We start from the raw sequence: 70025 nt of genomic DNA on the forward strand, positions 1-70025 counted from the left end.
AGAGAACACATGAAAGAAACCTCCATGGACTGTTCAAAACTGAATTTGATCATTCTGGGAACATAGAAATAACATTCAATGAACATTGAGGGAATGTTTTGTGCACCCTGATACAAACATTGTAAGAATGTCATCTCAAATGGACAGATTTTCTGTTTTGGGAACCCATCTTGTCATATCCCGCAATGTTCCCACAACCTAAAGAAATGTTTTATGAACTTTTAAATAACATAAAAAATGTGCTGTGGGAACATTCTTGCAAACTAATAGAAACATTGTATAATCATCTGCACAGGTTTTGTGTTTTGGGAACACATCTTTTGTGATGTTCTCACAATGTTCCCACCAGACTGTTCCCACATTCTGGGAACCTTTAAAGAACAGACTAAATGTGTTCTGCAAATGTTCTTGCAATGTCAGGTGAATGTTTTATACAAACATTGTATAATCATCAGCACAACGGGACAGTTTTTGTATTATGAGAACATTTACCGCAACCTAATGAATGTTCTGGGAACTTCCACAGAACCAACTTTGGTTTGCTGGGTGCTCATACATGTCGTCATAGCCTAGAAGCCTAGAATCCCAAATGCATTTCTTAGTTGTTATTCACACAAAAGCACTTCTGCAGACACTACCTCTACCTATTGTCATAGAGACAACAGAATAATGACAGCAGAATGACAATGTTCCATGATAATAACATTCTAATATGCATTCTACCTAGGATTGGTACTTCGCCCAACAACATTGTCAATGTCATAGATAATCATAGATAAGCTGGAAACATACGGGTGCTGAGGAGCTAATATTAGAGAGCTGACTGGAGGTTCCCGAGATGTGGTCTTGACCAAGGGTTTGACTTTTGATCTTGGGAGGACAGGTCCCCCATGGTATGTAAAGAGCAGAGAAAGTAGAACACAGTTCAGGGAGAACCTTCGGACAGATCATTACAGATCCATGTGCAAGGGCAGACACAGAGGAGAGAAAGAGATGGAGATGAAAAGAAAGCGGGGTGAAGAAAGGGATATTATCATAGCTATGTTATCTGTCAGGGTCTGCTCTTATCTAAGGGGAAAATTCAGACCAGAGTTACTCACGCATAAATGTACTTTATTACCTTTTTATGCACTTTTCTAAGCGTATTCTGACCTTGAACTTAAGCTTGGGGGAAATGCCAGTGCCAGCAAGGTATGCGTTTGGGGTGCAGATCAAATAAAATTATATGATAAGAGCTATTGATAAGAGCTAGGTAATCTGTTTGGATAAGGGGATTGTAAATATAGGCTAAATAACAATTGTTTTAGATCTACTTTTTATGATCGCTGGAGATGAATTGAAGGAAACTGAAAAACATATAAACATCATAGGTATGCCTATTTATGCCCCTTTCCCACAGTGAAGTATGAAATGCTGTGCCATTATGCAGAATTTTAATTGTATTGCCTTATAACTTGCAGGGATTAAATGAATAGCCTATGTTAAATATTATAAGCAACTGTGGGTAGCGACCATAACAACCACATATATTTAACTCCCAACTGAATGTTCGCAGCCTAACTTTATTTCTTTCCACTGTAAGGATGTCATTATGGTTGTGGCTGCGGGTCAAATAATAGTGGATACTATTTAATGAAGGCCAAATACAAATTGTAGTAAAAATAAATAATAATGGACTTCAAACTGTTTCTTTGAACTTGATGCATGCCGCAAGACTTGGTACTTGCCATCAAACAGTTCCATGATCAATGCGGGCAATTAGGGTATATTTATTATATGATACTGTTGCATACTATTCTACATATTATAATTATTTTGTAGGCTACATTACTTCCAACGTTACCATTGATGATCTGAATGTGGCAGCTTTCACAATGAATCAAACCACCTTTCTTCATTTGTGCGTAAAGGCAACATTTTTCCATTAAGTAGGATTCATGATTATTCCCTAAACATAAATGTGTAAATCTACCCATGGGTTCTGAAATTGAGGCAAATATGTACACGTTTCCATGGCTTCTATATTCTGAACGCATTCGCCATAGTCTTCATTCAAGTCTTGTGCCGATCAAATTCAAATTAAAGGTACACCATATTTAAAGAGAGTGATTTAGAGAAATTAACAGATTAACGATACTAAACAAAAATATAAACGCAACATGTAAAGTCTTGGTCCCACGTTTTATGAGCTTAAATAAAAGATCACAGACATTTTCCATACACACAAAAAACGTATTTCTCTCAATTTGTGTGCACAAATTTGTTTACATCCCTCTTAGTGAGCATTTCTCCTTTGCCAAGATAATCCATCCACCTGACAGGTGTGGCATATCAATAAAATGATTAAACAGCATGATCATTACATAGGTGCACCTTGTGCTGGGGACAATAAAAGGCCACTCTAAAATGTAGTTTTGTCACACAACACAATGCCACAGATGTCTCTCAAGTTTTGAGAGAGTGTGCAATTGGCATGCTGACAGCAGGAATGTCCACCAGAGCTGTTGCCAGAGAATGAAATGTTAATTTCTCTACCATAAGCCGCCTCCAACACCGTTTTAGAGAATTTGGCAGTACGTCCAACCGGCCTCACAACCGCAGACCCTGTGTAACCACGCCAGCCCAGGACCTCCACATTCGGCTTCTTCAGCTGCGGGATCGTCTGAGACCAGCCACCAAGCCAGCTGACGAAATTGAGGATTATTTCTGTCAGTAATAAAGCCCTTTTGTGGGGAAAAACTAATTTTGATTGGCTGGGCCTGGCTCCCAAGTGGGTGGGCCTATGCCCTCCCAGGCCCACCCATGGCTGCACCCCTGCCCAGTCATGTGAAATCCATAGATTAGGGCCAAATTAATTAATTTATATTGACTGATTTCCTTTAAATTAACTGTAACTCAGTAAAATTGAGGCATGTTGCATTTATATTTTTATTCAGTATAACTGAACAAAAACTCCCTGATCAAATTGGTATGTTTTCTGGGGTTGAATTCCATTTATTTAGTGCGCGCAAGAGACCCCCCCCCCCCAACCTCGTTACATGCCTGAAGTCTGAATACCAACTACTGAGAAGTGCGTAGGAAAGGCGTGCGTAAGAAAGGCGTACATTTACTAAGTCTGAATCGGCCCCTATGCGAGGCAGCAGCAATACTTCAGGTCACACACACACTTTAGCAGCAATCTCATGTATCCTCTTGAAATATCAGAGGTTATACTTTCTTTTATTTCTCCTCTGTGTCCGTAACATTGGCAGGTGAGTCAGGAGAACGTGAAGAGTCTGAATGGTAGGGCTTTGGCATGCTGAGGAGGGAGACGGAGACTGTACAACCCAGTAGACAGGCCCAGGACAGACCAGGCAGATTTCCTTTGTACAGCTGAGTCACTCACAGTTCCTCCTCCTCATCTCTGGATGGTGTTTCTGATTGGGAGGATGAAGTTGAGATCCTTTCTCAGCTGGAGCATCTGCCACGACTAGAGAGAGTGAGAGGGGTGGGGTTAGATTTGGGATGCCCCAGGCTCTCAAATAAAAATTGTGGATTTACAATGGGGAAGGAAAACAACCACAGTGAAACGTTCCCTAAGTCTACCTCAGCGAACTGTGCTTTGATGGCATCAAACTTGACCTTCTCATGGACTGCCCTGGCTGTGTTGGTGCCATCAAATGGCTCTGAGAGAGCCACATTGGAGAGACAACATTTCAGTTGGGACAGATACCACATTAAAACATTGACACTGATTTAGCAAGAACCAGATGTATTGCACCAGCATGTATTGCACAATCATGTTTTGTAGCATAAGCCTCTAGCCCCTAGGTGTCAATATAAGAAGATGATCTAAAAGGGGAGACATTACATCATGGTAATAACAGTTTTTATACAGTCACTACACAACTGTGTGGGAGGCAGCTCGGTGTCAGTGTCATGGTTAGAAGTGATTGACTAGTTAGGTCTGGTCTGGCCTACCTTCCACACAGATGAACTTGTCTCTCCACTCTAGACTATTTGACTTGGGCAGAGCCTTAGCCTCTCGCACCGAGATCACCTGTTTATCCCACCTGAAACAGAGGAGAGGGAGTGTGTTGTGAGCATGAGTAGACATCTGTGTGTGTATGTGTGTTCTGTGTGGCATGGTACTGTAGGCATAAACTTCAGAGCTCAGTCAGAGTTTCTTGGAGCGTCCAGCAACGCTGCCAAAAGGTTGAAGGTCAGTTTCCACCTGTTGCAGTCCCTCAGACAGCAACATGACACCAGAGAGAGAGGGGGAGTGGGAGGAGAGAAGAGAGTACATACCAGCTGTGACAGCAGTAAATGACGATAGTTTCTGATCGAAACTCCATATTTGGTGAGTAACAAACGTAATTTGACATTATTAAGCTTGAAAAGCTGGTGAACGGCAGGTTGAATGGCTGCTTCCTGGGCTTAAAAGAGATTCACCATAACAACGTCTACTGTAAGGCCAGATTCTGGTTCAGATGAGCACCAACTGTCATTATATGCAGATGTTGTGTTATTGTATGCGAGTGATCCAATAAATTATATTCTGGCCTTGTTCAAATGTTTAACACTAAAACAGCCATAGGCCAACGGCCACTGACATTTGATTCTGTAAGTATTTTTTTTACTTTTTTGGGGTGGCCCCCCAAAAAAACAGTGCCCTGCTCCTTCCCTTACTTTTCCTAAATGTTTGTATTTTACATTGTGATTTCAAAATTCGGTCAAATATGCAAACAAAAAAGTATTTAGAGCCTTTTTACCAGTTTTTTTCCACACCTATTCCCAACTTAACCCGCCAAGTTAATGTGCTGTAGGACGTTGGTACCCAGCCAGGCGCTAATGCGTCTCTCTCCTCACTGAATGAATGACAAATGGATGAATGGGCGATAATTGTGCATCTTACTTCACAATTGAACTTAAAAATTAGGCCTAACTGAATGATAAGAAGGATGAAGAGGTTGATTTAATTCAGAAAGACAATAGTGTAATGATGAAGTTGTGTTATGCCTATTTATCAGCAGCAAATAATTTGACCGCACCTTGCAGGTTGATTGACGTTTTACTTTGTAAAAAATAAGCCGTTACGGGACTGTTTAATTTACTGTAACTCTACTACTAATCAAATGTATTGTAAGGAAAACTAAAACATGCTACGTGTTGCAGTAGGCCTTTAGAATAATGCTAAACATATCATTGACTCTATCTAGGTTGATGAGCGGGAAACAAACGATGCCAGTCAGCCTGCACAGCCGGTCCATAGAAATAACACCATAAACTATACCGAAACTAATTTCACACATAAGAGTTAGACTATAGACAAGATTAAATAATTTGATGAGTGACAATTCTTAGACCTATCAGTTATCAAATTGTATATAGAAAAGATGGGTGCACCTTGTAATTGACAGATGCAGGGAAAGGAGCATTACTTTATCAAATCCTCCTTCAGAGTCACATGCAGGTAATTTTTTTTTAGATTTCTATATAGTATCAGAAAGTGCATATTCTGCAGATTCTATGACATTTACCTTTGTCAAATAGTGCGCTCTGTTTCCAAATTTCACTTTTTCCAAGAATATCCGTGTCATTGCAGTCAGCACATGACCACTGGCTACTAAGCAAAAACGAGTAACATAATAAACTTAAAATTAAAATATGCTATTCTGTCGTCAATAGATGAATGGGCGATAGAAACCAGATGGAAACTGATAATGGTGCATGTGACTACAATGAACTGAATGATGAGGATGATGAAGAGGATGAAGAGGGGGATTGAATTGATCTGAATTGAATCTAGAACAATAGTGTAATGATGATGAAGAATTGTGGGCGGTCTAATTATTTTATTACGAAAGGCTGGAAATTGTATATAATTTCACCTCGGAGAGTCAAATCAGACACTGAATACAACACACAATGTGTGTAGCGCATATTGGAAAGACGAACAAAACGAATGGACGCACTGACAGCATTGCAAATGCTGCAGAATTTAGATGAGTTGGAGTCTGTTGCTGTTACTCCCATCCCTATTGCAGAATGCAGCCTTTTGACAGCATGTACTAAAGTCGATTTAATCCACACTTGCATTAGTCCCCTCGTTTGGTGATTGGGATTTAGGCTGTGACAACGAAAAGGCAGCAGACCGACCTACAGATTTGTAACTATGAAAATCCTTTTGTCAGATTGTGAACCCAAAAGTGTAAATTAGAAAAATAATTTGGTTAGGGTGTAGGGTCGTCTTGTCTTCAGACGATATTATTTTGCATTTACTTTATTTACCTGATCAGTGGAACAATTCTTATTCTTAACAATGAGATAAAATATAGTGTAGTTATATTGCTTGTCAGCAAAAACACTACTTTTATTCCCCACACTTATTTTATTATCCCGATTCTTCCCAATATTGCCGGTGTAATCACATATTTGAAATCTGATATGCCTACTTGTGTCTTAAAATGAATTATATGAGACTATGCATTTTTTGCAGCCATTCATAGACAGTTTTGAATATTGATATTCATTAGATTTTTCTTGAAGGTTTGGTGATTTTGAGAAATGAATTGTTATAACAAGAACATTTTCAAGCACCCAGCACTTGTGAAACATAGATCAGGGGTGTCCAACCCTCCTGGAGAGCAAGCAGGATTTTCTTCCATCCCTCTTTTAAAGAGACAGTTCACCCAAATTAGAAAATGTTTGTGTTCTTACCTTGAAAGCAAGGAGACTGCGATCTGATACAACTGTCCACATGAGACCAGGGTTCAATCCCTGCTTCCAACCTTCCCACGATTTTTCCCATTTGCCTGTCTCCCCATTTCGTTACTGTCTGAATAAAGTACCAAACCACCTAAAAAAATATGTACAAATAATATTAGCATACTTTAAATTTCATCCCCCAAAAATCTCAAAGTAACAAAGTTCAAAGCATCCTGAATACACCTGACCTGTGTATTTTTTGGAGAGAAGAAATCCACCCTGCTCATAGGCCTAAGCCATGTCAAAATTCGTAAAATCACAGGAAATCAGCTTTAAAAACAGTAACATTTTCCTGGAGGAGGACACCCAGATCCCCCTGCTAGAGGATGTGCCAATGAAATTCACATAGCAAATCTCCCTCTAAGCTTTCTTCAAAAGTTGGCAGCCCTGTATTTGGCAACTTCTCTTCTCCAATTAACTAGCTAATTGTTTGGATTTAAATACCAGCCTAGCTAGATCTTCCTAGATCATCATCTCATGTATTTTCAATGCATCTCATCTACCATCTACTGGACCAAAGGCAGGACCACAATATTCATAAATGGCAGCAATATTTATAAGGATTCCTCAGAAGTTTTGCACAGATTAAAACAACCCTGTGTAAGGAGTTTAAGAACAGCCTCTTTCAATACGGAATCCTACAAAAAAAAATGCAGAAGGCGAGGACGATGAGGTGGTAACCTCCAACCTGCCAGTTACTGACTCTGTGGCTCAACACAAAACTGCCTTGGCTTCCATACTGGATGAAGTTTCTCCTTTGAAAACCCGCCTGGTGTCTTTCTCCAAATATTCTCCCTGGTACACTGAGGAGCTACGCTGTCTCAAAGCAACTGGCCGTCATCTAGAATGATGTATGCGATGTATGCGCAACATCAGAAAAAGACTACAAACAGGCCTTAAATGCAGCTCGGACATCTTACTACTCCCAACTGATCAGCAATGGCAACTTCCGGGTGCTGTTCTCTACTGTAATCAAGCTCCTCCAACCTGTAAACAACTGTGAACAACTGCTACAACTGCTACCTCAGCCTCCCCAAAACGGTGCAATCAACACCTTTGCTTCTTTCAAAGCAAAATTGAAAACATCAATAATACCATCCTATCATCTCCAGCCCTTGTAGTTGATCTACCCAGTCCTATGATCCCTGAGTCAAGGTTCTCCACCTTCACCACAGTCACTGCAGCTGATGTAACCAAGCTGGTTAGGAGAATGAGGCCCACCACTTTCTCACTTGACTCTATCCTCACCTCCTTTCAGAAGACCTGCTTACATGCTCTGGAACCTTTCTTCACGGAAATCATCAACATTTCCCTTACAACTGGATATGTCCCTCCTCAGCTCAAACTGACAGCAGTCACACCAGTACTTAAAAAGCCTGGATCTGACCCTGACAACCTCCAGAACTACAGGCCTATCTCCAACCTGCCCTTCCTGAGTAAGCTACTCAAACGTGCTGTGTCTAGCCAATTCAAAACACCATATGGCCACTCACAACCTGCTTAAGCCCTTCCAGTCAGCTTCAGAGCTAGACACAGCACAGACAGTGCCTTGGTAAGGGTCACCAATGAGCTCCTCATGAATGCTGACTCTGGGGCTGCCAGCATCCTCCTACTGCTGGACCTCAGTGCAGCATTTGACACTGTCAACCAGGCCATTCTGCTGGACAGCATGGAGAAGCACCTGGGCCTGTCAGACACTGATCACTCCATGTTTGTAGCCCTCGGCCCTAGTAGGTCAGACACAGTGGTGGTCTACCAGGGGGTCCCTCAAGGCTCGGTCATAGTGCCACTACTGTTTTGTATCTACATGCTGCCACTGGGAAATATCTTGAGAAAACACACACAGCAAAAATAGAGAGGTCACCCTAACTGGCATTCGAACCATCATTAAAGAAAAATTTCACCGCTGCTCTATTTCACTACGTATGTCCATTAATATGTCATTAACATACAGTATCATATGCATTATAAAAGTTTAGAATTTTATCACTACACACAAATACAAGTAGAAACGGGCCAGCTACATTTCCTGGATGTAAGCAAACCACAATATCCAGAATTCATAGCAATTTCAGGACATGGAGAACCTCCTCGTGGAGGTGTATCCAACTGATGTGATAAATATCAAAATGCCTTTGCTTGTATCCAAAACTTTCAGCCAGAGGATTTCGAAACGTAACTGAAGTCATAACTGATGGAGTTGCAATGTCGCCGAATGTTGAAAAGTGATGCTATTCCATCGATTTTCCCCTTCACTTCAAAGCGGAAGGCATCCGATCAGCCAACATCAGCGTAGCAGAAAAGTAGTCAAGCTGAGGTAATGTAGCTAACGTTACCTAGCTAACTACATGTGTTTATCAAAACCAGAATCTAGCTAGCTTTCATAATACGCTGGCTAGACATTCCAAAACATATCAATGTAATTAGCCAGCTGCTATCTGGCGATGTGATTAGTAACTTTGCAAGCTAACGTTAGCTTCGTTAGGTTACGTTAGCTAGCTAACTAACTACCGCAGAGGCTAACATGACTAATGTTATGTGTTCTATTTAGAGTCCAATCCCATCAACATCGGCAGCAGCATCAAAATCAAGCTCAGCACCAGGAACTAGTGTAAGTCACCTTCTAAAATCAACAAAATCTTTCCACGATGAGTAAATAAATATACTGGTACTAGGCATAAACACGGTCTGTGTCTTGTCATAGTTGGTGTGTTTACAAGTAGGCTACAACTTCTACTGTAGTTATCTGTATTATTGAGGCTTAGTTGATTGTTCATGCAAGGCTTGAAGTCTAAATTGGGGGAAAAAATGGTATCATTAAGGAGGGGATGGTCTGGGTGACTGACTGGTGTCTGTTGGGGGTGGGTATTGTGTGACGGTTAGTATGCATGATCTATTGACATGAGGGGGGTGGGTGGATATAGTACCTTGTTTGAATGTGTATTGATGGGGACAAAGTAGTAAAATGTTGGCTTATCACTGACTACTGTGTGTCCTACAGACTAATCCTAATGTTGATGACGATGACCTTGACACGAGCTTTAGTAGTGCAGAGCCTGTAGACCCACTGGATGAAAGCTTTCAGCCTGGAAAAATCTCAAGCTCAACATCATCGGACTTTGAAACAAGCCAGGACAGCCAAAGGTATTTATGAAAGCACAATAACCTTGAGAAAGCAATCACTAATACACTAAACTGTCTACAAGACAAGTGATCCTCAAACTTTTCACACCCTTGCAGTCAGTTCTTTGGCATGGAGAGGGGTTGTCAGCATACTCTTCTACCCTATTCACTATTGTTGGCAGTGTTCGTCTACTCAACAGCACAACTGTAGGTGCTCATACAAAAATACACAAGTCAAGACCCCCTCAAACTTTTCACATCTTTACTAATAGCCCATCTCAAAGCCCCATTATTGACTGAGTAAAAAAACACATACCAGTCTACTGTACCCCTTTTTGTTTACAGATGAACATGGTTTATTGTATGGTTACACATCTTCATGATCAGTCTTCATGTATTTCCAGGAATGTTGAATGTCCATATTCAGTTAGACTGATGTTGTAGTATAATATAGACTACTTAGTATGCTCACAACTGTGGTATACACAGTGTACAAACATTAAGAACACCTGCTCTTTCCCATGACATAGACTGACCAGGTGAAAGCTATAATCCCTTATTGAGGTCACTTGTTAAATCCACTTCAAATCAGTGTAGATGAAAGGGAGGAGTCAGGTTAAAGAAGGATTTTTAAGCCTTGAGACAATTGAGACATGGATTGTGTATGTGTGCCATTCTGAGGCTATGGCAAGACAAAAGATTTAAAGTGCCTTTGAATGGGGTATGGTAGGTCGTTTTTGCTGGGTTTTTCATGCTCAACAATTTGCAATGTGTATCAAGAACGGTCCATCACCCAAAGTACATCCAGCCAACTTGACACAACTGTGGGAAGTGTAGGGCCCCACAGTGGAGGTGTCATAAAACCTAGCGGTCAAACAGGGAAATGGTTCCAATTGTTTTTCAACCATCCATAGGGAATTTTAGAAACACTTCAAATAAAGGCTTTTTCGTGTAGGCTTACCCTAGCGTGATGTTTTGATAACTATGTAAATCTCTCTCGGCAAAGGTGACTTTTATCAATATATACGGCTATTTACTCTCAGATTTGAAAAGGAAAATTAGCATCGAAGTATACATCATGCAAGACTACAAATCCCTGTAAACTCCTGCACGTCATCTCTATCTGACACCTTTGCTAACAGGTATTGTTTAAATTCAAAACTTGCACAAGACAGTTCAAAAAAATTGTCAATTTAAAGAAATGTAGCCAATTTATTCATTACAAATTTGAGCTAACATTAGATAGTTAATCCAGAGATTCTTACCTTTGCCTCGATTCAGCAATCTTGTCCAGATCATCATGGCATTTGTAGTGCTTTATGATAGTCACATTAGCAGCTAATTAGCATTTATTTTTGGGGTGTGGTAAATACAGGCGAATATACTGATAGAAGTCACCTTGTCCTAGAGAGATTTACACGGTTATCAAAACATCACGGAAGGGTAAGCCTACACAAAACACAGCCCTTATTTTAAGTGTTTCTAAAATCCCCTATGGGAAAAATGAATGGTGGAAAAACTATTGGCTAGGTTTTATGGGTCACACTGTGGTATTCTGTTGGAGTCAACATGGGCCAGCATCCCTGTGGAATGCTTTCAACACCCTGTAGAGTCCATTTCTGAGGGCAAAAGGGGGGGGTATTGCTAGCTGTTGTACATATGAATATAACAGTGTTTTATATCAGCTTTTTTTCTTAAACAAGATTCCAGCTGCATCAGAAAGCAATAAAGTGTTGACTTCAACTTCTGGATCAATTCATTGTGATATTCATGAAACGTGTTTGGACAAACTAGCTTCAATCTTACTGCTAAAACAAATGATGCAGGGAGTTGGTGTGTCATTTCAACTTACATTTGTTGGCAAGTAAACTTGCTTCAATAAAACAATAGATTAGTCTGTCTAACCACGAGTAAAGTCACACCATAGTTTAAAAAAAATCACGACAGCTGTGATGGAAAGAGGAAGTTTCAGTACAATTTTATAAATGCCTACAGATAATTTGTTAATTTGAAATGGTGGGATCTTTTTTGTCTGTAAAATGTATTATGAGAGAAATGGCGGTGGAAATGCCTTTATGCGCAAATACTAATATAATAACCATCAAAGCAAACTTGGAGTCTCGTGATGATATGGTGTGTGATCCTTCCACTACGACTTGGGAAACCATGCAGTTTATTAGGCTACAGATGACATAAGTTGTGATGAACTTCACAGGGTGTTGAAAGTGCACACTATGTGCTTGATGCTCCTTTCAAATAAATATCAAGGGTCTTATTCTGGTGACATGATAATCAATGCTTGACTGCCATTTGACAAATATTCTCGCTCTTATTCATAATAATATCATAATGTAGACTAACCTACCTGCACTGTATCTGCGAGCTGTTGGCTATAGTGAATGTTCCAAGACCAGTGTAGGCACATTTGCTATATTTTTGGGACAAAACATAGACAACTAATCTGTAGAGTTGAAAATGCGATGGAAACACATTGAACTTTAGATTTTTATTCAGTACATGAAAACTATAGCGGAAAATTTTATTTTGTGTGCACTACAGCATCATGCACTGATTTTTCTCGGCAACAAGTCAGTTTGGTAGAAATACACCACTGGAGGGAAAAACCTTTATGCAGATTTGTTTAGATTTGCATGAAAATCTGTCGCCAATTGGATGGAAACGTAGCTAATATAGCAAATAAGTAGACATGGCTAGTATTTTTGTGAGTTGTAATAGCATTGTCAGAGTTGTAATTACATTTACGTCATTTAGCAGACGCTCTTATCCAGAGCGACTTACAGTAGTGAATGCATACATTTCATACATTTTTTCTCCATACTGGTCCCCCGTGGGAATCGAACCCACAACCCTGGCGTTGCAAACACGTTGCAAACACCATGCTCTACCAACTGAGCCACACGGGACCAAGACAAAGTTTATTTGCTCAGGAGACCGAGGTGAGTTTACACAGCAGTATCCAGGAACAGTTACTGTATAGCAATGTATGTCATATACAGTGCCTTCAGAAAGTATTCAAACCACTTGACTTTTTCCACATTATGTTGTGTTACAGCCTGAATTTTTTTGTCACTGGCCTACACACAATACCCCATAATGTTAAAGTGGAATAATGTTTTTTGAAATTTTTACAAATTATTTACAAATGAGCTAAAATGTCTTGAGTCAATAAGTATTCAACCCCTTTGTTATGGCAAGCCTAAATACGTTTGGGAGTAAACATTTGCTTAACAAGTCACATAATAAGTTGCATAGACTCACTCTGTGTGCAATAATAGTGTTCAACATGATTTTTGAATAGCTACCTCATCTCTGTACCCCACACATACAATTATCTGTTAGGTCCCTCAGTCGAGCAGCGAATATCAAACAAAAAAAACAGCAAGGTATTCCAATGCCTCGCAAAGAAGGGCACCTAGAGTAAAAATAAAAAAGCAGACATTGAATATCACTTTGAGCATGGTGAAGTTATTATTTACACTTTGGATGGTGTATCAATAGACCCAGTCACTACAAAGATACAGGCGTCCTTCCAAACTCAGTTGCCTGAGAGGAAGGAAACCGCTTCAGGATTTCACCTTGAGGCCCAATAGTGACTTTAACCTTGTCCCATCGTGACCTTGTCCCATCGCGCTCTAGCGACTCCTTGTGGCGGGTCGGACGCCTACAAGCTGACTTCGGTTGCCAGCTGTACGGTGTTTCCTCCGACACATTGGTGCGGCTGGCTTCCGGATTAAGAGAGCAGCGTGTCAAGAAACAGAGCAGCTTGGCAGGGTCGTGTTTCGGTGGACGCATGGCTCTCGACCTTCGTCTCTCATGAGTCCGTAGGGGAGTTGAAGCGATGGGACAAGACTGTAACTTCCAATTGGATATCACAAAATTGGGGCGAAAAAAGGGGTAAAAGTTCAAATATATAAAAATATGTTTTATATCCAATACAACACATTACTGAGTACCGCTCTCCATATTTTTAAGCATAGTAGTGGCTGCATCATGTTATGCTTGTAATCGTTAAGGATTGGGGATAAAAAAAGAAACAGAATGGCGCTAAACACAGGCAAAATCCTAGAGGAAAACCTGGTTTAGCCTGCTTTCTACCAGACAATGGGAGATTAATTCACCTTTCAGCAGGACAATAACCTAAACCACAAGGCAAAATCTACACTGGAGTTGGTTACCAAAAGACAGTGAATGTTCCTGAGTAGTTTTCACTTAAATCTACTTGAACATTTATGGCAAGACCTGAAAACGGTTGTCTAGCAATGATCAACAACCAATTTGACCGAACTTGAAGAAATTTTAAAAGAATAATGGGCAAACGTCGCGTGTGGAAAGCTCTTTGAGACTTATCCGGACAGACTCACAACTGTAATAGCTGCTCAAGGTGCTTCTACAAAGTATTGACTCAAGGGTGTGAATACTTACACTACATATACAAAAGTATGTGGACACCCCTTTAAATTAGTGGATTCGGCGATTTCAGCCACACCGTTGCCGACAGGAGTATAAAATCGAGCACACAGCCATGCAATCTCGATACACAAACATTGGCAGTATAATGGCCTTACTGACGAGCTCTGACTTTCAATGTGGCCCCGTCATAGAATACTACCTTTCCAACAAGTCAGTTCATCAAATGTTGGCCCTACTAGAGCTGCCCCGGTCAACTGTAAGTGCTATTATTGTGCAGTGGAAACATGTAGGAGCAACAATGGCACAGCTGCGAAGTTGTAGGCCACTACAGGCTCACATAACGTGACCGCCGAGTGCTGAACCGCGTAACGAGTAAAAATCGTCTATCCTCGGTTGCAACTGAGTTCCAAACTGCCTATGAAAGCAACGTCAACACAAGAACTGTTCATCGGGTCTCCATGGCGGAGCAGCCGCACACAAGCCTAAGATCACCATGTGCAATGCCAAGCATCGGCTTGAGTGGTGTAAAGCTCGCCGCCATTGGACTTTGGAGCAGCGGAAATGTGTTCTCTGGAGTGATAAATCATGCATCACCAGGAGATAACTGAAAAAAGTCATGGCTGTGTGCTCGACGGATTAATCTGAGTTTGGCGGATGCCAGGAGCTACCTGCCCCAATGCATAGTGCCAACTGTAAAGTTTGGTGGAGGATGAATAATGGTCAGGGGCTGTTTTTCATGGTTCAGGCTAGGCCCCTTAGTTGCAGTGAAAGGAAATCTTAACGCTACAGCATACAATTCTGTGCTTCCAACTTTGTGGCAACAGTTTGGGGAAGGTATTTCCTGTTTCAGCATGACAATGCCCCCGTGCACAAAGATAGGTCCATACAGAAATAATTTGTTAAGATCGGTGTGAAAGAACTTGACTGGCCTGCACACAGCCCTGACCTCAACCTCATCTAACACCTTTGGGATGAATTGGAACGCAGAATGCGAGCCAGGCCTAATCCCCCAACATCGGCAATGATTTTGGAATGAGATGTTCGACGAACAGGTGTCCACTTACTTGTGGTCATGTAGTCTATGTAAATGACATTTCATTTTCAATAAATTTTGAAAAAAAAAACTAGAAACATGTTTACACTTTGTAATTATGGGTTATTGTGTGTAGATGGGTGAATAAAAAAAAAATATTTAACCCATTTTGAATTTAGGCTGGAACACAACAAAATGTGGAATAATAATAAAAATTACTACTAATGCTTATAATAAATACTACAGTTCTACAAAGGGAATACTAGCATATGGTGCAGTTTGGGTGGTGCAGTGTTAGAAGTCATTTTGATACAAGGGGAGATTGTTGTTATGGGACCCTTCACATCTCCTCTTGCAAGTCATCAACTTCTTAGTAGCCAAGCAGTATTGTCTGTGAGAGAAAGACGAAAACGCTATTAGATATTCATGGGCAATTGTTGTGTAATGTCTGTATTCCTACTGTAGCAGCATGGTGTATATGAGACATCCCACAGACACACGTTAGCTAGCTCGCTACAACCCACAGGTATAGTTACTACAAGACTAATATGGGTCATAAAGAGCCAAAGTCATTATTTTACTCTCCGCCATCATCACCAACACATTCCTCCAGTTTTGCTCTAATGAGAGGCACTGAGGCTAACTAGGCTAGTTAGCTAACTCGCTATAATGTTAGACTACAGTACATTTTATGTATAGCAAACACAGCTAACTCGCTAAACGTGGCTAGTTTGGCTTGTAGTGGTACTAGCAAGCCACGTTATGGCCGAATCGATCACCAAATTGTACTGTACAACACTTCCTTGTGTAAAAAGAGGTTATATTGCTAGCTAGCTAACGACAGCAAAATAACTTACTTGTTTTTAATTTGCCCTACTGAGTCCTGGTTCAGCTGGTCTAGGATGCAGTCACTGCTTGCTGGTCTCACAATTATTTTTCTTTCCTTTTCAACTCCTCTTCAGTGTGTTCCGGCTCAAATAAATAGGCTGTTAGCGTGATTGTGCAAACCGGCAAAACACAAAGGCCAAAATAATTGCTACAAAACATGACTCCATTCATTTTTACATCCTAAGAATTATGTAGGAAGACTGGAAAAACACCCCAAATAGTGTCTTGAAGTTAAGTTTCCATTTAATATGGCTTGGGGGCAGTATTTCGACGTCTGGATGAGAAGCGTGCCCAAAGTAAACTGCCTGTTACTCAGGCCCAGAAGCTAGGATATGCATAATTTGTAGATTTGGATAGAAAACACTCTAACGTTTCCAAAAGTGTTAAAATAATGTCTGTGAGTATAACAGAACTGATATGGCAGGCAAAAACCTGAGGAAAATCCATCCAGGAAGTGGGATTTTTTTGATGTGGGTAGTTTTCAATTGAATGCCTATTGAGTATCTAATGGGTTAGGACCCAGATTGCAGTTCCTATGGTTTCCACTAGATGTCAACAGTCTTTAGACATTGTTTCAGGCTTGTTTTCTGAAAAATGAAGAAGAATGAGACCTTTTTGTCAATGGACTGAAGAATCATGCAGTGCTGGTTTGCGCGCGTGACCGAGTGCGCGCCCTTCATTGTTTTTCCTTTCTATTGAATATGCTATTGTCCGGCTGAAATATTATCGATTATTTAGACAACTGACAACCTGAGGATTAATTATAAACATAATTTGACATGTTTCGACGACCTTTAACGGTACTATTACGATGTATTCGTCTGCATGTTTTGACCACCTTCGAGCCAGTGGTTAACTGAACAAAACGCGCCAACAAAACGAGGGACTTTATATCGAACAAAAACAAACATTTATTGTGTAGCTGGGACTCTTGTGACTGCAACCAGATGAAGATATTCAAAGGTAAGTGATTAATTTTATCGCTATTTCTGACTTTCGAGACTCCTCAACTTGGTTGGAAAATGTTTGTATGCTTTTGTAAGCGGGGCGCTGTCCTCAGATAATCGCATGGTACTCCATCTGTAAATATAAATAAAAGCCACAGACAAAGTCAGCAAACTTCCCGCTAGCCATGATTGGCTGAGATAATAAGTGGGCTGGACATGCCGAGAGATGAGTTTGGATTGGTCTGCCATGTAGCACGCTTCTGTCTATTTGAACTGGTCAGTATGTGTAGCTAATCCTGTCTAACGCAACTTTAAAATAAATAAATATATACACTGCTCAAAAAAATAAAGGGAACACTTAAACAACACAATGTAACTCCAAGTCAATCACACTTCTGTGAAATCAAACTGTCCACTTAGGAAGCAACACTGATTGACAATAAATTTCACATGCTGTTGTGCAAATGGAATAGACAACAGGTGGAAATTATAGGCAATTAGCAAGACACCCCCAATAAAGGAGTGGTTCTGCAGGTGGTGACCACAGACCACTTCTCAGTTCCTATGCTTCCTGGCTGATGTTTTGGTCACTTTTGAATGCTGGCGGTGCTTTCACTCTAGTGGTAGCATGAGACGGAGTCTACAACCCACACAAGTGGCTCAGGTAGTGCAGCTCATCCAGGATGGCACATCAATGCGAGCTGTGGCAAGAAGGTTTGCTGTGTCTGTCAGCGTAGTGTCCAGAGCATGGAGGCGCTACCAGGAGACAGGCCAGTACATCAGATGTGGAGGAGGCCGTAGGAGGGCAACAACCCAGCAGCAGGACCGCTACCTCCGCCTTTGTGCAAGGAGGAGCAGGAGAAGCACTGCCAGAGCCCTGCAAAATGATCTCCAGCAGGCCACAAATGTGCATGTGTCTGCTCAAACGGTCAGAAACAGACTCCATGAGGGTGGTATGAGGGCCCGACATCCACAGGTGGGGATTGTGCTTACAGCCCAACACCGTGCAGGACGTTTGGCATTTGCCAGAGAACACCAAGATTGGCAAATTCGCCACTGGCGCCCTGTGCTCTTCACAGATGAAAGCAGGTTCACACTGAGCACATGTGACAGACGGGACAGTCTGGAGACACCGTGGAGAACGTTCTGCTGCCTGCAACATCCTCCAGCATGACCGGTTTGGCAGTGGGTCAGTCATGGTGTGGGGTGGCATTTCTTTGGGGGGCCGCACAGCCCTCCATGTGCTCGCCAGAGGTAGCCTGACTGCCATTAGGTACCGAGATGAGATCCTCAGACCCCTTGTGAGACCATATGCTGGTGCGGTTGGCCCTGGGTTCCTCCTAATGCAAGACAATGCTAGACCTCATGTGGCTGGAGTGTGTCAGCAGTTCCTGCAAGAGGAAGGCATTGACGCTATGGACTGGCCCGCCCGTTCCCCAGACCTGAATCCAATTGAGCACATCTGGGACATCATGTCTCGCTCCATCCACCAACGCCACGTTGCACCACAGACTGTCCAGGAGTTGGCGGATGCTTTAGTCCAGGTCTGGGAGGAGATCCCTCAGGAGACCATCCGCCACCTCATCAGGAGCATGCCCAGGCATTGTAGGGAGGTCATACAGGCACGTGGAGGCCACACACACTACTGATCCTCATTTTGACTTGTTTTAGGGACATTACATCAAAGTTGGATCAGCCTGTAGTGTGGTTTTCCACTTTAATTTTGAGTGTGACTCCAAATCCAGACCTCCATGGGTTGATAAATTGGATTTCCATTGATTATTTTTGTGTGATTTTGTTGTCAGCACATTCAACTATGAAAAGAAAAAAGTATTTAATAAGATTATTTAATTCATTCAGATCTAGGATGTGTTATTTTAGCGTTTCCTTTATTTTTTGGAGCAGTATATATTGCGTAGTAGAACTGCATAAGTGTTGCTCTCCACTTCCTGGAGGACCACGTTTTGAAATCAGTGGAATTAGATTATGATAGCAAAGGAGAAGGAGAAAACACCTGTCTCCAGATCTTCAAACTAAGGGCAACCATGGCATCCGTGACAGAGAGGGAGAAGCATCCATAGTCTAGCTAGCTACATTTTCAGATATTACACGTTTCTATTTTTGTCAGAAAGTCATTTTCATTTCAAGTTCAAGTGTACAGTTAGCTAGATATCTAGCTAATGTTAGCTGGCTGGCTCGCTAGCTAATGTTACGTGTATGATCTGTGTAGTAATATTATTTGTATCTCAGAGCCATTTGCTTTGCTAGTTATAGCCTAATGTTAGCTAGCTAACATTGAACCTGGTTGGTTAGCTAGTGCAGATTCATGCAGCATAGTAACATCATGAGTTGGGATTATGGTTCATTGTTTAGCTACATGTCTTAACAAAAGACTCCACTATGCAAGTAACCATTTCAATAGAATGTTAATGATGTCACTGCAACAACTGTTGATAGACGTAGCTGGTAAATTCACTCTGACTATCTACTCCGATTTCAGAGCTCAACACCTGATGAATATGGCCGGTGGTGTCAGTAAACGTTGGCAAAAAAAGTATAAATTGTTGCCAGCATTTCAGTTGCAGTCACTAACGCTCTGGATAACATAAAAACAACCTAACCAGCTCTTCTAGGGCGAGTAAAATGGTCAGTGAGCTGTTCTCTCATTTCTGTCTGGAAGTAGCTAGCCGCCAACATTAGCCAGTTTGCTTGGGTGCTTGACTTCTGTTGTTAGGACATAACGCTCGGAACAACCCTTAAAGAGATGGGAAGGGCTAAAGCTTAAGGTGTGAACGATGCTGAATGGGTGTAGACAAGGAGGAGCTCTCCAATAGGTGCACCGAAACATTCAAAAGGCAATTTTCTCAAAAGTGAGATTACAAGTTTATCAACTTTAAAAGCAGAATTACTTAACCATTGTTCCTCAACTGTAGTGTATAATATACAATTTTCGAGCTCTGAGTCTCTACTTTTATCCAATGTAAAAAACACCATTTCAACTTTTGCTACATAAGACCGAATCGAGCCGGCATTGACATTGAAATCCTGGTTCACAGCTACCAAGCTATCCACAACTCTGGACCCAAAAATCTGTCTGATCTTATCCTGACCTCCTGCCCCAAACGCATCCTTCGCTCCTGCAGGTCTATCTCCCTTCAGCAGCCCCACAGCGGACTAAAAACTCTGGGTGACAGGGCTTTCAGTTGTGTGGATCCTCATTACAATCACTGTCAGTCTTTAGCTCAGCTTTTCAGAAAAGCTTTCAAGGACCTACATTATACAGTTGAAGTCGTAAGTTTACATACACCTCAGCCAAATACATTTGAACTCTGTTTTTCACAATTCCTGACATTTAATCCTAGTAAAAATTCCCTGTTTTAGGTCAGTTAGGATCACCACTTTATTTTAAGAATGTGAAATGTCAGAATAATAGTAGAGAGAATGATTTATTTCAGCTTTTATTTCTTTCATCACATTCCCAGTGGGTCAGAAGTTTACATACACTCAATTAGTATTTGGTAGCATTGCATTTAAATTGTTTAACTTGGGTCAAACGTTTGGGTAGCCTTCCACAAGCTTCCCACAATAAGTTGGGTGAATTTTGGCCCATTCCTCCTGATGGAGTTGGTGTAACTGAGTCAGGTATGTAGGCCTCCTTGCTCGCACACACTTTTTCAGTTCTGCCCGCAAATTTTCTATAGGATTGAGGTCAGGGCTTTGTGATGGACACTCCAATACCTTGACTTTGTTGTCTTTAAAACGTTTTGCCACAACTTTGGAAGTATGCTTGGGGTCATTGTCCATTTGGAAGACCTATTTGTGACCAAGCTTTAACTTCCTGACTGATGTCTTGAGATGTTGCTTCAATATATCCACATCATTTTCTTTCCTCATGATGCCATCTATTTTGTGAATTGCACCAGTCCATCCTGCAGCAAAGCACCCCCACAACATGATGCTGCCACCCCCGTGCTTCACAGTTGGGATGGTGTTCTTCAGATTGCAAGCCTCGCCCTTTTTCCTCCAAACACAACGATGGTCATTATGGCCAAACAGTTCTATTTTTGTTTCATCAGACCAGAGGACATTTCTCCAAAAAGTACGATCTTTGTCCCCATGTGCAGTTGCAAACATTAGTCTGGCTTTTTTTAATGGCGGTTTTGGAGCAGTGGTTCCTTGCTGAGCGGCCTTTCAGGTTATGTCGATATAGGTCTTGTTTTACTGTGGATATAGATACGTTTGTACCTGTTTCCTCCAGCATCTTCACACGGTTCTTTGCTGTTCTGGGATTGATTTGCACTTTTCGCACCAAGTACGTTAATCTCTAGGAGACACAATGCGTCTCCTTCTTGAGCGGTATGACGGCTGCGTGGTTCCATGGTGTTTATACTTGCGTACTATTGTTTGTACAGATGAACGTGGTACCGTCAGGCATTTTGAAATTGCTCCCAAGAATGAACCAGACTTGTGGAGGTCTCCAATTTGTTTTGAGTTGTTTTTGATTTTCCCATGATGTCAAGCAAAGAGGCACTGAGTTTGAAGGTAGGCCTTGAAATACATGCACAGGTACACCTCCAATTGACTCAAAACATGTCAATTAGCCTATCAGAAGCTTCTAAAGCCATGACCACATTTTCTGGCATTTTCCAAGCTGTTTAAAAAGGCACAGTCAAATTAGTGTATGGAAACTTCTGAGCCACTGGAATTGTGATACAGTGAATTATAAGTGAAATAATCTGTCTGTAAACAATTGTTGGAAAAATTACTTATGTCATGCACTTTAGATGTCCTAACCGACTTGCCAAAAACTATAGTTTATTAACAAGACATTTGAGTGGTTGAAAATCAAGTTTTAATGACTCCAACCTCGGTGTATGTAAACTTCCGACTCCAACTGTATATACAAAAGTATGTGGACACCCCTTCAACTTAGTGGATTTGGCTATTTTAGTCACACCTGACAGGTGTTTAAAACCGAGCACACAGCCATGCAATCTCCATAAACAAAGATTGTCAGTAGAATGGCCTTACTGAAGAGCTCAGTTAGTTTATGACGGTGCCACGCTGAAAGTAACAGAATGGGACCGCCGAGTTTTGAAGCATGTAAAAATTGTCTGTCCTCGGTTGCAACACTCACTACCGAGTTCCAAACTGCCTCTGGAAGTGCCTGACCTCACTAATGCACTTGTGGCTGAAGTGAAGCAAGTCCACGCAGCAATGTTCCGACATCTAGTAGAAAGCCTTCCCAGAAGAGTGGAGGCTATTATTGTATCAAAGGGGGGGGGACCAACTCCATATTAATGCCCATGATTTTGGAATGAGATGTTCGACGAGCAGGTGTCCACACACTTTGGTCATGTAGTGTATGTTTATTCTGTTCTCCTGTCCACCGGATCTGACAACACCTGTAAATGGCTTTGACTGTTGTCTGCTTACAATGTTCTGTGTTTTGGATTGTTTTTATTATCAATTAATACATTTTCTTAAGTGCGATGGATGTGAGAAAAGCGCTTAACAAATTAAATGAATTATTATGACTATTATTAACTAGCTGTCAGTAAGTTATTGTAAAATTCAAAGTAACTTAATAGCCAGTAACTTACTTGCAAATAGCTGCCAGTAACTTACTGTACTTTCACTGAACTTTAATGATTACAAGATAGCTTAACATTAGTTTACAACTACTAAGCATTCTGTGGTGAGCACACCTGGGACATCCTCAACATCTTGGTTGACAACCACTTGACCTTGCTGCCACACCATCAGGTCAGTGGACGTGACAGATCTGCCACAGTAGGTTACTGTGAATTTTACCATAACTACTTGCAGCAAGCGGACAGTAAATTATTGACAAATACAAATTAACTTCCTGGTGACCAACTGCCATTAAGTTACTGGAACTGCAAGAGTTGTACTCTTAACAATGCAGCTCTTGATTGTCACAAGTTCTTACAAAGATTAAACTGGTACAACACTTCCAATAACGGTTGGCACAAATACAACATATTTTAGACCATGCCCCCAAATATGCTAGCGAGCCCCCACCAGCATAATGCCCCCACCTACATTTCAAAGTACAGTCATGATTGTACCAATTAGGTTCCTCTACAGGGGGATTCCTTGTGAGAGGGTTCAAAAAAAATGTACGGTTCTAAATATGTTTTGATTGATTGTAATGGTTTATTTGTTAAAATTGTAATTTTATAATTGTACCTTGCAGTTTTTTTTTATTCTTGGTGTTTTATTTGGAATGTTCATTTTCTTGATTGTGAAGATGTTTGTACTCAGGGAACCATTGTGAATGAGACCCTGGTCTCCCATTAATAAATACAATTAAAATAAATAAATAGCATTCAATACACTGCTCTATGTTGTACAAATTGTGCCAAAACAAATAGGTCAAAGCCAAAGATATTGATATTAACTTATGTTAGTAAGTTAAGATATGTCATCTGCATCATTTACAATGGGTGCAAATGAACACAGTGGGTAGAACAAGCAAGGAGGTGGGCAGAGTCAAATCTGAGCTAGGGAGAACCTATTGGTGTATTTTAGCATGCATTTGCACATTTCTGTTAGGGAACACCTACTCTGAAGTGCATGTGTGCAAGTCACCCTTGCACTCCTAAACAACACCATTTTTTAAAACTTTGGCAAAGGGTCAAGTCTACAAAACTTTGCACTCTGTTCATAAGTAACATATTATAGTTTCGGAAACAGAAAACTGTATTGAGATTGAATGTTTCTTTAATGAGAAAATGTGCAGAATGTCAGTCAAATTTCATCCTGCTCCATCTTCTCCCACTGCCCGCCACTGGATTTCCACTCATCACCATATTAGGTGGTGAGAGGAAGTTCCAACCTTAAATGTGTTTACCCTTTCATCATTCTATTCCACATCAGGTAACTGATGCAAGCAGTAGAATCAGATTTAAACAACAGATAAAAATACAACTTATGGAACAGCGGGGACTGTGAAGAGACACACACAAAAGATAGACACCCATACGCACACAAGCGCTAGCACATGCACACCACACACACGTACATTGTAATATTGTTGTATTATATTAATAATGTTATATGATGTACTGTTTTATATTTTGTTTTACATGCAATGCAAGTGCTTCACTGTGTTTGGACCCCAGGAAGAGTAGCTGCCTTGGCAGCAGCTAATTCTATGGTAAAGCTAGCTTGCTAGCATTTTCCTTTGAAGCTAACAGGTTAGTCAGCTCCTACCTAGCATAAAACTAACGTAGCAAACATTTAAACATTCATTTGTCAAAATATTGCAACCATACATTGTCATATGGATTCAATTGTAATCATACCATTTCAATATCAAAATGCCTGTGAAAAAAAAAAAAAATCTCAGTAATGATGAAGTAGCCTATCATGCTGAGCAATTAGCCAAAATGTAGTTCCCCCCATTTTTAAACAAGTAAATGACCAACGTTGGTTAAATTAATTGAATATCCATTTAGTTCGTTTTTTTCTTCGGTTTTACACAAACTGTGGGACGTTGTAGTTTACAACAGGCAAATATTCAACAAAGTTTAGGACAGAAAACATGGTAATTAACTACAAGGACCACAATCCATTGCGCCTACAGATGCCTGAACTTGCCAAGGCACAGACCACATGCGAGGAAGTGTATTAGCATATAGCTAGCATCTGCTATGGAAATTCGTTAGTACTTATTAGCATCTGCTAGCATTTTTTTTTTTACAGACGGTTATTGGTCTTTTTTGCACCCCTTGTTCTGCAACGTAAGTAATACCTTATACCCCAGTATGGCACAAGGACGGTAAAAAAAAGGTATGAAAATCTGTTTACCACCCAACCCTACCGGCAACTTTACTTACCTGGCGACATTGCTGTAGTACTTGCAGAGTAAATGTTGAGTTTTCGAGGATTATTTGAAGGCTCTTACCTGAAGACAGTACTAGAGGAATATTTTAGCAGTATTACCTAAAGACGTTTGTGTAGTACTTGAGAAAGCCCAGCAGCAGCTCTCCCAGTGAGGCCTGGTTAGAGGAGGAGTAGGGGGGGATATCTCTAGGACCCTCAGGCACACGGTGGATATCCATGGATGGACTAAAACACTCCTGAAACAACGGGGGTGTATTCATTAGTCACACACTGTTGCAGAACGTTCTGCAGCTAAAACAGGTTCTGCAACGTCAAGCAAAAGATGTTGAGTTCTGTTTAGTTCTTAAACAATGTTTTGTGCGTCACATTGCAGAACATTCGGAATTAAACAGTTTCCTTGCAAAATGTTTTACTACGCTGTGTCTTATTTTTAATGTATTCGCCCCAGGGGTTTAACATGACCTCATCAAACAGGGACAGACCATCATCCTACAGGGACAGATGACATTGGTTGTGTTTCCCTGCTCAGACGTTGCATCAAACAATGGTTGTGTGCCACGTCATCGACCTGATTGCCATAACCTATGATGCAGATACATAAATGATCTATCCAGGCATTGTAAGATCTGGCATGTATTAGCAAAGTTTGAGCAGGGGAATACAACACTAATTACACTGGGACAGATGGCATTATCACACAGGAACAGATGACACTATCACACAGGAACAGATGACATCATCACACAGTATGTTGTAAATTACATCATCATACCAGGGTTTCCGTTGGGAAAATCTGGCACCAGACATTTTACTGGGAGCATTTTAATTTAATGGACATTTGAGAAATTTACCAGATCCATATGCATTGGGTGTGTAACCTGATCAGGGCGTCCATCCACGGTGCTCAGAATGACAGAAATCACATGCAACTCGAGGATGCAACGACATGCTTCCTTCTTACTGGATACCGATGCGCACTTTGAAGATGTTAGAAAAACTGGCACACTTACTTTTCCTCAGCTAACAAGACGAGTAACAGACAGAAAAGTCACTAGCATATGTCAATCTAATATCCCCCATAGTAGAAAAGTTTACCTATTCTATTGGTCAGCTTGTTGTTCTGTGCGAGAAAGAAATAGCCTATTTTTTAAAGCAATGAGGCTGATGCAATAGATCAGAACATTTAGCTTAATATGTTGATAAACTATTATTTATTCACATTATAAACACAGCAATGCGCACAAAGCAGTAGGCTACGCGTGAATGTTCGTTCCATAATGCAATTAGCAAGAAAACACCATTGTCTAAAGTGCACCGAAAATGCAAGCGGTTTCAAGTGACAGAGATGAAAATGTCCGCTAGAAAATTTGAAAGAGGGGAGATCTGGAGATCCAACTAGCATGGGTTGCTAATATGACCAGGATTGTGCCTTTGGCTACTGGAAAATGAAAGAAAGTTCACTTGAAAATCAATAGAACATGAGAGAAATATGCTACCGGTTTCAATGGCTTATGGAAGTCTTTATAAAATACACTGAACAAAAATAAAAATGCAACATTCCACAATTTCAAAGATTTTACTGAGTTACAGGTTATATAAGGAAATCAGTTCATTTTAATTAATTAGGCCCTAATCTGTGGATTACACATAACTGGGAATACAGATATGTATCTGTTGGTCACAGATACCTTAATAAAAAGGAAGGGTCGAGGATCAGAAAACCAGTTACGGTAAATTCCGGACTACAAGCCGCAACTTTTTTCCCAGGCTTTGAACCTCGCGGCTTAAACAATGACGTGGCTAATATATGGATTTTTCCCGCTTTCAATTTTTTTTCTCTCCAAAAAAACACATTCTGTGACGTGCTCAGTTTTTTGGCGGCATGAAGCTTTCATTAGACCAATGAAATTGCCGAACGGGTTAAGGTCAAACAACTTTTTTGTTTACTGTTTAGATTAAATCGAGCGCTCTCAAACTTCCCATCATTCTGATTACGGTAGTCATTTTGTCACCCTCATCATGGCAAAGACACGGCAAAATGCATATGATGCAGCTTTCAAGTTGAAGGCGATTGATCTGGCTGTTGGAAAAGGAAATAGAGCTGCTGCACGGGAGCTTGGTCTTACTGAGTCGATAAGACGTTGGAAACAGCAGTGTGAGGAATTGACTCAGTGCAAAAAGACAACTAAAGCTTACTGCAAATTTTTTTTTTTTGTTACAAGCCTTGTTTCGTTAAAGCCTATTTATTTTTGTTACAAGCAATGTTTCGTTAAAGCCTGTGTAAAGTTCATTTGTTTCAATGTACCGCTAGGCACCTGCGGCTTATAGACATGTACGGCTTATTTATGTTCAAAATAATATATATTTTTTATTCAGTGGGTGCGGCTTATATTCAGGTGCGCTTAATAGTCCGGAAATTACGGTAGTATAATTTATGAACACCATTTGCCTCATGCAGCGCAACATCTCCTTCGCATAAAATTGATCAGGCTGTTGATTGTGGTCTGTGGAATGTTGTCCCACTCCTCTTCAATGGCTGTGCGAAAATGCTGAATATTAGTGGGAACTGTAAGACGATGTTGTACACGTCGATCCAGAGCATCCCAAACATGCTCAATGGGTGACATGTCTGGTGAGTATGCAGCTCAAGGAAGAACTGAGATATTTTCAACTTCCAGGAATTGTGTACAGATCATTTCGACATGGGCCGTGCATTATCATGCTGAAACATGAGGTTATGGCGGTGGATAAATGGCACGAAAATGGGACTCAGGATCTCATCAAGGTGTCTCTGCATTCAAATTGCCATGGATAAAATGCAATTGTGTTCGTTGTCCGTAGCTTATGACTGCCCATACCATAACCCCATCATGGGGCACTCTGTTCACAACATTGACATCAGCAAACCGTTCGCCCACACAACGCCATGGTAACCAGGATTCATCCGTAAAGAGCACACTTCTCTAGCGTGCCAGTGGCCATCGAAGGTGAGCATTTGCCCACTGAAGTCAGATGAGCTTCCCTGACACGGTTTCTGACAGTTTGTACAGAAATTCTTCAGTTGTGCAAATGCAGTTTCATCAGCTGGCCGGTTGGCTGGTCTCAGACGATCCCGGAGGTGAAGAAGCCAGATGTAGAGGTCATGGGTTGGCGTGGTTACACGTGGTCTGTGTTTGTGAGGCTGGTTGGACGTACTGCCAAATTCTCACAAACGCTTATGGTAGAGAAATAAACATTCAATTCTCTGGCAACAGCTCTGGTGGACATTCCTGCAGTCAGCATTGCATGCTCCCACAAAATTTGAGACATCTGTGAAAAAACTGCCCATTTTAGAGTGGCCTTTTATTGTTCCCAGCACAAGGTGCAAGTATGTAATGATCCTGCTATTTAATCAGCTTCTTGATATGCCACACCTGTCAGGTGGATGGATCATCTTGGCTAAGGAGAAATGCTCACTAACGGATGCAAACAAATTTCTGCACAACATTTTTGAGAAATCGAAAATGTCTGGGAACTTTACACGTTGGGTTTATATTTTTTGTTCAGTATAATTGCCTCCACATTTGTATTGTCGTATTTTACTTTGATGCAAGGTAAGACATGCCTAAATTATATGAAGTAAAACATTCAGGTTTCAAACAACTAAGTTTTCAAAATTCATATTGCATCCAGATCATTGCAAAGTAGTGTGTGACACGCCGTTCTTACCGTTGCATATAGGCAATGAATGGGATTATAAAAGCACGTTTCACTCCAGCAGCAACAAATTAGTTGTTTGAAAAGCTGTAGCAGCAGCTCTCGCGCTGTCTGACAGATTTTCCGCTCATAGGCTCTGTATCTGTACGCATGTGATAAACTTAACGACTAATGAAAATACACACAGGCCAATTTAATTCCACTAAATTATCCTATAAACTGGTAAGCATGACCGGTCAAATGTATTTCCATCGACTGGTATTTTCATCATGGAATATGCTAAAAAGCATTATTTTAGCAATGGGATTATTTTTCTTCCCCCGGATAATTGGCCGGCGACAGTTATATTTATCAGCTTTTCATGTATTTTTTGGGGCCAAAAGCCGGCTATTACCGGCATACGGAAACCCTGCATCATATAGGGACAAAGACTCCTACACACAGTGGAAAGGAGGTGTCTTGGTGCTGGGAGAAACCAATATTCATAAGAACGTTACAGGTTGAGTAATGTACCCAAATTCCTATTATACATCAACAATTTATAATAAAAAAAATAATAATGTTTTATTGTCACATACACCGGATAGGTACAGTGAAATGTGTTGTTTGACATGGTCAGTCATAGTACCGAGCCCTTGGAGAAAATTATGGTTAAGTGCCTTGCTCAAGGATGTTTTACCTTGACAGCTCAGATATTCGAACCAGCAATCTTTCGGCTACTGGCCCAACCCTCTAACCCCTAGGCTAGTTAGTAGTGAATGCCATCTTATTTTTTTAAAGCCATTTTAGCTCTTGCCGTTAAGCCGACATTGCCTGCCTTCTAGTCACGTGTTGCTATGTAACTCCCCTGGACTTGCCCAGGGCAGGCCTGTCCCCCCCAGTGTAAGAAACCTGCTAACAAATGTTTGTGCTATGAAACTAAATAAACACTACACTCTGAACCCCAAAAACATCTTTGCTAGATTCAAGATAGGTGTAGTTAGACAAATCAAGGAAAGTAATGACATGTCGTTTTATTGGAATTTGTAGCCTAAAACGACTTAATAAACCTGTAACGTAGCCTGTTTTTGTCGTTTAAGAGTAAATGTAAATTTCCTTACTGGATATTCATTCTGCAGAGAGGGAATTACTGGTTCAGGCAAAGCTGTAAAGACAGAGACAGACACACTGGGTTAAACAGTGTAGTGGTTAACCTCGAAAAAGGAATGCCAGAGGTATATTGTAGTTAGTGCAGGACCATGATTACTGTGTGTGTGTGTGTGTGTGTGTGTGTGTGTTTACACTCACTCTGTAAGTAGTGTAGTACCATCAGTACAAGAGTGTAGCTGCTGAGTGTTCCTTTACTGGCGTCATTTATCCTGTGATGTCTGGCCCACCTCTTTACCACCAAGATGATGGGACGCACACGCCGCTCAGCTATATACACACGGAGCGAGAGAGAAGAGGCTAGTATAGAATTGTAACATAGTGGGGCACACATCCAGCACATTGTATGAGTGTGTAACAGGGTTAGAAATACTCTCCTTATTGAAATGTGACTTTCATCCAAATGACCTGTTTTGATATTATTAATTTGTTGTGAGTGGCGGAATGTGGTAGTGCAGGTCTGTGGTTACTCTAGAACAGCATGTACAGTGCATTCGGAAATTATTCAGACCCCTTGACCTTTTCTACATTTTGTTACGTTACAGCCTTATTCTATAAGGGTATTGTGTGTAGATTTTCCTCATCAATCTACACACAATACCCCATAATGACAAAGCAAAAACAGGTTTCTATAATTTTTTTGAACATTTATTAAAAATAAAACACTGAAATGTCACACTTACATAAGTATTCAGACCCTTTACTCAGTAATTTGGCAGCAATTACAGCCTTGAGTCTTCTTGGGTAAGACGCTACAAGCTTGGCACACCTGTATTTGGTGAGATTCTCCCATTCTTCTCTACAAGATCCTCTCAAGCTCTGTCAGGTTGGTTGGGGAGAGTCGCCACACAACTATTTTCAGGTCTCTCCAGAGATGTTCCATATTGTTTAAGTCCGGGCTCTGGCTGGGCCACTCAAGGACATTCAGAGACTTGTCCGGAAGCCACTCCTACGCTGTCTTGGCTGTGTGCTTAGGGTCATTGTCCTGTTGGAAGGTGAATGTTCGCCCCAGTCTGAGATCCTGTGCGCTCTGGAGCAGATTTTCATCAAGGATCTCTCTGTACTTTGCTCCGTTCATCTTTCCCTTGATCCTGACTAGTCTCCCAGTCCCTGCCGCTGAAAAACATCCCGAAGCATGATGCTGCCACCACCATGCTTCACCATAGGGATCATAACAGGTTTCCTCCAGACGTGACGCTTGGCATTAAGGTCAAAGTGTTCAATCTTGGTTTCATCAGACCAGAGAGTCTTTAGTTGCCTTTTGGCTAACTCCAAGCGGGCTGTCATGTGCCTTTTACTGAGGAGTGGCTTCCGTCTGGCCACTCTACCATAAGGCCTGATTGGTGGAGTGCTGCAGAGATGGTTGTCCTTCTGGAAGGTTCTCCCATCTCCACAAAGGAGAGGTCTGTCAGACTGACCATCAGGTTCTTGGTCACCTCCCTGACCAAGGCCTTTCTCCCCCGATTGGTCAGTTTGGCCGGGCAGCCAGATCTAGGAAGAGTCTTGGTGGTTCCAAACATCTTCCATTTAAGAAGGATGGAGGCCACTGTGTTCTTGGGGACCTTCAATAATGCAGAAATGTTTTGGTACCCTTCCCCAGATCTGTGCCTCGACACAATCATGTCTCGGCGCTCTACAGACAATTCCTTCGACCTCATGGCTTGGTTTTTGCTCTGACATGCACTGTCAACTGTAGGACCTTATATAAACAGGTGTGTGCCTTTCCAAATAATGTCCAATTAATTGAAATTACCACAGGTGGACTCCAATCAAGTTGTAGAAACATCAAGGATGATCAATGGAAACAGGATGCACCTGAGCTCAATTTCGAGTCTCTTAGCAAAGGGTCTGAATAGCGAAAAGGAGGATACCTTGTCAGTTGTACAACTGAATGCATTCAACTGAAATGTGTCTTCCGCATTTAACCCAACCCCTCTGAATCAGAGAGGTGCGGAGGGGCAGCGATAATCGACATCCACGTCTTCTGCCCCCTTGCTCAGGGGCAGAACGACAGATTTTTACCTTGTCAGCTTGGGAATTCGATCCAGCAACCCTTCGGTTACTGGCCCAATGCTCTAACCACTAGGCTACCTGCCGCCCCTTACAGTATACTTACAGTACCAGTAAAAGGTTTGGACACACCTACTCATTCCAGGGGTTTTCTTTATTTTTACTATTTTCTACAGTGGAGAATAATAGTGAAGACATCAAAACTATGAAATAACAAATAAGAAATCATGTAGTAACCAAAAAAAGTGTTAACCTCTTGACGGTCGCCTAGGATAGGGGGCGCCACAGCGCATTTTGAAAACAATGTGTGCCCATTTTAAACGGCCTACTACTCAAACTCAGAAGCTAGGATATGCATATAATTAATACTTGTGGATAGAAAACACCCTAAAGTTTCTAAAACTGTTTGAATGGTGTCTGTGAGTATAACAGAACTCATATGGCAGTCAAAACCACGAGACAGATCGAAACAGGAAGTGGAATTCTGAATTGCGAACTCAACTTCATCACGTTGCCTATTAATCACACCGTGAGCTATGGTTCATTGAGCACTTCCTATTGCTTCCATTAGATGTCCCCAGTCTTTACAAAGTGATTTGAGTCTCCTACTGTGAAAACTGACAGATTGACACGCTGTGGAACGTGGTCACACGGAGAGGGCCATCACCATTATGACGCCGGCGCCCCTGGTTACCCTCCCCTTTCGAAACGTTTTGAAACACAATGCAATCGTCCTCCTCGAATCTTATTGGAGCTCTGGTTGAAAAACGCCCTAAAGATTTATGTTATACAACGTTTGACATGTTTGAACGAACCTAAATAAGAAAAAAATGCATTTTGTTGAAAGAGTAGCCCCGCGCACGTCCGAACTTTTGGTGCAGCCTTCAGAACGCGCTAACAAGAACAAGCTATTGGAACATAAAGTATGAACTTTTTCGAACAAAAATACATTTGTTGTGGACCTGGGATTCCTGGAAGTGCCTAAGGATGAAGATAATCAAAGGTAAGGGATTATTGACAATAGTATACAAGACTAGATTTGATATGCGATTGTTCCAAGATGGCGCTGACCTGTATTGCTAGCCTATTGTTCTGAGTATCGCATCCCCTTTTATCGCAAAGTGTGATTACCCAGTAAAGTTATTTTTAAATCTGGCATTACAGGTGCTTTCAAGAGATATTCATCTATAAATCTTAGAATGACAATATTACATTTTAAAAATGTTTTCGAATAGTAATTTAGTAAATTGTAGCGCTGTTTCACCGGATGCATTTGAGGGAAAATAGTTAGTCAACGTTACGCGCCGATGTAAAATGCTGTTTTTATATATAAATATGTATGAACTTTATCAAACAAAAGAATGCATGTATTGTGTAACATGATGTCCTAGGTGTGTCATCTGATGAAGATTGTCAAAGGTTAGTGCTGCATTTAGCTGTTTTTCGGTTATTTGTGATGCATGTGGTTGGTCGGAAAATGGCTATGTGGCTACTTTTACGATATACTCCTCTAACATAATCTAATGTTTTGCTTTTGCTGTAAAGCCTTTTTGAAATCGGACGATATAATTTGAAAAAAATAAAACTAAAAATATTCAATGTTGTTATGCTAATGGCGATAGGATTTTACGCTGGATGTCCGTCCCGTATGCCGCACAGGGGTTAAACAAAATAAATGTTATATTTGAGATTCTCCAAAGTAGCCACCCTTTGCCTTGATGACAGCTTTGCACACTCTTGGCATTCCTCAACAAGTTTAATGACGTAGTCACCTGGAATGCATTTCATTAAACAGGTGTGCCTTGTTAAAAGGTCATTTGTGGAATTTCTTTCTTTGTTAATGCGTTTGAGCCAATCAGTTGTGTTGTGACAAGGCAGGGGTGGTATTCAGAACATAGCCCTATTTGGTAAAAGACCAAGTCCATATTATGGCTCAAATAAACAAAGAGAAACGACAGTCCATCATTACTTTAAGACATGAAGGTCAGTCAATCCGGAAAATTTCAAGAACTTTGAAAGTTTCTTCAAGTGCAGTCGTAAAAACCATCAAGCGCTATGATGAAATTGGCTCTCATGAGGACCATCACAGGGAAAGTAGACCCAGAGTTACCTCTGCTGCAGAGGATAAGTTCATTAGAGTTACCAGTCTCAGAAATTGCAGTGCAAATAAATGCTTCACAGAGTTCAAGTAAGAGACACATCTCAACATCAACTGTTCAGAGGAGACTGTGTGAATCAGGCCTTCATAGTCGATTTGCTGCAAAGAAACCACTACTGAGGACACCAATAAGAAGAGACTTGCTTGGGCCAAGAAACACGAGCAATGGACATTAGACCAGTGGAAATCTGTCCTTTGGTCTGATGAGTCCAAATTTGAGATATTTTGGATCCAACTGCCGTGTCTTTGTGAGACACAGTGTAGGTGAACGGATGATCTCCGCATGTGTGGTTCCCACCGTGAAGCATGGAGAAGCATGTGTGATGGTGCTTTGCTGGTGACACTGTCAGGGATTTATTTAGAATTCAAGGCACACTTAATCAGCATGACTACCACAGTATTCTGAAGCAATACGCCATCTCATCTGGTTTGCCTTAGTGGGACTATCATTTGTTTTTCAACAGGACAATGACCCAAAACACACCTCCAGGCTCTGTAAGGGCTATTTGATCAATAAGGAGAGTTATGGAGTGCTGCATCAGATGACTTGGCCTCCACAATCACCTGACCTCAACCCAATTTGAGATGGTTTGGGATGAGTTGGACCGCAGAGTGAAGGAAAATCAGCCAACAAGTGCTCAGCATATGTGGGAACTCCTTCAAGACTGTTGGAAAAGCATTCCTCATGAAGCTGGTTGAGAGAATGCCAAGATTGCCTTGATGACAGCTTTGCACAAAGGGTGGCTACTTTGAACAATCTCAAATATACTTTGATTTGTTTAACACGTTTTTGGTTACTACATGATTCCACGTGTTATTTTATAGTTCTGATGTCTTCACTATTATTATTCTACAATGAAGAAAATAGTCAAAATAAAGAAAAACCCTTGAATGAGTAGGTGTGTCCAAACTTTTGACTGGTACTGTATGTAAATAAGGTATCTGTTTTTTGTTTTTAATACATTTGTAATGGGATATTGGGTGTAGATTGATGAGGGGGAAAAAGTATTTAACCAAATTTAGAATAAGGCTGCATGTAATGTAACAAAACGTGGAAAAGGGTAAGGGAATGCACTGTAAAAAGAAAGGAGAATAGCCACACTGTTTAGATCCCCAGTTTTAATGTCAACCACAAGCACAAACTAATGATTTAGTTTAACCAGTAGCCAATAGCTGGAAGAGGGTGAAAGGTGAGCGGTGACAGTTAAGCATTGATGGGTGTTATGTGTGTGACCTAACCGTAGGCGTAACTCCTCAGCAAGAAGGTGTTTCTGATCCCTACAGTGTTGTTTACGTTCAGATCAAACTCGACTCCACTGGAGAAAGAGAGAGGAAGAGATAAATACATTTTTATTGAGGTTTGATATACCTAGTCCATTGCCCATGCACTGTTCTACTGTGGAAATTGACCATTAGTAACATGTACATATTTCTGTCTGTAAAGAAATGAATGACACACAGCCGTATTGTGTGAAGGAGAACCTATACGCTTATATCCAGTCAGCCAGAGGAATATTCGCTTCACCTCAAGAGTCTGGTTGTTCACAAGGTTTCTTCTCTTCCTCTCAAGGAGTCTTTCCTTGCCAGTGTTGCCTCTGCCTGCTAAGCCTAAATGTGTTTGTGTAAATAAAAAATAAAAATAAAATGTGATTGATCAAGTTTCCACCCACCTGACTTTGTCTCTGAATTTGAGGATGGGGACCTTGGCTCGGATCAGCTGCGGTCTCTCTATGTACGCTGTGGACCAGAACACACACATATTCCTCAACTCCACAAGACCTTACACACATATTTTCGTTACTATGACTACCTAAAGTGAACACCATTGTGTGTGTTTAGTTCACCTACATCTATATATCAATGATTCTGGCTTCACCAGGGAACTAGAGCCATCTCGAGGCCATTGAGGATAAATACAGCTGCTCCTTTATCATTACTACACAAACTCATGGAACAAGATGGGCCAAGCCCACCGATCTGACAGGTGACAGCCATATGGTGTAAACAATAAAGCGGAACCTTATCTAGTCCTTTCACGTACAGTACCAGTCAAAAGTTAACACGTTTTTGGTTACAACATGATTCCATGTGTTATTTCATAGTTCTGATGTCTTCACTATTATTCTACAATGTAGAACATAATAAAAATAAAGAAAAACCCTTGAATGAGTAGGTGTGTCCAAACTTTTGACTGGTACTGTACTAGTGTTCATAATGGATCGGAGAAAGGGAGAGGAGACAAGGAAAAGAAGCTGATGAAGAGTATTGAGAGACACAGCTGAAATGTGCTTAAACAGCAGCGTTAGTACTCACAAAGTCTGTAGAAGAGCTGCTGAATGAGACTGAGTACATACACAGCATCATTCCTCTGGTCAACCTGACAGAGAAACAGACATGGTCAATGGGCATTTTATTCACAGAAAGATAGACGGGTTAGCTGATAGTCACAAAAACGATGCGCAAGCTTCAATGGGGCAGAAGTCTGTGTGTTGTTGTTATTCTAGATGGCCAAATAGCTAGCAACAATGACAAGAAGCTGCCATGTTGGGAACTGTAGATGGCTCGTTTCACAATGTCTTGTTTTGAGGTGTTTTGACTGATGTCACGTCTATGCTAATATAGCCGTGTGTCTGTAGCTAGGTTTCCATCCAATTGGCGACAGATTTTCAAGTAAATATTCAAAAAATCTGCATAAAAACAATATGTGCATTTTACCACGAGGTGTGTTTCCATCAAAAGCTGTGTGTGAGGACATAGTGCACAATAAAAACACTTTTGTGCTTAAGTTCCCATGTACCAAATAAAAAACAGAAGTCCAATGCGTTTCAATCGAACTTTCAACTCTACCAATCGGTTTGTCCCAAAGACTGTTGTGATAAATAGCAAATGTGCCCAATCTGGTTTTGGCGCATGCTTTTGAGACAAGAGTTCGCTGATAATTTGGACAGGGTAGGTTATATGACAAGATAGGATAAGAGCAAGATCATTATATTTGATAAAGCACCGATCATCATGTCACCAGCATTCAAATAATAGCCTACCCTCGATATTTATTGGAAATTTGCATGATCACCATGCACTTAACCACCATGTGAAGTTCATCATAACTTATTTAATCTGCCTATAAACTCATGCTTTTCCACATTGTGGTGATAGGCCTACAACATAACATATTTACTTCCAAGTTTACCTCAAAATGATAGTTACTATATCAACATTTGCACATAAAGGTGTTTCCACCACAATTGTCGCATATTCAATTTCACGACAAAAAGATTATCCACCCTTGTCTAGCGTATTTTGTTTTCTTGACATTAGGAAATGTTACCCACAAATTTCCTGTTTCCACCAGGCCTGTTGTGACTTTTTTTATGCTTCAGGTAATTCATCTGCATTAAATGGTTGGATGGAGATCTGGTTTGCGTGTGTTACAAGTAATTGACACACTCACTGGTGCTGCTTGGATGACCAAACAGAGGTCAGCATCACTGTTCCTGCTGCCGAAACCACTGAGAGAAGAACCAGCCAGGTACAACCTCACCACTGAGAGAGAGGAGAGAGAGAGAGAGAGAAGAGGAGAGGAGAGAGAGGAGAGAGAGAGAGAGAGAGAGAGAGGTGTAGAGAATTATGACAGTAGGATGATTTAGTGTGTGTCTGTGTGTGTTACATACATGGGAAGAGTCTCTGGATCTCTCTCTGTAGTTGAGCTCTGCACAGCTCCTTCCTCTCCAGGTCAGTCGACTGCTGCTGGCATGCCTCAAAAAGCTCCACCATCTGACCACTCAGCTGAGAGACACAACAACTCACAGCATCTGTACTGTTACACACACGTGCTATCCCACTGGGACTTGTTTTCCCATGATCTCTATTTGTTTGTGTATATCCATGTGAACGTGAATGTAAACGCCCGGGTTGGATAAAAAGAAAACCGCTACACATAACATGTATTATTATCATGATCCTAAGGCTTACCTTGTCCTTGGCATAAGCCTGCAGTGAGCTACGAGGGTTCTCTCCCCACAGGGGGGGCATCCGTGGGGCAGACGGTTGGGGGCTGAGAGGGGAGTGCTGGATTAGGGTAGACTGTGTTTCCCTGGGGCCAGGGCGGGATACAGAGGGAGAGAAGCCGACAGCAGGAGGACTGCCATGATGGGGGACAGGGGAACTGAAGTGCTGCCTCTTTAAATTATACGGGCTGTGGTCTCCACTGTGCCTCCTAGTATACATAGGGAGAAGACACAGGAGCACACACACACCGGAGAGGAAGACACACACACACACACTTTAGGAAACTGCAACATTTCAGGTCTAACGTTTGGAAATGGTGCCTGTGCTAATGAAATAGGACAGGTAGAAGAAAACATAGAAAGAATAAACAAGCCTTACTTCCTCCCGTTGGCCAGTGCAGATGCATGAGGACCAGGTGGGGTGCTGGGACTTGGCTTCCAATCATATAGGGGAATATCTGAAGGACCTGCAGGCAGGGACCGACCATGGAAACTACACACACAGTGAGAATAGGTTAACACACCAGCATGAAATATCTCAGTAGTCGATAAACAGAGCAAAGAGATCAAGTACATACAAGTAGCCATACAGACTAAAGAGAATGCATTTGATTCTGTATTGCTTGCGCACATATGGCACAAATGCAGGATTCATTTTCACAAGGTTAGGAAAAGAGAAGTGATTTGTCAGTTGAGGAAACAGGAAAAGTAGTCTGCACCCAGGTTTGGAAAGTCTTTGATAATACTTTTGGGTCTTTCCATGTCATTTCAGCAAGTCATGACACCCACCATCTCAGATTGTTCCCGAAATCGTTTTTGTAGTTAGAAACAGATAAGATTAGCATTCCTGCAACATTTTTTGAAATATAATTAGATCTCTGAGAAATTAATCTAATTGATTTCACCCAAATTGTGCATTTTAAATTATATGAATCATATAATATTCAATAAATATAGTACATGAAATCTGATTTGGACCCCAAAATATTCGAACAATGTGTGAAACATGAGGATTCCAAAGAAATTGTGAAAAGCCACACACGGACCACCCACACCAATCCCAACCCAACAAGTTTGACAAGTAGTATGGAGCTGCAGCTCAGTGAATTTGTGAACGTTTTTTACCCTGTTCAGAGAAATTAGTCATTGAAGTTGTTAGGTTTATATCCCATCTTACATCCTGATATTACCAGATTCTGACCAGTAGATGGGGCTTTTCCTGGTATTCTGTGATTAATTTAAAAATAATCCCTCACCCCTCAATGGTTCACCCAAAGTACAAAATGACATATTGGTTCCCTTAACCTGTAAACCAGGATTCCCCAACTGGCTGCCCGCAGGATTTTATTTGCCCCCCATTATATTGGTTTGGGCTTCTTGTGGTCAATTTGCAGTCGTAATTACAAATAATATGTAGTTCTGGCCCCCTGACCATATGCTCAACAATAAAAAATTAAAAAATGTCCCGCGGCTGAATCTAGTTGATGATCCCTGCTGTAAGCAGTGTACAACAGCAACCCATGCTTTGGTTTACCTGCAGTGAAGCAAACTGGTGAGGGTCCAAAAAGGTGACAAAATAATTTTTTATTAAATTTGCATATTTTCCGAAAATAACAAGTACATAACACATATTTGAACAATCTCAATAGTCAGGAAACATGTTTATGGTAGGCTGGCATTTCTTAATTGATGACGTGGGTCGAAGATTATGTTTTGGTTATTTAGATCTCCAGTCACCTTTTGTTTCCTGAATAGGTTTACTGTTAATGTAACTAGCGTAAATATATACTGAACAAAAATATAAACACTACATGCAACAATTTAAGATTTTACTGAGTTACAGTTCATATGACAAAATCAGTCAATTGAAATAAATAAATTAGGCCCTAATCTATGGATTTGACATTACTGGGAATGCAGATATGCATCTGTTGGTCACAGGTACCTTAAACAAATGGGCCTCAGGATCTCGTCATTTTTGTGCATTAAAAATCCCATCGATAAAATGCAATTGTGTTTATTGTCCATAGCATATGCCTGCCGATACCATAACCCCACCTCCACCATGTGGAACTCTGTTCACAACGTTGACGTGAGCAAACCGCTTGCCAACACGACGCCATTTACAGTTGAAGTCGGAAGTTTACATACACTTAGGTTGGAGTCATTAAAACTCGTTTTTCAACCACTCCACACATTTCTTATTAACAAACTATAGTTTAGGCAAGTCGGTTAGGACATCTACTTTGTGCATGACACAAGTCATTTTTCCAACAATTGTTCACAGACATATTATTTCACTTATAATTCATTGTATCACAATTCCAGTGGGTCAGAAGTTTACATACACTAAGTTGACTGTGCCTTTAAACAGCTTGGAAAATTCAAAAAAATGATGTCATGGCTTTAGAAGCTTCTGATAGGCTAATTGACATCATTTGACTCAATTGGAGGTGTACCTGTGGATGTAGTTCAAGGCCTACCTTCAAACTCAGTGCCTCTTTGCTTGACATCATGGGAAAATCAAAAGAAATCAGCCAAGACCTCAGAAAAAAATTGTAGACCTCCGCAAGTCTGGTTCAACCTTGGGAGCAATTTCCAAACGCCTGAAGGTACCACGTTCATCTGTACAAACAATAGTACGCAAGTATAAACACCATGGGACCACGCAGACGTCATACCGCTCAGGAAGGAGACGCGTTCTGTCTCCTAGAAATTAATGTACTATGGTGCAAAAAGTGCAAATCAATCCCAGAACAACAGCAAAGGACCTTGTGAAGATGCTGGAGGAAACAGGTACAAAAGTATCTATATCCACAGTAAAACGAGTCCTATATCGACATAACCTGAAAGGCCGCTCAGCAAGGAAGAAGCCACCGCTCCAAAACCGCCATAAAAAAGCCAGAGAACGGTTTGTAACTGCACATGGGGACAAAGATCATACTTTTTGGAGATATGTCCTCTGGTCAGATGAAACAAAAATAAAACTGTTTGGCCAAAATGACAATTGTTATGTGTGAAGGAAAAAGGGTGAGGATTGCAAACCGAAGAACACCATGCCAACTGTGAAGCGCGGGGGTGGCAGCATCATGTTGTGGGGGTGCTTTGCTACAGGAGGGACTGCTGCACTTCACAAAATAGATGGCATCATGAGGAAAGCAAATTATGTGGATATATTGAAGCAACATCTTAAGACATCAGTCAGGTAGTTAAAGCTTGGTCGCAAATGGGTCTTCCAAATGGACAATGACCCAAAGCATACTTCCAAAGTTGTGGCAAAATGGCTTAAGGACAACAACGTCAAGGTATTGGAGTAGCCATCACAAAGTCCTGACCTCAATCCCGTAGAAAATGTGTGGGCAAAACTGAAAAAGCGTGTGTGAGCAAGGAGGCCTACAAACCTGACTCAGTTACACCAGCTCTGTCAGGAGGAATGGGCCAAAATTCACCCAACTTATTGTGGGAAGCTTGTGGAAGGCTACCCGAAACATTTGACCCAAGTTAAACAATTTAAAGGCAATGCTACCAAATAAACTTCTGACCCACTGGGAATGTGATGAAAGAAATAAATGCTGAAATAAATCATTCTCTCTACTATTATTCTGACATTTCACATTCTTAAAATAAAGTGATGATCCTAACTGATCTAAGACAGGGAGTTTTTACTAGGATTATATGTCAGGAATTGTGAAATACTGAGTTTAAATGTATTTGGCTAAGGTGTATGTAAACATCCGACTTCAACTGTATGTCTACCTCACTTTAGCACTTCTCTACTCCACAAATGGTGTTGAAGAACTCAGTACCAGTAGTCTGAAGCCTCTGCTCCTGTGTTGCAGGAAGTGCTCTGTTTAACCATCTAGTTGCACTTTACCAGACTGCACACTTATCGCAACTCAACACTCCTGCTGCACCACCAATCCACAGCTGCACAGAGACAGAACTGCATTGCCACAAACCAAGAACACTACCAGTAGGTCTATGTTACACAGCATTTTGTAATAGTCCTTATTTTTCAGGTTGTGAAAACCAACCAACACAAGTGCTGGAACAAGGTAAGATTAGAGACGTGTCCAGCTGAAAAGCTTTAAGAAGAGTGGCATCAGTCTTTAAAATGTAATATAAAATGTTAGGAAGAAAGGCTGGGATGCAAAAACTCTAGCGATCTATATCTGTGTTAATTGACGTTTTCAGCCTAGTGCTCTTTATCTAGACAGGTTACAGCAGTAATGAGTGGTAAAACATAAAACATGGTCATACATAAAACATCTCACACATACATGGTGGGAGCTACTGTGGATCTCTCCTACTTTCATGATGTGTGTACTAGTTAAATTATTTGTCAAGATGCAAAACCGTGCGTCTTTGGAAGATAAAAGTTTGTTGTGAGGAGGTAGGAGGGGGGCATTATTCATGGTCACAACCAGGGAAAGCCATGAAATCTTGGTCAGAGCCTAACAGGTCCATCGTCAAGTCCATCGTTCATAGCCGCAAAACATCGCAACCCATAGCCAATGGTCTTCACTAATATTCTACAATGTAGAGAATAGTAAAAATAAAGGTGTCTCCAAACTTTTGACTGGTACTGTACAGACACACACATACATTGCACACAGGCTGTAAAGTAAGAGAATAGTTTCTGAATGTACTGTATGCAGGAAAATAAAAGTAAGGCAAGTGATGTATCAGAAATTGTGTAATGGCATTATAGTCAAACTAAAATATTGTCATATAATTATAAATACAGTTTATACACGTTTTATACATATGTTCTGTATAAATAGCCTCTAAAATATACGTAAACAGACCATATATGTCTCAGATTTTGTTTTCTTTTAAAGCTGTTATTGTTATTATATGATACAATATGAGTACTTGTTGCATTTACAACTTATCTAAGTCCTATCATCAACTGATTTGAGCCAGTGTTTGGCTGTGGATTGACTGGATTGTTTGAATGAAATGTTGGAATATTGGCACTTAATTTGAAATGTATGGAATCATTCTCTAAAACGGATTGGCTAGCTAGCTAAGACACAGAGTGCAGATACATTCTTCACATTCACTGTTTTACAAAACAACTTATCACAGCACTGGCAAACCATGGTCGACCAACTCCCTGACCAACATGGCTGACCTTTGGACCATCATAATAGAGGTTTATTGCCTTTCTAGTATGCTAAATCCTAATTCAATGGGCACAGTATTGTCCCATGAGGTTGCGGGGCTAGCCCATCATGCACATCAGTTTTTTTGTTACTCTCTTTACTACAGGTGGCTCGAGAACAATGACCTTGTACACAATTTCGAGGACACTTTTAGACTCTTGAGCAATGCTTTCAGAACTACCGGCTTAAAAGTATACAAAACCTCTGTTCAATTTCTTCAAAAACGTGTTCTCTTTAGTCTATATGGACATACATACATACATAGAAAGACCCACCCAGCAACATTATTCCATGGGATTGCCTTACTTTGTATTAGCGATGTTTCGTGGGGCCTCAGCTAGTTGCTGGTGATGTTGAAGGAAGGCCTGAGGTAGCGGGTAGAGTCCATTACCGTGCCCGTGTTTGGAGTTGTAGGGCGGGCATCCCGCTGGCGCAGCACTGGGGTACATGTTGCTGCTCACGGAGGTCCAACATCAACTGCGCCTCGGTGTATTGGTCTCAGGCTAGATGAAGTACCAAGAAACAACGCCGAGATCTTAGCCAGCAGTCTTAAATATTTTTATCATTTAGCTAGCAAGCTAGTTATGCTAAGTTAGGTAACGTTAGCTAGCTAGTAAGCTAACGTTAGCGGTTTCACTTGTTAGTCTGTTTTTGAGTCTCTGCATCAACATCTGTTAGGCTGGAGAAAAAAAGTATTGCAGTAAAAACATGTTTACTTTGGAGATTCGGAGTTTGCTCGTCAATAGCTCTCGGACAGAAGGTCCTAGGACGATGAGTGATACATAGAATCAGATGATGGTACAGAGCTAGGTAAACCCTTTGTGTTTACCGATAGTCGAACTCTTCCCTTAACAGAGGCAATACGCTGTTTTCTTGGGCTCTGGTGATTTAGGGAACATCGTCAAAGTGCAATACCGATAATTGCGTGTAAGCTACAAAAATGTTTTTGTATTCCTATTCAGAAGGGTTACACCTATATGAAGATTACATACTACATGGCACCTCCAGTCACTGAAGGGCCCCGCATTTGTATTATTTACCTCTAGCGACCAAGGGGGCTATATTTGACCCATTTACAAGGAAGCTTCCTATCCAGGTCAAATGGAGATGTAAAACCACATAATGTGAAGTCACTGACCCCCTCATCCATGCTATATTAATGATATTTCCAGTTCATCACTTCCCTGATTTTACAGCCATATTTCTTGTGATAGGTCTGTATTTCAATACCTTCCTATCAATATAAGCTACAAATCTAGAAACAAGTGTGGTGGGTTCCTTTTCAGCTCTTTCAAAATTATTCCCCTTTGATTTTGTACAAATATTTATGCTTTTATTATTTGTTCACGTACAGATCTAATATTCTTTAGCTCTATCCAGATGGTTTTGAAATCTAACACTGAAAAGTATTTTCAATATTGTGTATATATATATATATATATATAGATATATATATATACTGCTCAAAAAAATAAAGGGAACAATAAAATAATACATCCTAGATCTGAATGAATGAAATAATCTTATTAAATACTTTTATCTTTACATAGTTGAATGTGCTGACAACAAAATCACACAAAAATAATCAATGGAAATCCAATTTATCAACCCATGGAGGTCTGGATTTGGAGTCACACTCAAAATTAAAGTGGAAAACCACACTACAGGCTGATCCAACTTTGATGTAATGTCCTTAAAACAAGTCAAACTTCCGCCACACTGATCCTTAACATGGGGCCTCTCGGGTGCATGCTCAGTCCCCTCCTGTACTCCCTGTTCACTCATGACTGCACGGCCAGGCACGATATCCCCGTCTGTACTAGCAAAACAGTCTTGTAGCCTCGCGTCTGCTTCATCCGACCACTTCTGTATTGAGTGCATCACTGGAACTTCCAGTGGAACAGCTGAGTCAGAGTTGAAATCTATTTGAAGTCAAAATCGAGGTTAGTAACTGTCGATCTGATGTCCAGAAGTCATATGTGATAATAGTATGAACTTTCTGTACAAAGAAAGTAACGATAAACACGATAAAAGTCATAGAAAAGTTGGGTTGGAACTCAAGATATGACCCTTCTCAGTCAACATAGGCGAGAGGTGTGCTTTGTTAATACAACCTATGGATTACAGAATAAAGTTAGGAATGTTCATGCGAGACAGGAGTCAGGATTTTGCATTTCATTGGGATTGGGACTATATTGGAAAATATATATGTTATATGTTAAGACTTCAGTTGACAGAGATGCCTATGTAGTGAATTGTGCATAGGCCTATCAAATTTGTGACTGTATTTTATAGGCTATACTGTAGGGGTTTCCTGTAGGGTTTATTAACTGCATTCGGGTCGCGTGTGCAGTCTGGCAGTGTCACTTATGTGTGTGCTTTTTATGTCAGTTTCAGTTATGTGTGTGTGGAATTTATGGCGACTATTTGTGAAGTAAATACGCTAGGTTAAATGCTTCCATGCATCAACCAGCTTGGATAATGTGCTATTACATTTTTGGCTAGTCTGATGCTGCACATGTTGTGTATTTTGTGGAATTGCATTAGTGCAGACATTAGGTATTTTTTTCTTTATTTCCCTAGTTTTGTCATTTTATTTTTGGGGGAAATGTGAAGAGTGTTCCCTGGACAGTCCAGGGATCCCAGTTACCCAGGTTGATCCCTAATGTATACGGTTAGAAATGTGGTATTACACACCAAAGGGTTCTGTAAGTGGTGTATGGCCCAATCCTAAATCCTATGGACTTGTGGAGATCTGAGTGGATTTAACTGGTGTAAGCAATATGGCAATAGCTTCAACGTTCCATCTTATAGTATTTGGACTTTTCACCATACTGCTTATACCAATCTCCACAACCTTTGATCTCCACAAGTGCATAGGGCATAGGTTCAAAGGGTTGATTGGGTATTGTGCCTATGACATTGCCCTTTGGAGGATGCTGTCTTTTGGAAGGGGTCTTAAACGGGTGCCTTGACTCTCTGATCATTTAGTAGCTTAACATGGTGGGCCTACTTCTCATAAGATAATAGTTTCTTACCCTGATGTCCTGGCTAAATTCCAATTTGAACCCTCTACCATAATGTTCATGTAATCATTCCTCTCACAAGTAATTATAGCTCATTAATCCACTCTCTGCCCTATGCAACTAACACTTATGTGTTGGCAGCTAAAAATAGCCATTAAAAAATATTTATTATACACTGCTCAAAAAAATTAAGGGAACACTAAAATAACACATCCTAAATCTGAATGAATGAAATAATGTTATTAAATACTTTTTTCTTTACATAGTTGAATGTGCTGACAACAAAATCACACTAAAATAATCAATGGAAATCCAATTTATCAACCCATGGAGGTCTGGATTTGGAGTCACACTCAAATTAAAGTGGAAAACCACACTACAGGCTGATCCAACTTTGATGTAATGTCCTTAAAACAAGTCAAAATGAGGCTCAGTAGTGTGTGTGGCCTCCATGTGCCTGTATGACCTCCCTACAACGCCTGGGCATGCTCCTGATGAGGTGGCGGATGGTCTCCTGAGGGATCTCCTCCCAGACCTGGACTAAAGCATCCGCCAACTCCTGGACAGTCTGTGGTGCAACGTGGCGTTGGTGGATGGAGCGAGACATGATGTCCCAGATGTGCTCAATTGGATTCAGGTCTGGGGAACGGGCGGGCCAGTCCATAGCATCAATGCCTTCCTCTTGCAGGAACTGCTGACACACTCCAGCCACATGAGGTCTAGCATTGTCTTGCATTAGGAGGAACCCAGGGCCAACCGCACCAGCATATGGTCTCACAAGGGGTCTGAGGATCTCATCTCGGTACCTAATGGCAGTCAGGCTACCTCTGGCGAGCACATGGAGGGCTGTGCGGCCCCCAAAGAAATGCCACCCCACACCATGACTGACCCACCACCAAACCGGTCATGCTGGAGGATGTTGCAGGCAGCAGAACGTTCTCCACGGCGTCTCCAGACTCTGTCACGTCTGTCACATGTGCTCAGTGTGAACCTGCTTTCATCTGTGAAGAGCACATGGCGCCAGTGGCGAATTTGCCAATCTTGGTGTTCTCTGGCAAATGCCAAACGTCCTGCACGGTGTTGGGCTGTAAGCACAACCCCCACCTGTGGACGTCGGGCCCTCATACCACCCTCATGGAGTCAGTTTCTGACCGTTTGAGCAGACACATGCACATTTGTGGCCTGCTGGAGGTCCTTTTGTTGATCCAAATCAGTCAGGTTTCAAGACTGGTCATTCAACTGAGACTGCTCTTCTCTGTGTCACGGAGGCTCTCCGCACTGCTAAAGCTAACTCTCTCTCCTCTGCTCTCATCCTCCTAGACCTATCTGCTGCCTTTGATACTGTGAACCATCAGATCCTCCTCTCCACCCTCTCCGAGTTGGGCATCTCCGGCGCGGCCCACGCTTGGAATGCGTCCTACCTGACAGGTCGCTCCTACCAGGTGGCGTGGCGAGAATCTGTCTCCGCACCACGTGCTCTCACCACTGGTGTCCCCCAGGGCTCTGTTCTAGGCCCTCTCCTATTCTCGCTATACACCAAGTCACTTGGCTCTGTCATATCCTCACATGGTCTCTCCTATCATTGCTATGCAGACGACACACAATTAATCTTCTCCTTTCCCCCTTCTGATAACCAGGCGGCGAATCGCATCTCTGCATGTCTGGCAGACATATCATTGTGGATGACGGATCACCACCTCAAGCTGAACCTCGGCAAGACGGAGCTGCTCTTCCTCCCGGGGAAGGACTGCCCGTTCCATGATCTCGCCATCACGGTTGACAACTCCCTTGTGTCCTCCTCCCAGAGTGCTAAGAACCTTGGCGTGATCCTGGACAACACCCTGTCGTTCTCCACTAACATCAAGGCGGTGACCCGATCCTGTAGGTTCATGCTCTACAACATTCGCAGAGTACGACCCTGCCTCACACAGGAAGCGGCGCAGGTCCTAATCCAGGCACTTGTCATCTCCCGTCTGGATTTCTGCAACTCGCTGTTGGCTGGGCTCCCTGCCTGTGCCATTAAACCCCTACAACTCATCCAGAACGCCGCAGCCCGTCTGGTGTTCAACCTTCCCAAGTTCTCTCACGTCACCCCGCTCCTCCGCTCTCTCCACTGGCTTCCAGTTGAAGCTCGCATCCGCTACAAGACCATGGTGATTGCCTACGGAGCTGTGAAGGGAACGGCACCTCCATACCTTCAGGCTCTGATCAGGCCCTACACCCAAACAAGGGCACTGCGTTCATCCACCTCTGTCCTGCTGGCCCCCCTACCTCTGAGGAAGCACAGTTCCCGCTCAGCCCAGTCAAAACTGTTCGCTGCTCTGGCACCCCAATGGTGGAACAAGCTCCCTCACGACGCCAGGACAGCGGAGTCAATCACCACCTTCCGTAGACACCTGAAACCCCACCTCTTTAAGGAATACCTGGGATAGGATATAGTAATCCTTCTAACCCCCCCCCAAAAAAAAGATATAGATGTACTATTGTAAAGTGGTTGTTCCACTGGATATCATAAGGTGAATGCACCAATTTGTAAGTCGCTCTGGATAAGAGCGTCTGCTAAATGACTTAAATGTAATGTAAATGATAATGTAACCACCTGAGCCACTGCCTGTTCACCCCGCTACCATCCAGAAGGTGAGGTCAGTACAAGTGCATCAAAGCTGGGACCAAGAGACTGCAAAATAGCTTCTATCTCAAGGCCATCAGACTGTTAAACAGCCACTAACAAAGAGGCTGCTGTCTACAAACATACTTAAAATCATTGGCCACTTTAATGAATGATACAGTTATTTATAAGTGAAATAATCTGTCTGTAAACAATTGTTGGAAAAATTACTTGTGTCATGCACAAAGTAGACGTCCTAACAGACTTGCCAAAACTGTAGTTCGTTAACAAGAAATTTGTGGAGTGGTTGAAAAACGAGTTTTAATGACTCCAACCTAAGTGTATGTAAACTTCCGACTTCAACTGTATGTATGTGAAAAAATAACCACAGCTGTAAAAGGTTAAATAATTGTAAAAAAAAAAATCTAAGGGGAAGAATTCAGAGAAAAAAATAAAAGCTGTATCTTTCATCAGAGAGGTAAAGGAACCCAACCCAAGGACACTGAGATATTGAACTGAAGACCTATAACTGGAAATATGAATATAAAATCAGTGCAGTGGCGCGAATAAGTTATATTTCAGATGGTGTCAACGTCATTTAATTTTCATGCATTTTGGAGTTGAATGTCTTTTTAAAAAGTCACCAGAAGTGACCTTGTCACAGTTATGCTATCAAACAATCTGACCTGACCCGACTCAAACTCCTCCAGCAAAGAAACCCCCCCAACCCTATCTATGCCTCACCACTGCTGAAAACACTGAAGATCATAGGCCTATTCATGCTTTATAACCTTGTATTTTTACATAAAATAATAAATATAAACAAGATCAAATTTCAATTTGTAATTGTTGTAGGAAGAAACTAAGTTTGTTTAAGAGCTCTTGATCATTTAATTGAGACAAACATTATGTTTTCCTGTAAACACCACATTCTGCTGATTGCACTTTTAAGACAGTCCCTTAGCCACGAGTGCATAATTCTCCCCTATTGAAACCAACTTAAAGGGGAATGGAAACACGAGAGGTGTTTTCGAAATACTCATACTAACCGCACTAACCATGCTATTTGTGACAGGTATTGAGTATATCGTATGCTTATTGGTCATAGTATGGATATAGTATGTCGGATGTCGTACTAAATTCGGCAAAATATGAAGTTTACATGCAGAGGACACTATTTCCGTACTTTAGGGCCCATAATGCACTTCTTCAGGAAATGGGCGTGGCTTCACATCGTTTCGAGATTTGAAGAAAATGGTCGAAAATATGCATTCGAAGTACAACGAGAGCGGATACAAATTCATTGCCTTAATTATGACGAATGTTAAGGAAATGTTGAGCAATAGTAATGACTTTTCAAATAAGTTACCTTACACGTTATATTTGCTGACAATTTGTTAGCTATGCTGTCCTTACGAAACACATAGCATATCATTACAGCAGTATGTACCGGTATGTTGTTAGTTAGCTACCTAACGTTAGTTGGCTACTTATACATCAAACTTGCCAGTATATTAACTATAGGATATCTAACTAACTACCCAACGTTTATTGACTTGATTATTCCTGTCATGCTTAGCTTAATGTTATAGTCGTTGTGCGTTCTCAATGGACATTCGGGTGCTTTCATAAATTTGTTCTGGCTATCTACTCCAAATTCAGAGTGTACCAGAGCGCAGAATAATGAATTTATGATCGCTCAACACCCATTGAATATGGCCGGTGTCAGTAAATGTGGCAAAAAAGCGTAATTAAATTGTTGCTAGCAGCACAGTTAGTCACCAACGCTCTGGATAACATGAAAACTGCCTTACCAGCTCTGCTAGGGCGAGTAAAATGGTCAGAGTGGTCTCATTTGTGTCTGAACATAGCTAGCTAGCAAGCTAGCCAACGTTAACTTGAGTGCTTGACTGCAGTTGTAAGGTCAGAACGCTCAGATCAACCCAACTCCTCGCCTGAGCGTCCAATGTGCTCTCCGAGAGCGAAACGCACTGAATTTACAAACAGACAATCTGACAATGCTCTGAATTTACTAGCGCACTCTGGCACTCCAGATTGAATTTGAAGCTAGCTAGCTAACGAAGCTAGCTAGCTAACGAAGAACAACAAAGAATATCTAGTTAACAGAAGAAAAGAAAGAGAAAATCAGGACAGAAGATAAAAAGGATATCAAAGTGAAATAGTTCTCTAAAGACACAGGAGACAATAATACAAGAAACAACACTTCTGTAGCTTGTCAACTATGTGTCTGTCTATCCCTGTTCTCTCCTCTCTGCACAGGCCATACAAACGCTTCACACCGCGTGGCCGCTGCCACTCTAACCTGGTGGTCCCAGCGCGCACGACCCACGTGGAGTTCCAGGTCTCCGGCAGCCTCTGGAACTGCCGGTCTGCAGCCAACAAGGCTGAGTTCATCTCAGCCTATGCTACCCTCCAGTCCCTAGACTTCCTGGCGCTGACGGAAACATGGATTACCACAGATAACACTGCTACTCCTACTGCTCTCTCTTCGTCTGCCCACGTGTTCTCGCATACCCCTAGAGCATCGAGCCAGCGGGGTGGTGGCACTGGAATCCTCATCTCTCCCAAGTGGACATTCTCTCTTTCTCCCCTGACCCATCTGTCTATCTCCTCATTTGAATTCCATGCTGTCACAGTTACCAGCCCTTTCAAGCTTAACATCCTTATCATTTATCGCCCTCCAGGTTCCCTTGGAGAGTTCATCAATGAGCTTGACGCCTTGATAAGTTCCTTTCCTGAGGATGGCTCACCTCTCACAGTTCTGGGTGACTTTAACCTCCCCACGTCTACCTTTGACTCATTCCTCTCTGCCTCCTTCTTTCCACTCCTCTCCTCTTTTGACCTCACCCTCTCACCTTCCCCCCCCTACTCACAAGGCAGGCAATACGCTTGACCTCATCTTTACTAGATGCTGTTCTTCCACTAATCTCATTGCAACTCCCCTCCAAATCTCCGACCACTACCTTGTATCCTTTTCCCTCTTGCTCTCATCCAACACTTCTCACTCTGCCCCTACTCGGATGGTATTGCGCCGTCCCAACCTTCGCTCTCTCTCTCCCGCTACTCTGTCCTCTTCCATCCTATCATCTCTTCCCTCTGCTCAAACCTTCTCCAACCTATCTCCTGATTCTGCCTCCTCAACCCTCCTCTCCTCCCTTTCTGCATCCTTTGATTTTCTCTGTCCCCTATCCTCCAGACCGGCTCGGTCCTCCCCTCCTGCTCCGTGGCTCGACGACTCACTACGAGCTCACAGAACAAGGCTCCGGGCAGCCGAGCGGAAATGGAGGAAAACTCACCTCCCTGCGGACCTGGCATCCTTTCACTCACTCCTCTCTACATTCTCCTCTTCTGTCTCTGCTGCTAAAGCCACTTTCTACCACTCTAAATTCCAAGCATCTGCCTCTAACCCTAGGAAGCTCTTTGCTACCTTCTCCTCCCTCCTGAATCCTCCTCCCCCTCCCCCCTCCTCCCTCTCTGCGGATGACTTCGTCAACCATTTTGAAAAGAAGGTTGACGATATCCGATCCTCGTTTGCTAAGTCAAACGACACCGCTGGTCCTGCTCACACTGCCCTACCCTGTGCTTTGACCTCTTTCTCCCCTCTCTCTCCAGATGAAATCTCGCGTCTTGTGACGGCCGGCCGCCCAACAACCTGCCCACTTGACCCTATCCCCTCCTCTCTTCTCCAGACCATTTCCGGAGACCTTCTCCCCTTCCTCACCTCGCTCATCAACTCATCCTTGACCGCTGGCTACGTCCCTTCCGTCTTCAAGAGAGCGAGAGTTGCACCCCTTCTGAAAAAAACCTACACTCGATCCCTCCGATGTCAACAACTACAGACCAGTATCCCTTCTTTCTTTTCTCTCCAAAACTCTTGAACGTGCCGTCCTTGGCCAGCTCTCCTGCTATCTCTCTCAGAATGACCTTCTTGATCCTAATCAGTCAGGTTTCAAGACTGGGCATTCAACTGAGACTGCTCTTCTCTGTGTCACGGAGGCTCTCCGCACTGCTAAAGCTAACTCTCTCTCCTCTGCTCTCATCCTTCTAGACCTATCTGCTGCCTTTGATACTGTGAACCATCAGATCCTCCTCTCCACCCTCTCCGAGTTGGGCATCTCCGGCGCGGCCCACGCTTGGATTGCGTCCTACCTGACAGGTCGCTCCTACCAGGTGGCGTGGCGAGAATCTGTCTCCGCACCATGCGCTCTCACCACTGGTGTCCCCCAGGGCTCTGTTCTAGGCCCTCTCCTATTCTCGCTATACACCAAGTCACTTGGCTCTGTCATATCCTCACATGGTCTCTCCTATCATTGCTATGCAGACGACACACAATTAATCTTCTCCTTTCCCCCTTCTGATAACCAGGCGGCGAATCGCATCTCTGCATGTCTGTCAGACATATCAGTGTGGATGACGGATCACCAGCTCAAGCTGAACCTCGGCAAGACGGAGCTGCTCTTCCTCCCGGGGAAGGACTGCCCGTTCCATGATCTCGCCATCACGGTTGACAACTCCCTTTTATCCTCCTCCCAGAGTGCTAAGAACCTTGGCGTGATCCTGGACAACACCCTGTCGTTCTCCACTAACATCAAGGCGGTGACCCGATCCTGTAGGTTCATGCTCTACAACATTCGCAGAGTACGACCCTGCCTCACACAGGAAGTGGCGCAGGTCCTAATCCAGGCACTTGTCATCTCCCGTCTGGATTACTGCAACTCGCTGTTGGCTGGGCTCCCTGCCTGTGCCATTAAACCCCTACAACTCATCCAGAACGCCGCAGCCCGTCTGGTGTTCAACCTTCCCAAGTTCTCTCACGTCACCCCGCTCCTCCGCTCTCTCCACTGGCTTCCAGTTGAAGCTCGCATCCGCTACAAGACCATGGTGATTGCCTACGGAGCTGTGAAGGGAACGGCACCTCCATACCTTCAGGCTCTGATCAGGCCCTACACCCAAACAAGGGCACTGCGTTCATCCACCACTGGCCTGCTGGCCCCCCTACCTCTGAGGAAGCACAGTTCCCGCTCAGCCCAGTCAAAACTGTTTGCTGCTCTGGCACCCCAATGGTGGAACAAGCTCCCTCACGACGCCAGGACAGCGGAGTCAATCACCACCTTCCGGAGACACCTGAAACCCCACCTCTTTAAGGAATACCTAGGATAGGATAAAGTAATCCTTCTAACCCCCCCCCTTAAAAGATTTAGATGCACTATTGTAAAGTGGTTATTCCACTGGATATCATAAGGTGAATGCACCATTTTGTAAGTCGCTCTGGATAAGAGCGTCTGCTAAATGACTTAAATGTAAAATGTAAATGTAAATTTAAGGACACACCCGAAGTTGTAAAATGTCTAACTAGTCATGTGTTATGCTAACTAGCTAGCAAGAGGTTGCATAGCAACAGCATCAACTTCGGGTAGACAGGCTAAAAGCTAGTACGATCAACTGAAAGCATACTGTGAATTGAATATATAGTATGCTTATTGGTCATAGTATGGATATAATTAGTATGTCAAAAGTTCCCGGATGTTGTACTAAATTCGCCAAAATACAAAGTACACATGCACTGTACACTATTTCCGTACTTTTAGGGCCCATATTGCAATTCTTCAGAAAATGAACGTTGCTTCACAACTTTTTCAGATTTGAGAAAATGGTGGAAAATATACAGCCTAAGTCCGGCGAATTCATTGCTTTAACTAATTATTACAAATGTTTAGAAAAATGTTGAGCAATGTAATAAAGTAATGACTTTTCAAATAAGATACTGGCTGACAATTTATTAGCTATGCTATCCTTACGAACTGCATAGCATTACAGCAGTATGTACCGGTATGTTAGCTAGTTACCTAACGTTAGTTGGCTACTAATACATCGAACTTGCCAGGCAGTATATTAACTATATGCTATCTTAACTACACAACGTTTATTGACTTAATTATTCACATCATTCTTAGCTAAGTGGTATAGCCGTTGTGCATTTCAGAGCACTCTCGCGCAGAATTACTAAAGCTCAACACTCGTAGAATATGGCCGGTGTGAGTAAATTTAGGCAAAAAAAAGATGAATTAAATTGTTGCCAGCAGTACAGTTACAGTCACCAATGCTCTGGATAACATGAAAACAGCCTAACCAGCTATGCTGGGGCAAGTAAAATGGTCAGAGTGAGGTGTTCTCTCATTTGTGTTTGGAAGTAGCTAGCCAACGTTAACCAGTTAGCTTGGGTGTTTGACTGCCATTGAATGCTCGGATCAACCCTACTCCTCGGCCAGAGCGTCCAGTATGCTCTAGAACACACCCAAAATCATAAAATGTCTAGCTAGTCATTTGTTATGCTAACAAGCTAGCAAGATGCTGCATAGCAACAACATCAACTTCCGGTAGACAGGCAAGCTCTAGTATGCTCAAGTGGAATGATACTGTTCATTTACAGTGTACTAAAATGAACTAATAATATATAGTATGTAGTATGTACTCATTAAGTGTGTAGTATACAGTATGTTAGTATGGGTATTCAAACACAGCTTAGGATTTAGAATGCCAGCTAACTGTAACAGTAAATCGCCATATTGGCATTGTTGCGTCACTGGCACGAGAGACAATTTTGGAACTCCCAAAAATGGCTGAATTTACCGAGTAGCTCCAAGTTTGAGAATGAGTTTATTACAGAGAATGAAATAATGTTAGTTAGGGAGCCAATAAACCTAATGAAGCCGTTTATGTTTGAGCCGATCGTTGCCCTAGATCAAAGAGTTCGTTCTCATAGCATTAACAACGCTGAAACATCTCAGCTAGAGGGTCGGTGTGAGTGGGGATGCTGCCAGATAATGGCTAGAGTACGAGTGTGTGTGTTGTAGAGAGATGGTGGGGATACAGCACAAAATCCCAGGGGATGGTGGCTGTACTACATCCAGTCAGAGGTGTCTGTCTGGATGGCAATGTACAGTTGAAGTCGTAAGTTTATATACACCTTAGCCAAATACATTTAAACTCAGTTTTTCACAATTCCTGACATTTAGTCCTAGTAAAAATTCCCTGTCTTAAGTCAGTTAAGATCACCACTTTATTTTATGAATGTGAAATGCCAGAATAATAGTAGAGAGAATGATTTATTTCAGCTTTTATTTATTTCATCACATTCCCAGTGGGTCAGAAGTTTACATACACTTAATTAGTATTTGGTATCATTGCCTTTAAATTTTTTTAAAGGCAATGATACCGCGTTGCAAACACTCTACCAACTGAGCCACAGGGAAGCTTATGTAAAAATAGTATTAGTTAGCTTGTCCACTATAACAACATGTTAAGCGTAACCAGATAAACTTGCTTTGAAGATAAAACGACTTTCAACTCGCACTCATCCTGTGTCCCTGTCGCTAGACTAGTGACTTCACCTAGCTTTGGCTGCCATCTATTGGAAGGAATGATAATTACACTGGGCAGCTAGTTGGCAGAGTCAAAGTAGACTTTAATAATAATTGCCATTTATCAGACGCCTTTATCTAAAGGGAACTGGGTACATGGTAGTGGAAACAGATCCTAGAAACAGGATTACAATTTTTATATCATGGATGGCCCTGTCTATAGCCCTGTCTATGAATTTGAGAGTGGTTACATTTCTCCAGCTCCGTCCCTCAACTTTTTAACAAAAGAGGAGCAGGGAGAGACTTTGTTATTGTTTCTACTGCTGATTGCCACTTTAAGAAGTTAAGATGCAGATTAAATACACACCAAAATATGTTACATATACTATATAAATGTCCCATCACTTAGACAGTTAGTGAATACACAGCATCCAGCACAGCAAACAATCAATCAATCAGTCAAATGTATTTTACAAAAGCCCTTTTTACATCAAAATAATAACTACAGTGGTTATAGAGGGTGCAACAGTTCAACACCTCAGGAGCAAATGTCAGTTGGCTTTTCATAGCTGAGCATTCATAGGTTGAGAGAGAGAGTTGAAACAACAGGACTGGGACAAGGTAGCACATCCGTTGAAACGGGTAAAAAAATCTGTGGAAAAACATTTCCACTCTGATTCCCTTTATGGATGGGTGTATCTTTGAATTTGCTGTTGAATGGCCTGCTCCTTCTCCATTTTTGGAACACAAGCCCGCTCCCCCAAAGTGATCGATAGTATGTATATCTTGGCTCGCACTGTTCACACAGCGGGTTATGGTCTTCCCTGATCTCACTCTCCGTCAGCTCCATCTGTGGCGTGTAGGGGTAGGACTCAGTTGTATACTGATGGTCGTGAGCGCTTTAGTGATGGACCTCTTTTCCACCACAGCACAGGAACACTCTGGCACCCAGGGGCCAGTTCGGCATGCTGTACTAACCGTTCTTTCCTATTGGTAAAAAAAAACACTTCAGATGCAATTAGCTAGTTACCTTCAACTAGAGTTGCAACAAAGTTGTCCAGTGTCTAACGCTAGCCTAGTCAACAACAGTCATGACGTTACTTCAGGCTCCATTGCATTGAATCGCGTCGCCTCCTCCATTCAGTCGCTTTTGCTTGACTCCGAAGTTAGAGATGTTGATGATGGTCAGTTGGTAACCCCTACATCATAACCCTCAACATTGTAAATGGAGAAAGAAGGCTTCAACGTAGGCCTATGACTCCTTTCCATTCGGAAACTCCCGGTTGCCACATCGAAAGCGCCCTTCATCGTGAAGTCTACCTCCGCAAAGGGCTGTCTGCAGATCCTGCTAGCTCGAGCTGGCACGTTCTTCTTCTTCAGAACATGGAGCCACTTCTTCAAAAGTTGTGGGTTCTTGGGCAGCCGATGATAGCTTCCCAAGGGATTATTTTGGAGCCAGTTCATACAGCCTGGTGCAATACAATTCATATTTGAGTTACTACTTGTTGTTGCCATCTTCGTTGTCCTCACCTGACCTCACTTTTTTCAATTCACTCTCATACTAACATACTGTATACTACATACTTAATGAGTATATACTATTAGTTCATTATAGTATACTGTAAACAAATGGTATCCTTTCAGTTGAGTGTACTAGTGCTTTCCCTGTCTACCAGAAGTTGATGCTGTTGCTATTCGACTTCTTGCTAGCTTGTTAGTATAGCTAACAAAAGACTAGCTAGACATCTTACGACTTCATTAACAATGTCCATTGATAACGCACAACGACTATATCACTTAGCTAAGTTAAGAATGATGTGAATAATCAAGTCTATAAATGTTGTGTAGTTAGATAGCATATAGTTAATATACTGGCAAGTTCGATGTACTATTAGCCAACTGACATTAGGTAGCTAGCTAGCATACCGGTACTTACAAGAAACTGCTGTAATGATATGCTATGTGGTTCATAATGTTAGCGTAGCTATCAAATTGTCAGCCAACATAACGTGTAACGTAACTTATTTGAAAAGAAAATTACTTTATTACATTGCTCAACATTTTCTTAACATTAGTTAAAGCAATGAATTTGTATCCACTCTTATCGGACTTCGGCTGCATATTTTCCACCATTTTCTGACAATCCTCACAGGTCACTCACAGATGGTATGTAGGCTGGTTGATGGAACCTGCAGGCCTGTTTGAGGGACAACTGGACAGAACATATAAGGACTAAGACTTTAGCTACCACCCACCCACCCTTTACACTTCCTGTTAGGCATGATGTTTTCAAAGTGTGTCTTCATGTTTCTCATTTTGTGTGGTATTATCTCTCTCTCTCTTTCTCTCCAGGATACATTAGGGGAAGTTGTTTTGCTGTTGCCACCAATCCCATGCTGCCAGGCTGCCAAGTAAATTACTTTATCCCCCTCATACTAAACTTTGCTCGCTCTTCGTCAACTGCCCTTTGATTAAATCAGTTTAATTCAATGTTTAAATTTGCTTCAAGTGTGGTTTTTACTGAAAGTTGACAGCTAGCACTTGTATGGAGGGATGTGGGTGTGGGGGGAGAGAATGGATAGATGGGTGTAGATGGGTTTGGTTGAAGAAACTCCCTCTCCCCTACTTCCCATCCTTCTCTTGATAAGTAATACAAGTGAATGTAATTGCTGCATTTTACCTGTGATCCAAAATCAAATCAATTTGAATATTTTATAAGTTACATAGCTAAGACAAAATTAGATTTCATGATATTACTTTGTCTTTACACATCTATTCACTACTGGCCAAATGCAGTCACCATTCACATCATATAGCATTTACTATTTTTAGGTCTGTTTGAAAAATGTAAGATAAAAGGTGGCTGTATTATGCTTATGTATGTGTTGGTACTGTATGTACAATAAAGTATAGAATATTCTTAAATCTGACATGGGTTGAAGTTACCATTATTAATCCTATGTCAAGTATGGCCACTAGATGGCAGTAATATGCTACCACCTTCAAAGAGAATGGAGTTAGTAGGTTGCTTCTGGATGACTTGGTTCTTCCTATTCTTGACCCTACCAACCAGCCATGGAGGCATGTCACTCACCGTGGAAGTCGAAAGCAGCGGCCTTTGGCAATTGGAGCCTCATTGGAGATAGTAAGCCCGGACCGGATCCAGGGCTTCGCCGCCCTGGATCCAGAGGTTCCGGTGCCTTCGTCTTCTGTTCTGTCTCCATCTCCTTGTGTTCAGATCTTCAGAGCTCCCCCACATTGGAACATCAGCCACGATGGATTCTACGACTGGCTCAGAAATCCCTACCATTGTGTTGCTGAGTTGTCATAGTGCTGCTGCAAATGTAAATTGTCCCAGGGGCACTGGCAGTTATAATGTAAGTAACCTATTTTATGTCCCTCTGACTCCCCTGAATAGCTCTGTCATTCCTACAGCTATTGTATGCAGTAATCATGCACCTATGAACCTGAGTTATACTGTTAGCAATGAGGCGGTTTTCCCTCTCTGAAACTCACTTACATAATACCTTTGATAATACAGTGGTAGGAATACATGGTTTCAACATCTTTAGAAGAGACAGGAATGCCAATGGTGGAGGTCTTGCCGTGTATGTTCAGAGTCATATTCCTGTAAAGTTCAAAGAGGAGCTCATGTCAAATGCAAAGTAATATGGCTACAGGTTAACCTGCCTTACATAAAGCCCATTCTTGTGGGAAGCTGCCATAGACCACCAAGTGCGAACAGTCAGTATCTGGATAATATGTGTGATATACGTTTGATAATGTATGTGATATCAACAGAGAGGTATATTATCTGGATGATCTAAATATTGACTGGTTTTCATCAAGCTGCACACTCAAGGAAAAGCTTAAACTGTAACCAGTGCCTGCAACCTAGTTCAGGTTATCAGCCAACCTACCTGTTTACAAAAAGTACAGGAATGACATCATCAACATGTATTGATCACATCTTTACTAATGCTGCAGAAATTTGTTTTGAAAGCAGTATCCAAATCCATCAGATGTAGTGATCACAATATAGTAGCCATATCTAGGAAAACCAAAGTTCCAAAGGTCTGGGCCTATTATAGTGTATAAGAGGTCATAGAATACGTTTTGTAGTGATTCCTATGTTGTTGATGTAAAGAATATGTGTTGGTCCATGGTGTGTAATGACGAGCAACCAGACGATGCACTTGACACATTTATGAAATTGTTTATCCCAGTTACTATTAAGCATGCACCCATTTAGAAAATGATTGAATGTATGGTTAAGAGGGATGAGTTGAGAGGGATGCAGCAAAAGAGATGTTAAGTAGGTCTGGCTATACAACCGATTGGCAAACGTACTGCAACTTGAGAAATCATGTGACTAAACTGAATAAAAAGAAGAAACTACACTATGAAACAAAAATAAATGACATAAAGAATGATTGTAAAAAGCTTTGGAGCAACTTAAATTAAATTTTGGGTAAAAAGGCAAATTCTGCTCCATCATTCACTGAATCAGGTGGCTCATTCATCACAAAACCAACTGATATTGCCAACTACTTTAATTATATTTTCATTGCCAGCAACGAACATTGACACTACACATCCAAGTATATTTGACAAAATTATGAAAGACAAGTGTTGTAATTTTGAACCCCGTAAAGGAAGAGGTGAAAAAACTATTGTTGTCCATCATCAATGACAAGCCACCGAGGTCTGACAACTTGGATGGAAAATTACCAAGGATAATAGCGGACGATATTGCCACTCCTATTTGCCATATCTTCAATTTAACCCTACTAGAAAGTGTGTGCCCTCAGACCTGGAGGGAAGAAAAAGTTATTCCCCTGAATGGGGAAAAAGTTATTCCCCATTCAGCCTGTTATCAACCCTTAGTAAACTTTTGGAAAAAATGGTGTTTGACCTTATGCAAAGCTATTTTACAGTACACAAATTGACAACAGACTTTCAGTACGCTTATAGAGAAGGACATTCAACAAGCATAGCACGCACACAAATGACTGATGATTGGATGAGAGAAATTGATAATGAAAAGATTGTAGGGGCTATTTTGTTAGACCTCAGTGTGGCTTTTGACATTATCGATCATAGTCTGCTGCTGGAAAAATGTATGTGTTATGGCTTTACACCACCTGCTATATTATGGATAAAAAGTTACCTGTCTAACAGAACACAGAGGGTGTTCTTTAATGGAAGCCTCTTAAACATAATCCAGGTAGAAGCAGGAATTCCCCAGGGCAGCTGTCTAGGCCCCTTACTTTTTATAATCTTTACTAACGATATGCCACTGGCTTTGAGTAAAGCCAGTGTGTCTATGTATGCTGATGACTCAACACTATACACGTCAGCTACCACAATGACTGAAATGACAGCAACACTTAACAAAGAGCTGCAGTTAGTTTCAGAATGGGTGGCAAGGAATAAATTAGTCCTAAATATTTCTAAAACTAAAAGCATTGTATTTGGGACAAATCATTTACTAAACCCTAAACCTCAACTAAATTTTGTAATGAATAATGTGGAAATTGAGCAAGTTGAGGAGACTAAACTGCTTGGAGTAAACCTGATTGTAAACTGTCATGGTCAAAACATATTGATACAACAGTAGCTAGGATGGGGAGAAGTCTGTCTGTAATAAAGCTCTGCTCTGCATTCTTAACAGCACTATCAACAAGGCAGATCCTACAGGCCCTAGTTTTGTCACACCTGGACTACTGTTCAGTTGTGTGGTCAGGTGCCACAAACTTAGGAAAATTTCAATTGGTTCAGAACAGGGCAGCACAGCTGGCCCTTGGATGTACACAGAGAGCTGACATGAATAATATGCATGTCAATCTCTCCTGGCTTAAAGTGGAGGAGAGATTGACTTCATCACTACTTGTATTTGTGAGAGGTATTGACATTTTGAATTCACTGAGCTGTCTGTTTGAACTCCTGGCACACAGCTCGGACACCCATGCATACCCCACAAGACATGCCACCAGAGGTCTCTTCACAGGCCCCCAAGTCCAGTACAGACTATGGGAGGCCCACAGTACTAAATAGAGCCATGACTACATGGAACTCTATACCACACCAAGTAACTCATGCAAGCAGTAAAATTATATTAAAAAACAGATAAAAATAGACCTTATGGAACAACGGGGACTGTGAAGCAACACAAACATAGACACATGCATACAACACACGATAACATATGCACTATACACACACGTTATAGATATGTGGTAGTAGAGTAAGCGCCTGAGGGCACACACTTAAGCTGTGAAGTCAGTTATGAATGTATTGTAATGTTTTTAAAATGTATAACTGTCTTAATTTTGCTGGACCCCAGGAAGAGTAGCTTCTGCCTTTGCAGCAGCTATTGGGGATCTATAATAAATACAAATACAAATATCTAGTATCCATCAAAGCAACATTCACAATGCAATTTCAGGGAATTTCACAAATTTTGACATTTGCACAGTACTTGAATTGTAGTGGCCTCTAGTGAATAGATGTGTAAAGACTAGATGTGTAAAGTAATCATGAATTCTCATTTTGTCTTAGCTTGTAACTTATAAAATATTCAATTTGATTTCATTTTGGATCACAGGTAAAATGCAGCAATTACAGGAATCATTTAAATTCTGTTAGAGAGATGCAGTATTTAAACACACAGGTAACAAGTATATAGCATGATGATGTGGACAACCATTCACAGGCAAACAATTTGAAAGTGTCTAGGGGTCATCTATAAGTAATACCACACGACGTGAGCGAAATGTAGAGACACACCTTGAGAGTGTCAAGCCTAACAGGAAGTGTAAAGAAGGGGCTTTCCTTGAAGGACGGGGAAGGAGAGGAGGGTGGTAGCTAAAGTCTTAGAGTTCTTATATGTTCTGTCCAGTTGTCCCTCAAACAGGCCTGCAGGTGCCATTAACCAGCCTACATACCATCTGTGAGTGAACTGTGAGGATTGTCAAGAGAGAGACAGACAGACAGAGAGAGAGAGAGAGAGAAAAAGAAAGTTAACTACTGATTTGTGATTGTTTATTCCACTTCCTTTGGAAATGTTAATATATGTTTCCCATGCCAATAAGGCCCTTTGTGTGTGTGTGTGTGTGTGTGTGTGTGTGTGTGTGTGTGTGTGTGTGTGTGTGTGTGTGTGTGTGTGTGTGTGTGTGTGTGTGTGTGTGTGTGTGTGTGTGTGTGTGTGTGTGTGTAATTGTTTAACTATTCTTGTGGGGACCGGCAGTCCCCACAAGAATAGTAAACAAACAAAAGGTTGAAAACTGAGGACATTTTGTTTGTCCCCACAAGGTCAAATGCTATTTCTAGGGGGCTTAGGGTTAAGGTTAGAATTAGTGTTAGGGTTAGAATTAGGTTTATTGTTAGGAGCTAGGGTTAGTTTTAGGGTTAAGTTTAGTGTTAAGGTTAGGTTTTGGGGTTAGTTTTAGGAAAAATAGTATATTGAATGGGACTGAATTTTGTGTCCCCACAACATTAGTTGTACAATACTGTGTGTGTGTGTGTGTGTGTGTGTGTGTGTGTGTGTGTGTGTGTGTGTGTGTGTGTGTGTGTGTGTGTGTGTTTGAGAGAGAGCGTGTGTGAGAGTGTGTGCGAGAGTGTGTGTGAGAGAGTGTGTGTGAGTGAGGATAAGGATTTGTACATTGCTAGTGTACTGGCGATTTCCTATGAACTGCCACTGGCACAGGAGAGAGCTGTCCATAACACATCCCCAAATATCAGCTTTCCAAACGTTACTCTTTTGGGGTGAAGTTCCCATTCATAAAAAGCTCCAAAACTCATGTTCCTATACAAAAGGTGCAGAGAGATGCATTCTATAAGCTATATCTGTGATATGGTAAGAACTTGACGTGCTCTCCTCTCACCTGTGCTAACCCTTCCTGATCACCTGTGCTACCTATATATATATACACGCAACCAGTGACCCAGGACCCCAACATATAGGGCCATCTAGTGTATAAAACAAGTAAAAATAACCTTTGACAGACAACATGTACACAACTCATAAACAGGCCAAAATGGCTCCTACAGCTAGACATGACCGCCTTGTTGACCTGATAGCCAGTAAGGTGAGACAAGTAGTCTCACCAACAACACTCATGCATAAACACATAAGGGGAATGTTGATGATGTGTTTTCCTGTGTGCCAAATACGCCAGATGTTATTGTGGGGGAGGCCAGAGGGAGGTGCTCATTTTGGAAGTGAGCTGCTCATTTGACAGCTACATGGAGCAGGCCTTTGCCGAGAAGCTGCTTAAATTCCAGCCCATCGTGGCACGCTTGGACAGCCTCGGGTGTAGGAAGCAAGCTGGTGTAGCTGATATTTGGCGGTCTCGGTGCACAAGCTTGCAGTGCGTGGCCTCCAGATTGCGGACAAAAACATTTGGCTAGGTACGGCTGTTTCAGCTGTCGTGGGCAGCCTAGCTGTTTGGAGAAGGTGCTTTCTGTACCCTTGAGTTCCATACGTAAAGGGAGGGACCTTTGAAATGTTTGGGTCCTTTAAAAAATGGATTGGTGGATTCAAATAAATTATTTAAAATGTGTGAGTGTGAGAGAGAGCAAGAGAGGAAAGGGAGAGAGGAGAAAGAGAAAGTGTGTGTTTGTGGGGTGGAAAGAGGGAAATGCAGCAACAGGAAATGTGAATTATTGTGAGGATTACAATTGTTTTACATTTTTGTAAGGGTTGATACAGTTTTAGTTAGGGCAAATGAAGTCTGACATTTTAACTAGTTTCAGGAGAAGACCCAGATGCAGACAGTGTCGAAGTAACAAAAGTTTATTACTAGAACAGGAGCAGAACTGAAAAAGTGTGTGCGAGCAAGGAGGCCTACAAACCTGACTCAGTTACACCAGCTCTGTCAGGAGGAATGGGCCAAAATTCACCCAACTTATTGTAGGAAACTTGTGGAAGGCTACCCGAAACATTTGACCCAAGTTAAACAATTTAAAGGCAATGCTACCAAATACTAATTGAGTGTATGTAAGCTTCTGACCCACTGGGAATGTGATTAAAGAAATAAAAGCTGAAATATATCATTCTCTCTACTATTATTCTGACATTTCACATTCTTAAAATAAAGTGGTGATCCTAACTGACCTAAGACAGGGCATTTTTACTCAGATTAAATGTCAGGAATTGTGAAAAGCTGAGTTTAAATGTATTTTGCTCAGGTGTATGTAAACTTCCGATTTCAACTGTATATAGTCTTAATTCATTCCTACTTGGATTTGTGTGTATTCGGTACATGTTGTGTAATTTGTTAGATATTACTTGTTAGATATTACTGCACTGTCCTAGCTAGAAGCACAAGCATTTCGCTACACCCACAATAACATAGCTTAGCACGTGTATGTGACCAATTAAATTTGATTTGATTTGAAAGAGTGGGTGTTCCTAATGTTTTGTACACTCAGTGTACATACTATGTTGTGTGTAATGTACAGTGTTTATTTGTTACATAGGATACAGCAGTACTGTGTGTCTTAGATCATTTCCTTCTCTGGGACATTAAAGCTCAAGTATATGATAAATGAAAGACAAAATGAAAAGTTAATGGAATGTATACATATTTAAATGTCATTTGAAAACATATCAAAATGTATAATCTTTTTCAGGGGGCCCCTTTAACTCTCAGAGAAAACAAACACCCCTTTGATGACATAGGTCTCAGGAGTGCATCCGATGACAGTGCATAGGTTTGCACAGTGATGAATGCAGTTCATTGCTGTCAGTGATCATTGGGATGGGAGAAAATAGGGGGTGCACCCAACAGGGTATAACTACACCGTGGGAGTTTTCCCCCAGAAAAGGTCATGTCGGGCATAAATGCAGAAATAAAAGTGTAGCCAATGTAACAATGCACACCGATAGCCTACCATAATTGTATATTGCCCCTATTTAAATTCCCTCAGTAGGTAAGGCAAAAGTCATCACTGTAGCCTCAACAACACTCTGTAGGGTAGCACCATGGTCTAGCCGGAGGACAACTAGCTTCCGTCCTCTTGGTACATTGACTTCAATACAAAACCTAGGACGCTCTTGGTTCTCACCCCCTTCCATAGACTTACACAGTAATTATGACAACTTCCGGAGGATGTGCTCCAACCTATCAGAGCTCTTGCAGCATGAACTGACATGTTATCCACCCAATCAAAGGATCAGAGAATGAATCTAGTACTGAAAGCATAAGATACAGCTAGCTAGCACTGAAGTGCAGAATATGTGGTGAGTAGTTGAATCAAAGACAGAGGAAGAGAATATTTGATCAGTTTTGATCAAATTAATTTATTCTAAAAATGAAGGAGAAGCAAGAGCGAGAGAGACTTAGCTAGCGAATGCAGATAGCTAGTTTAGCCTACTCAAAACACCCAGCTCAAACAGAGGGATGCTATATTAGCTAGCTGGCTATGACTATCCAACACAACACTGGAACTCTTTCAAGTCAAGGTAAGCTTTTGGTTTTAATAATTTATTCCCACCAGGGCCGGTGTAACCGCTATACTGCTTAGTGACTGTAACATTACTGCATGATTGTAGGGGGTTTACTAACGCATTAGTTCTATTAGCTATGTTGACTAGGACGTTACTTTAGCTAATATGGTGACAACGATGTAGGCTTTGTGTAGGGGTTAGGATATGGTTTGGCTTGGAAAGGTTTTTTCGCCTGGTTACATACTGCTGATGCATTGAAGTCCACAAATGAAGGGAAAACGAGTGAACTGTTTACGTGTCATCAGGGGTGTATTCATTCCGCCGACTCTGTTGAAAAACGTTTCTTAAACGGAAGCAAACGTAAATGAAACGTGGATAAACATATCTGAATTTGTCCAATAGAAACTCTTGTTTGCAACTGTTGGACTAATGATTACACCCTAGATCAGCTACATGCAGGCAAGAGTGTGCAAGGCGGTGTTAAATATGTCGCTGTCTGTCCATGTGTCACTGTCTGTCACCTCAACATTTTCTCTCGACCTGTGTGCAGCAACGTTGTAAACTTTAATTCATAGGCTAGGTTGTAGCAACCTCATGATGGTGTCGTGACGTGACTTTCATTAATGCGATGACTGTTATCAAATCAATTAACTATGTTTAATTGATTATGTGATTAAATTAATCATGTAACAATTAACTCAGTAACTTGGGACAGCACTGGAAAACGTATTTAACGAGTTACTATCTCCCAAATTGAGCTCTTATAAGATATATTCATATCTATAGATAACAGTCACTTATTAATGTCATTTTTTTTAACCTCATATCAGTCTCATTCTGAATGTCATAATATTCTATGAATCTGCACGAACCCTAGTCTACATGATGACTCAGCATACGCAAATTGGCATATTTATTTACTAACTAATGAAATAAATCCACAGAAATACAAACAAACAGGTTGAATTGATCACTAACAGAATGCAATGAAAAGTCCCTAGTGGACTAACCCGATATGACGGCTGGTTACACAATGAAAGGGGTGGGGAAAGAAAGAGCAGGAGAAGGAGAGACAAAGGAATTCCACCAAATTTCACAGTGGGTGCGAGACCTGGAGAGGCCTACAAGCCACTGTGTCTCGCACACACTGTGAAATTTGGTGGAGGATCGGTGATGATCTGGGGTTGCTTCAGCAAGGCTGGAATCTGGAAGAATTGTCTTTGTGAAGGACACATGAATCAAGACACGTACAAGGTTGTCCTGGAAGAAAACGTGCTTCCTTCTTCTCTGACAATGTTCCCCAACTCTGAGGATTGGTTTTTCCAGCAGGACAATGCTCCATGCCACACAGCCAGGTCAATCAAGGTGTGGATGGAGGACCACCAGATCAAGACTCTGTCATGGCCAGCCCAATCTCCAGACCTGAACCCCATTGAAAACCTCTGGAATGTGATCAAGAGGAAGATGGATGGTCACAAGCCGTCAAACAAAGCCGAGCTGCTTGAATTTTTGCGCCAGGAGTGGCATAAAGTCACCCAACATCAATGTGAAAGACTGGTGGAGAGCATGCCAAGACGCATGAAGCTGTGAGTGAAAATCAGGTTAATCATTTTTTTTTTAATTAATAATAAAAAGTAACACAATAAGAATAACAATAACGAGGCTAGATACAGGGGGCACCGGTACCGAGTCAGTGTGCAGAGGTACAGAATAGTTGAGGTAATCTGTACATGTAGGTGGGGGCGAAGTGACTATGCATAGGTAACAAACAAACAGCAAGTAGCAGCAGTGTACAAGGGGGGGGGGGTAAATGTAAATTGTCCAGTGGCGATTTTTATGAATTGTGCAGCAGTCTAAACACATTAGTATTGTGTTTAAAAATGAATATGAACTTATATTATTTGCATTATTCAAGGTCTGACAACACTGCATCTTTCTTGATTGTCTTGGAAATTTCTTCCAAATTCCAAATAAACATATTGTCATTTAGAGCATTTATTTGTAGAAAATGACCAGTTGTCATTTTCTGCAAATAAATGCTCTAAATGACAATATGTGTATTTGGAATTTGGAAGAGATGTTGTTAGTAGTTTATAGAATAAAACAAATATGTTAATTTTACCCAAACACATACCTATAAATAGTAAAACCAGAGAAACTGATAATTTTGCAGTGGTCTCTTAATTTTTTCCAGAGCTGTATATTTAGCATCTCTTGAGAAAATATGAATGCCCATGTAATGTGTTATCTTTGACACTATTATGCAAGCAGACAGTATTTCAACCACATAAGAATATGCACCCAAGACAACCTGAAGTCTTATCAGAAACGTGTTTCATAGTTTTCTCAGTGTTTCATTTCCTTAAAACCGGTCATTTTGCTCAGGACTAATCTTTCCTCTGTTTTGGAGATATTGCAACAATTAATCGATATCGAATAAAGATGATTGTTTGAAGAAATGACAAAGTCTCTCTCGCTTGATTAGAATATTCCACGACAGATACAGGATTTTTTGGGTTATTGTAAACGGGATATGATGTTAATACGCGTCAACTCAAAAAACAAAATACTTGAGTATACCAAATAATAACTGGACATTGATGTGCATGAAAACGTGATCAGTGAAAATGTAAGGCAGTCTGGAGGAGGCAAGATCAGATGGGACCATTCTAGCCAATGAGAGGGCAGAGACGTTTGTGAAGCTCAGACACAATGGTTTCCACTAGATAACACAGCCACAAGGTCAAAATTGGCTTTATCATGTACTTTTTGCTTTTCATTGAATTTATAGTTAGGCATGAAGGTTAGCAGTGTGGTTGAGGATAGGGTTAGGGTTAAAATCACATTTTAAGAAGAAACATTTTAGAAATAGGCGGGTTTATAACTTTGTGGCTGTGGTAACTAGAGACGTCCTGACACAACTTCGAAATAAAGTGTTTTATCTCAAAGTTGTTGGGATGTCACTTGTCCTACATATACAGTGGCTTGCAAAAGTATTCACCCCATTGGAATTTTTCCTATTTTGTTGCCTTACAAACTGGAATTAAAATTGATTTTTGGGGGGTTTGTATCATTTGGTTTACACAACATGCCTACCGCTTTGAAGATGCAAAATATTTTTTATTGTGAAACAAACAAGAAATATGTCACGTCCTGACCAGTAAAAGGGGTTGTTTGTTATTGTAGTTTGGTCAGGGCGTGGCAGGGGGAGTTTGTTTTATGTGTTTAGGGGTTTTTTGGTTAATGTTCTATGTTAGTATATTTCTATGTTCGTTCTAGTTTTTCTATTTCTATGTTTGGTTTATTGGGTTGACCTTCAATTGGAGGCAG

General features: G+C 41.5%; 1 protein-coding gene and 1 long non-coding RNA gene across 3 annotated transcripts; one reads left to right on the forward strand and one right to left on the reverse strand.

Annotated features, from left to right (window-relative positions):
* Nucleotides 1-2162: 2162 nt before the first annotated feature.
* tent2 (terminal nucleotidyltransferase 2) lies at nt 2163-44137 on the reverse strand. 2 transcript variants are annotated; one of them, XM_014174924.2, is made up of 15 exons: nt 43943-44137; nt 43533-43729; nt 38438-38551; nt 38024-38267; nt 37723-37837; nt 37503-37594; nt 36365-36428; nt 35722-35788; nt 35291-35367; nt 30025-30153; nt 29838-29881; nt 25141-25277; nt 3961-4052; nt 3586-3665; nt 2163-3469 (listed from the first exon to the last, which is right to left on the reverse strand). In XM_014174924.2, the coding sequence occupies exons 2-15, from the start codon at nt 43673-43675 to the stop codon at nt 3398-3400; spliced, it is 1470 nt and encodes a 489-aa protein (XP_014030399.1). In that variant the 5' UTR covers nt 43676-43729; nt 43943-44137; the 3' UTR covers nt 2163-3397. The 2 variants fall into 2 exon arrangements, with proteins under 2 accessions (XP_014030399.1, XP_014030398.1); XM_014174923.2 differs by having other exon boundaries at nt 43533-44108.
* Nucleotides 4201-9896, forward strand: LOC123730743 (uncharacterized). The gene is made up of 3 exons (XR_006762169.1): nt 4201-4339; nt 9299-9358; nt 9749-9896. It is a non-coding gene; the product is annotated as an uncharacterized lncRNA (long non-coding RNA).
* Nucleotides 44138-70025: the final 25888 nt, after the last annotated feature.

Source organism: Salmo salar, chromosome ssa26, assembly GCF_905237065.1.
Source record: "Salmo salar chromosome ssa26, Ssal_v3.1, whole genome shotgun sequence".
Taxonomy (NCBI): domain Eukaryota; kingdom Metazoa; phylum Chordata; class Actinopteri; order Salmoniformes; family Salmonidae; genus Salmo; species Salmo salar.

Excerpts from the sequence above, each read along its gene's own strand:
- tent2 (XM_014174924.2), bottom strand. The coding sequence starts at position 43,675 with ATGTACCCCAGTGCTGCGCCAGCGGGATGCCCGCCCTACAACTCCAAA. Across the intron at positions 37,595-37,722 it reads GATCCAGAGACTCTTCCCAT|TGGTGAGGTTGTACCTGGCT; the intron begins GTATGTAACACA and ends CCTCTCTCTCAG. Across the intron at positions 35,368-35,721 it reads AAATTCAGAGACAAAGTCAG|TGGAGTCGAGTTTGATCTGA; the intron begins GTGGGTGGAAAC and ends CTCTTTCTCCAG.